The 66,959-nt window shown below is 41.1% G+C and overlaps 4 protein-coding genes across 5 annotated transcripts; 1 reads left to right on the plus strand and 3 right to left on the minus strand.

Annotated features, from left to right (window-relative positions):
* Positions 1–641: 641 nt before the first annotated feature.
* LOC140547907 (hyaluronan and proteoglycan link protein 3-like) lies at positions 642–6,499 on the minus strand. Its single transcript, XM_072671180.1, has 5 exons — positions 6,374–6,499; positions 5,850–6,035; positions 3,969–4,337; positions 3,585–3,887; positions 642–2,878 (listed from the first exon to the last, which is right to left on the minus strand). Exons 2-5 carry the CDS (start codon positions 5,968–5,970, stop codon positions 2,595–2,597), a joined length of 1,077 nt encoding a protein of 358 aa, XP_072527281.1. The 5' UTR covers positions 5,971–6,035; positions 6,374–6,499; the 3' UTR covers positions 642–2,594.
* A 1,943-nt stretch (positions 6,500–8,442) lies between these two features.
* On the minus strand, positions 8,443–26,422 carry mfge8a (milk fat globule EGF and factor V/VIII domain containing a). The gene is made up of 10 exons (XM_072671652.1): positions 25,666–26,422; positions 21,275–21,400; positions 20,348–20,479; positions 14,401–14,514; positions 14,100–14,281; positions 13,474–13,629; positions 12,929–13,073; positions 12,075–12,277; positions 11,772–11,927; positions 8,443–10,289 (listed from the first exon to the last, which is right to left on the minus strand). The coding sequence occupies exons 1-10, from the start codon at positions 25,742–25,744 to the stop codon at positions 10,146–10,148; spliced, it is 1,437 nt and encodes a 478-aa protein (XP_072527753.1). The 5' UTR covers positions 25,745–26,422; the 3' UTR covers positions 8,443–10,145.
* On the plus strand, positions 26,140–45,565 carry cpt1aa (carnitine palmitoyltransferase 1Aa (liver)). Of its 2 annotated transcripts, none has more exons than XM_072671650.1 (19): positions 26,140–26,320; positions 28,544–28,720; positions 28,854–28,996; positions 29,095–29,266; positions 29,359–29,463; positions 30,265–30,402; positions 30,500–30,577; positions 31,064–31,171; positions 32,230–32,317; positions 33,621–33,816; positions 34,624–34,812; positions 34,917–35,022; positions 36,715–36,828; positions 36,975–37,139; positions 37,226–37,357; positions 41,356–41,508; positions 42,380–42,493; positions 44,225–44,317; positions 44,434–45,565. In XM_072671650.1, the coding sequence occupies exons 2-19, from the start codon at positions 28,580–28,582 to the stop codon at positions 44,518–44,520; spliced, it is 2,322 nt and encodes a 773-aa protein (XP_072527751.1). In that variant the 5' UTR covers positions 26,140–26,320; positions 28,544–28,579; the 3' UTR covers positions 44,521–45,565. The 2 variants fall into 2 exon arrangements, with proteins under 2 accessions (XP_072527751.1, XP_072527752.1); XM_072671651.1 differs by lacking the exon at positions 32,230–32,317 and adding an exon at positions 32,772–32,856.
* An 879-nt stretch (positions 45,566–46,444) lies between these two features.
* Positions 46,445–58,790, minus strand: LOC140548027 (SITS-binding protein-like). Its single transcript, XM_072671377.1, has 11 exons — positions 58,677–58,790; positions 58,008–58,556; positions 56,561–56,732; positions 54,687–54,894; positions 53,272–53,422; positions 50,015–50,188; positions 49,549–49,805; positions 49,337–49,473; positions 49,123–49,244; positions 47,602–47,781; positions 46,445–46,800 (listed from the first exon to the last, which is right to left on the minus strand). The coding sequence occupies exons 1-11, from the start codon at positions 58,788–58,790 to the stop codon at positions 46,624–46,626; spliced, it is 2,241 nt and encodes a 746-aa protein (XP_072527478.1). The 3' UTR covers positions 46,445–46,623.
* Positions 58,791–66,959: the final 8,169 nt, after the last annotated feature.

Genomic DNA, 66,959 nt, shown 5'->3' on the forward strand with positions numbered 1-66,959 from the left:
GGGCGGTATAACAGTAATACCGCGGTATTTAAAAATGAGGACGGTATCTCAAAATTATAGTCTCCTATGTGTGAAATTTCTGTAGATATCTAGAACGTGCCCAAATAAGTTCATTCCACCATGTGCATATAAGAGAGCCACAGGGTAGGCGTGCTATGGGAGCTCACTGATTGGTGATGTCACGCTCTTAAAACAGGTGGGAAAACAACAAGCCCACCATAGTTGCAATTTGCAAAAGGGCAAGGATGAAGCAGTCTCCTAAATAAGCCTGAAAACAGCCAAAAACACTCCAAAGACTATTCCCCCAACACTGTCTGTGCTGTGGAGTTTAGCCCCCTAGCTAACGCTTAGGTATCGAAGCCAGCTGCCAGTCCAATCACAGCTTATCTAGGCCTCAACAGCCCCCCGTTATCATTCTGCCATTTACCAACGAATCACTGACAACTTGAGTAGTCAAATCTGCCACCACCTTCACATAGTCATATGAAATGAGGTAAAGAGGATTACACAGAGCCGGCCCAAGGCATACTCAAATTGAGCGGCCGCTTAGGGCCCCACGCCACCAGGGGGCCACAAAGAGGGAAAATACATATTAAAAAAAAAAAAAACATGAAAAATAAAACAAAATGGTATTACACAGGTAAAAGCAATTTTTATATGAATTTATTTTTATAGTTGGCACAACAATACTAGGACAACCAATATCTGCTGTTGGCTGCTGCTGCTGCCACAGATATGCCCTGCTTGGGTGGTCGATAAAGGACTGGACGCTTCAGCATATTACACAATATTTCTCTCCCTATAAAATGATGAAGCATCTGGTGCTGAGGTGGTGGTATGGGGGCCCCCAAATGAATATCTTCTCAGGGCTCTGTAAAGGCTTGGGCCGGCCCTGGGATTACGGTACTAACACATACATTTCTGTTCATATTATCAGGGCTATAACCGTATACCATCTACCATGCTCACTTTCTAATTTCTCAGAAAGCTAATTCACAACTAATAGATATGACATGTATAGATATCCCAAAGTACCTACTGATAACACACCTACAGTGCAGTCAGCTGCCAGTTTTGGACACACCTGGTCGAATGTGCGCTGATCATCACCTTAAAAACAGTTGATCCAAATGCTAGAGTTGTAGGACTGTGGCAGTGTGTTTGTGTGAGGATGGACATACCTCTCACTCTATGCAGATACAGTTAATGTTAACGTGCATTAATACACACGTATTAACTCCAATAAATAGCCTTAATGGCCAATATGACCGAATCATCTTCTCTCACTTCAACAGTACAGCTTAGGCCTACTTGAAACCTACCCCTCCAGCTACGGCATCCTAACACCCTGTGTGCCCCCAGCGTCCTCTTTTTTGAAAACTAAAATATAGCTCTAGCGCCCCCTAGCATATGGATCAAATCTTTTTAAGATTATGCTCAGCACACATTCAGCCAGGTGTGTCCAAACTGTTGACTGGTGCTGTATCTACAATACACTGATTACATTATTAATATATATATTCCAGCATAATGTAGTGTAATGTAATATGGTGGAGAAAGTGCTTCAGAGTTTGGAAGCTCTGCTAAAAAAAAATGACGATGAGCAAACCAGCAGACCTAAAAGCCAGAACCTACCCGTTCTGATCTATCAACATATAACATACTGTCACTGTGACTCAAAATCCTTGTAATCCTTGTAGCCTTAAAAAATGGCAAGTTTACAGATCTTAACTTTCAATGGAAGCCAATATGAAAAAATTTATTCCAAGTAGAGATGGGCAATATGATGATATTTTATTAAAATTGTGATAAAATTAGTGTTTGTGATGCACAATATGCTTTTCTGAGCGTATCGTGGATATCGTCACTGCTTAGACAACACTGACCAACTCATTAAAGTGTAATTAGAAAAGAGTTTTTAAGAGTCTGTCACTACTGATGCATTCTGTCTGCATGTCAAAATATTGTAATAAATATTGATATTGATCTGATCTGTTCATCATTAAAATTTGAGATAGTGTAAAAAACAACTGAGATTCAAGTTATGTAAAAAAAAAAAAAATGAAAAACATCAAAATGGAGATCCAAGGTTTTTGTGTGACAGTGACGCTATGTGAAATATTTCTGGTGACATTTTTCAGTCCTATGGGCTTATGAGACAATCATGATAGTAAATCTTGAAGGCAAGTTTGACCACATTTTGAGATACGGCTCTCCTAAGCAGTAAATGATGAAGATCTGACTACAACTGACAGTAATATTGTAACCTAGTCACTGGCCACACTAATATGGAGAATATACTGTATTATAATAATAATACTACTAATAATCTGCCATTGGAACCATAGTCTGTACGCTTCCACCTACATAATCTTAGCTTTTTATTATTATTTGTGGAAATTAGAGCAAGAACCTCCACAAAAAGTGAACAATCTAAAGTTTGATCTTCACTGGAAGTTCTCCATCCATCTCTACAGCTCCCAGCTCATCATTTGTAGAAGAGTCCGGTCCTGCACACTGGATGGCAGATGGTTGTATTACTTCGGTTCACATTCAACAGGTGAAGTCACACTCTCAGCAAGTCCCAGTCATATTTATCTAGAGCTATAGCAGTATACTCCATATTTGTGGTGCGGGGCAGGGAAGCCAAAGCTGCGGACTCCTGGTTCCTGAGGGCCGCAGTTTGGGCGAGGGTCAGAAATGGGGTAACGCAAGCTTCTATCAGCCAACCATCCCGCATTACAGCGATCCAGCCCCTGGAACTTCCACGCTGCAAACAGGTGACCCACCTTGGCTATCTGAGCACCATCCATGATACAGGCCTGGACCGCCTCAGTGAAGTTGAGCTTCCGAGGGTGCTGGAGGTAGTACACTCTCCCTAAAACAGTAATAAATCAGTTATTCAAAGTAGCTTTTGTTCTTTATGGAACCAACAGTGGTTCTTCTCATGGCATCACTCAAAGAATAATAATGGTAGACCATAATAGGATTAAGGGTAATAGATTTACACTATATGGACAAAAGTATTGGGACACCTGCCTTCCAAAGGCATTTAAAAAATATTTTCGTTGGAGTAACTGTCTCTGTTGTCAAGGGGAAGCTTACTAGATTTTGGAGTGTTGCTGTGAGGATTTGGTTGCATTCAGCAAGAAGAGCATTAGTGAGGTCAGGATATTGGATAACCACCACCCCACCTCACCCCCAACTCCCCAGCTCATCCCAAAAGTATTGGATGGAGCACCAGCATCACTCCAGAGAACATAGTTCTTCCACTGCTCCACAGTTCAATGCTGGGGGGCTTTATACCCCTCTAGCCCACACTGGCATTAGGCAGCATGGTGCCAGTAGGTTCATGTTTATCTGCTCTAAAGAGTCCTATTCTATTGGCAGTACTTCTCTACAGGGAATGAGTGCAGCTTAAAGTACCTGAATGCATTCTTTAGAAAGGGTGTCCACAAACATTTGGACATGGTGAATGAAACAAATATCTATAACTTTAAATGTATCTAGAACAAATGTGTGTCTAGATATTGCTACACAATCCAACCCAATGGGAAAAAATGGACTGCAGGGCTCTCTCTCACCTCTGATGGAGGAGGAGAAACAGAAGACATCGTAGCGGTGCATGAGTTTGTGCCTGGCTCCATAGCTGCGCAACCCAGGGGCCAGTCCAAGGCCTCCGCAGGGGGACCGAGGCTGAGTGATGGGGTACTGCACTGTCCCATCTGCCAGCCAGCCCGCATTACACCAGTCCAACCCCTCCTGCCAGGCTTTGTAGAGCTGCTCGAATGTAGCCAGTGCAGCGTCCTGCTCCTCACACGCTCGCCGCGCCGCCTGGAAGGTCATGTGGTAGCGGCCGTGGTGCGGCTGGTAGGGGAACACCACACCTGAAACCCACGGGCCAGCAGGTATAAGGTCACTACAGCTTTAGGGAGATTAGATGAACTCAATTAAATGTGTGGCTGTACCTCTGATCTCCAGATCTACTGCCGCACTCTCATCTTCCAGCCCATCAATGACCTCGCAGCGATACTGTCCACTGTCATTCAGGCTCACGTTAGTGATGACCAGTGAAATGTCTCCCGGGACGCCCTGCTGGAGGTACACGCGATCCTTGAAGCTTCCAAAGCTGCGGTGGCGGTGGCCAATAGCAACCAGGACATCAGACTCACTGTCCCCAGAGACGGGCAACCAGGCCCACTTCACCCGCACCCTCCGAGGGCTGCTCAGTGGAGGCTCATACCAGAAGCGGCAGGGCAGGGTGACGTTACCGCCGCTCATGGTGAAAGCAGATGGCGGCTGAGCCTCGATCCGCAGTTTAACGCCATTGAAGTAGACTGTGGGGGTAAAGAATGAGCTTGAAGAGGCAGATATTCTTCACAAGCTGTTCAGCAAGACAGCAAGTATCTACTAGACCACTGCAAGTATGTACATACAGTATACTTGCCTATTCAATTCAATACAGTAGGTCAGGCCTTTAATATGAAAGGAATGACATTGCTTCTTGAGTGTGGCCCAATACAGGCCAATCACATCAGAGATACTGAACACACAGTGTTAAAGACACAGTAAGAACTTACAGTAGTTTAGGCCTTTCTTTTTAAAAGTATGAGGCTTTCTGGACTACTTTCTGAAGAAAATATTAGATCTATAATATAGGCAGCCAATCAGAGCCAATCAATTCTTTACATATAAACCAGTCTTAAGGACACAGTAAGAACTTGTGGCAGTTTAGGCAGTGGTGGCTCAGTGGTTAGAGCGGTTGGGCCTTTGAGCAAGGCCCTTCACCCTCTCTGCTCTCTGGGTGCTGCAGCAGTGGAGCAGCGCCCACTTGTCACATTAAAGTTATTAGGGGTGTCTCACCCTGTACTGCTTTCTGAATAAGGCTAATAATACACAGCCAGCCAATCAGAATGTAGATCATGGAGATCATTTACATATAAATCAGTCTTATAGACATAGTAGGAACTTACAGCAGTTTAGAGCAGTGGTTAGAGCACCAGGTTATGTGTGTGTGTGTGTGTGTGTGTGTATTCACTGCACAGATGGGTTAAAGGCAGAGGCCAAATTCTGTGTCCACTGGTAAATACGGTGGTCTCGTCTTATTAAAGTTGCAGTAAGAACGTACAGCAGTTTAGGCCTTTTTATAAACATTATGAGGAGTGTTTCACCCTGGACTGCTTTCTAAACAAGGCTAATACTACACAGGCAGCCAATCAGAGCAGAGATAATTTACATATAAATCCTAAAGCCACAGGAAGAACTTTAGCAGTTTAGCAGTGCTGGCTTAAAGTGGTTAAGTGGTCACTCTGTGTGTTTACTCAGTAGTGTGTGTGTGTGTGTGTGTGTGTGTGTGTGTGTGTTCACTGCCTGGATGGGCTAAAGGCAGAGGCCAAATTCTGTGTCCACTGGTGAATAGCAGTCAAGTTATGAGGAGGGTCTCACCCTGGAGGGCTTTCTGAATGAGGCCAATACTACACAGGCAGCCAATCAGAGCAGAGATCATTTACATATAAATCCTAAAAAGACAGTAAGAACTTACAGCAGTTTAGGCCTTTTTATAAACATAATGAGGGCTGTTTCACCCGGGACTGCTTTCTGAACAAGGCTAATACTACACAGGCAGCCAATCAGAAGACAAAGCTCTAAGTCTTAAAGACACAGTAACAAATATCTGCCTATTTTTTTGAGCAGGATCAAGAGAGGTTAGAAGGATGTTCATGTAAAATGAGTTAAGAATCAGATACAAAAAAGATAAGCAGGTCAAGTTAGAATATGGCCCCTTAAAATAACTGCAAGCAATAAAATCTTAGGGCAACACTGAGTCACAATAACACTGAGGAACTTACTCTCTCCATTGCCATTGCCATTCAAGATGTCTTGGTAGAAGAAGCCATTTGAGGTGGTGGAGGCAACCCGGCAGGAGTAGAGGAGGAGGATAAAGGCCAGCAGAGGGCGCTCTTTCCCCATTTGAGTGGTTCTCTGGGGAGCAGTGCTGAGCAAAATGAGCGCAAAGTGGTTATAGACGCCTAATGCTGAAATAAAGACCAGAAAGGGGGAAAATCAGGCATTTCAGACTGATATTCCTGCTAAAATTAGTTAAACATTTAAACGACCTAATTATGTGGCCATTCTACACAGTGAGTGCTTCCCTAAAGTGTGCCCTCTAACATTAATTAACATAATTAAACTTTTTATATAAGAAAGAGTATAAATTAACCTAGATAAATAAAAATAAATATATGTGCACTTACAAAACTATAAAAGCTGGATCATCAGCCATCCTGAGGCTAATTTCTCAATAAAAACACAATGCAATACTCCATTAAACTAATATTAATCTAAACCAGCTCTCATTTAACGTCTTACTAACCTCTGCTCTGCGTTCACTTCAGATGGCACCTGCAGTCAAAGAGGGTCCGATCAGAGCTGAGAAGGTCCCTCAGATCCTGGAGTTAAACACGTGAACACAGCAGCTCCAACACTGAGGCGAGAACAAGACAGGGGCTCCACTTAAACTGACCAGAGCTGACCAGAGGAGGCTATTTTAACACGAAGAGGGTGTCCTACAACCATCTACAACCACTGGAACCCCACTGTCCTCAGAAGGAGGAGGGGGGAGATGTTACCTCCCTCACTTTTTCACTTTATGGAGCAGATCTTATCTTTATTCAGTTCCTCCTCATCATTTATCAGAAATATACACATAACTATCTGCAGAATTAAGTACAGTTAAGTAAAATAATAAAGAAGAAATAATATATAATATAAAATAATAAATAAATGCACAAACCATTGGAAAAATTCATATTATTAAATGTAATAAAATAAAAAACTATACAATTCTATAATTTAATTAATTATATTTATATAGACAATAATACAGATAAAGAACAAGCAAGCAATCTACCATTAATTAATGAATTAATAAGATTAATAAGGATTAATAAGAAACACTTACATGATCCTTACAAAACCATAAGCAACTTACAGCACTACTGAAAAGTACAGTAAATAAAGATTATGGGTGGGGCTTGTTTTTTTTTATTCCCATGAGCTGCAGTCAACCCCCCCGCCTACCCCCCCTTTTTAGAAACACTGCAAATGCTGTCTTTCATGAGATCATCGTATGGTTAATTTATCAATGCACTTCTAAACCATAACACATGAGCTCATCAGGACAGCTCGGAGCTTGGAGACACGAAAGGCTCACTACAACCCTGCAGTCTCCCTGATTGGAGAGCAGGTTTAAAGTCTGCCTATAGTAAAGGTTTGTTATGAAGGCCTCCTAGAACTAGAAAACATCAACCATAGAGGATATAATGAGGTAGTTTGCTAGTTTCATAAGTCCTCTCTCAGATCTTACCTGTAGTTCCTTACCTGTAGCATTATAAACCCAATAATATCAGCCCAAAAAACTGCAATCCAGCTTTTGCAGAGACAGATGAGGACCAGCTTCCACCGTCAGCGGCCACTAGAGCAGACTGAAGCACCTGGGCAGATAACGATCTGAAAGTGCAGAGATAAAAAGGCTCAGCCCATTCTTCGGCCCTCTGTTTTGGAGCCCCTCTTGAGTCTCCCATCTGTCCTCAGACACTTGGGGCTATTACATGTGTTTGGAGGGCAGAGTGTGTGTGTACACCAGTGGGGCAGATGAAAGGCCTAGCTCCAGGCTAGGAATGCTAAGCTGGTGTGAATAGGAGGGAGCTGGAGGAGGCTGTAATTTGGGTAATAAACTGGAAGCTGCTAGAGATCATTCTTGAAACACTGCACTCTTAAAAAATAAAGGTTTCTAAGTGGTTCCTGAGTTAGAAATAAGGCCCTTAACTTAAAAGCTTTACATTATGTGGATGTTCCTGAAGCATCCTCACACGTCTCACAGTGGTTCTTCTAGAGCTTCATGCACATCTTTTCAAAAGGGTACTAATTTGAGCCTTGGGAGTCCATCTACGCTGACCATTCACTGACAGGTGAAGTAAATCACGTTGATTATCTCATTAGAGTGGCACCCGTCAAGGGGTGGGATATATTAGGCAACACGTGAACAGTCGGTTCTTGAAGAAGAACCTCAGCCACTTCAACAAGAGCCAAACTGTGATTGCTAGACGACTGGGTCTCCAGCCGAACATCTCCAAAACATCAGGCAGGTCTTGTGGGGTGTTCCTAGTATGCAGTGGTCAGTAATTACCACAATTGCTCCAAGGGACTACAACCGGTAAACCAGTGAAAGGGTCACGGATGCGATCTGTGGAGGCCCCTCTTCACAACTTATGGGACTTGCTAACTTGCTGCAGCTAACACCACAGGATGCCCTCAGAGGCCTTGTTGACGCCATGCCGCTGGCACGAGGGTAACCTGCACAATATTCGGTAGGTGGTTCTCATGCTATGGCTGATTAGAATATCTTGTATACTATCATTAAGGAACGAGCGACAAGAGGAGAGTACTTAAATCATTTATTAATGATGAGTCTGTTAAACAGAAACACACACTTCTTTTCACAAAAGGGTAAAAAAAAACACACACACACACACACATTACGCGCTACACTTCTGTCTGAATTTGGTTGTTGAAACTGTCAATAAATAAAAAGGAAGAAAATGAAATCTGAATTAAAAATAATGGAAAAATGCAATGAAATATACTGGATCTGCTAGTAATACAAGTGTGGCGGCTTCAGTGTAATATTGGGAAATTATTTTTTTAATCTATTGACTCATAATTCATTATAATAATCATTGTTTACATCTCCCTTTCTTGATCATACTCGTGTCTCAATACATATATTTGTTTTATATGTTTTTTCTACCAATTTATTGCACAATCCCTGATTACATCTCCACTGAAAACAGCAATGTGTTGAATTTGCTTGACATTATTTCTAAATGAATAAAATTGCTTACATCAACACAATTTACTGACATGTATCAATGATCTGATGTAAATAAGCAGATGTAAAATCGATTTATTCATGTGTGAATAATAAGCACCTCTGAATCAGGGGGATTCAGAGCATTACCGTTTTCAGTGTAGCCTCATTTATAATAAACGTCAAAATACACTGAACACACATGCGTTCTGCTTGGCTTCCATTCTCCGAAGCCTGACGGTAAAAATAACGCCCCAGGCAGCGAGTCACTGGACACTATGCTGATTACTGGAGGGTCAAATCTGGATGTGCTTGAAGGCACCATAAGGTCAAATGGCATCTTTCCAGATTAGCATCCCTAGAGTGGAAGTAACCTTCACAAGGATTCTTCACCAGATGCCACAGAAGAACCACTTTTGGTTCCCAACAATCCTTCCAATGGATGGAGAACAAAACAATTCTAAAGAAACTCCAAAGGAAATGTTCTAGGAGGACATTTTTCATCATGTGAATGTTCTTCAAACATTTTAAAGGTTGGTTATACTCCCAAACAGGGGTTTGACTTGGTTCTTCTGTGTGAAATTGCTCCAAGAACCATATGCACCTGCAACATTTCGAAGCAGGACGAGAAAATGATACCAATGGCTGGAGAACGTTCTTCTTCCACACTCTTAGAAAATAAAGGTCCCTTAATGGTTTCACAGATGTTCTTCAAACTCACAAATCTTCCTTACAACAGTGGTTCTGTGAAAAGCCGTCCATTTCAAAAATACATCAGGCAACCAAAATGTGGTTCTTCTCAGGCATTGCTCCAAATAACCTTTTTTGAGCACCTTTATTTTTAGGAGTGCATGAATTCTGTAGACTGAAACAGCCTCTAGAAAAGCCCAGAAATGGTGCAATGACTACAAAAGGTTACTGTGCCTGCAGGTCAATGTAAAACATGTTTCTTTCATTAACAGACAGTGTGTGCTATTAAACACATTGATATCTTTACTTCTTCTTACCAATGAAAAGTAAAAAGTGCAAGTATTAACATTATAAGCGTATTAACAGCATGAGCAGGGGAGCAGAGAGGAACGCTTAGTTAGAGGCCTAATGCCGTAAAGACAATGCAAAGTCAGCAGAGTTTACTCTACAAGCTAAACCCACCCATTAACAACAAACAGAGACTGTGCTAGCACCTGGGCAGTACACAGGTCAGAAGGAGCACTGGAGGGGGGCTGGGGGGGTCAGAAAGAGGGGTCAGACGGCCTCTGGTCCTCCACAGGGGTCACTAAGCATCGCAACCCAGGAGCTCCATCCGCAGAGTGATGCGTTCATGCCACTCCCAGGGCAGGAAGCGCACAAACCGGGCGAAGATGGGCGGCTCAAATAAGTTCTTTTTGTGAGTGTTGTTGTCGATGTTGCCTTGGAAAATCTGAAGTGGAAAAAAGAGAAGAAAGAGAAAAGGCTATTGTTATGTGGTGAGTCTATGTTGGGTGAAGAGCTGGTATTACACAAATGCTCGGTTGAGCAGTGCAGTTTGCTAGAGTACTGGAAGCATGAAGAGAGCGGTCATATGCTCACAACAACAGTCCCTAAGATTTTCAACAGAGGCCTTTCCTCAGGGAAGCCACCAAGTAAACCCTGATAAGGATCTTCAGAAGGAGAAACTGGCCATGAGCTCCCACAGAACCCAGTAAACTCTAAATAGAAAACTGGGTGGGGCATCTATCCACCTTATTTTTCAAGAAACAAGGTAGCTATCTTTGTTTACTGTGTTTAGAACCACAAGAGCGCATCCACTGACATAGATTACAACAGACATGCTGTCACAGGAATTGGAAGAAAAGGGGAATTTCATGTGAACTACAGGGTTATGAACACAACATAAAGAGATCGAAGTGCTGAGGGACGCTAGATAACTATCTGACGCCTTCTAAAGAAGAGGACCTGAAGACGCTAAATCTAAAACGCCCACTCAAACGGCCAGACATTAGCAAAATGAGCTCTTAGGCTAGTGTCTTACTTGATAGTCTCACAAACACCGACATGTCTGCTTCACCTGAGCCTTAGAATGTATGGACTTTTGGCTGGATGTTTAAATTTAGTGCCTTTGACCATAGACACAGGTTCTCTTCTCCTTTGGATGTCTTTCGGTCTGTCTGTCTGTCTCTCTCACTCTCTCTCTCTCTCTGTCTGTCTGTCTGTCTCTCTCACTCTCTCTCTCTGTCTGTCTGTCTATCTATCTATCTATCTACCTACCTATCTGTCTGTCGGTCTGTCTATCTATCAATTTATGTGTCTGTCTATCTGTCTGTCTATCTATCAATTTATGTGTCTGTCTATCTGTCTGTCTATCTATCTATCTATCTATCTATCTATCTATCTATCTATCTATCTATCTGTCTGTCTGTCTGTCTGTCTGTCTGTCTGTCTACCTATCTGTCTGTCTGTCTGTCTGTGTCTATCTATCTATCTGTCTGTCTGTCTATCTATCTATCTATCTGTCTGTCTATCTATCTATCTGTCTATCTGTCTATCTATCTATCTGTCTGTCTGTCTATCTGTCTATCTACCTATCTATCTATCTATCTATCTATCTATCTATCTATCTATCTATCTATCTATCTATCTATCTATCTGTCTGTCTATCTACCTATCTGTCTGTCTGTATGTGTCTATCTGTCTATCTATCTATCTATCTATCTGTCTATCTGTCTGTCTGTCTGTCTGTCTGTCTGTCTGTCTGTCTGTCTGTCGGTCTGTCTGTCTGTCTGTCTGTCTGTCTGTCTATCTACCTATCTGTCTATCTGTCTGTGTCTATCTGTCTATCTATCTACCTATCTGTCTGTCGGCCTGTCTGTCTAGGCTTAAGAGAAAAGTCATCAACAAAGCAGCATTCCAGACGTTCACTAACCTTGTCTGTTCTGCTGGTTTCCTCTTTAAGCACAGTCCAGGACTGGCCGTCATCACTGTGTGCAATCTTAAAGGCAGACACAAACTGCACAACGCCAAAGTCTTTGGCTCCCTGAGTGATGATGCCTGTGATCCTTTTAGGCTTCTCCAAATCCAACTAGTAACCATAGAATACAACACAGCTGGTTAGGCCTCACATCATATTAAACCATGTAAACACTGTGTAAAAAGAGTTCAAACTAAGCAATGGTTCAAATTACTACTCCCACATTTGAGGAAGTGTTTTAAAAGAGTGCCACATCACCTGAAGCCACTCTGTGCGGTTGTTGCTGGCGGCAGACCAAGCATTTGTCTTGCCCTGCTTGTCCAGGCGAGCAAAGTGGGGGAGCCAGGTGAAAGCATCTATGCCCCAGGTGCGGAAAGCACTGGAAGCTGATAGCTGGCTGTCTGAGATAAGACGAGACTTCATGCCCAGAGGATCGACGCAACCGACCGCATTAGAGTACACTGTAAACAAACAGTCGGAAGAGAGAGGAAATGAGAGGCACAGTGGGAAGAGATCAAGTAATAGTAGCCCTTGGATTAATTACAAACAGCACCTGAAGTGCAAGACTTCCATAGACTTCAGATCCAGCTGGAGTCCAGAATAACTTAGAACTGGTAATAAATAGGATTCTATAACTACAGCTATTGCAGTGATAATTTATGACTATTGTTTTGTAGGGATGTAAGAAATGATCAATATATTGGAGTATTGTGATACTGTACCAATTCCTAAAAATCAATCAATTCTTCCCCCCCCCCCTTTTTTACCCAATCTTGTACTGCCCTGACTGGACTGTCCCCGACAAGGACTGTCAATTGTGACAATTGTGCTCTCTCTGACTCCGGCTGCTGATGACAAATTGGCAGAATTGACCAAAAACATGGTAAAAATCTAAAATCTAAAAATATTTACTCTCTTCTTCTACTTACAAACCAAAATGTAGTTTAACTCAAAGTTATCAATCTGCACACTGGATAAACTGCTGATTCAATGAACTAGAATTAAGACATAATTCAATAAAATGTTATAAGAGATTTTTATAAGGTGCATTTAAGCCACAGTGGATCTAAAAGAGCTGAAAGGAACTGCTACTCTTAATTAAAGCAGATTACCATTGAGCTCGCACCCAATCAGCTCCAGGCGTAGGGTGCATGCTTTGCGGCACACCACAGGGACGATACGGATGTGCTGGGCCACAATCGGGGGATCAAAGAGGTTTGTCTTAGTGCTGTCATTATCTGTGTTCCCAACAAAGACCTGTGAACACAGCAGACGAGTAAGCAGCAAACTAACAGCACTGCTTCACAATGTATGGTAGTGGAAAGCCACCAATAAGCTGCTCAACTGCACTGTTGGAAACATAATTCTGTGTCCCTATAGGGGTGTAGGCAGGTCAACCCTCAGTTAACATTTAGTAAAAAAAATTAATGACTAATTTTAATAAAATCAATGAAATATTGTTCAGTTTGATTTGCATAGTAGGAAGTGCCCCACATATACACAGTGTTTTCTATTACAAGTATGTTCCTTTGCGAATGCTAACTGGTGGCAAATGGCTTTCATTCATTGTTAGCAACATTAGCATCTGTGACTGAACTGTCCCTTTAAAGAATAAAAGTGTGTGTCACCTCTAAATCTCATCACATCTGCTACTCACCTTGTCTTTCCTCTGGCTGTCAGCTCGGTGCACTGTGTAGATTTTGCCATCAAAGCTGGACGCCACCTTGAAGGCCTTGATGAACTCGGCCGTGCCCATGCGACTGGCTCCCTGGGTAATGATGCCAGTGAGACGCATCTTTTTCTGCAAGTCGACCTGAAATAAAGTCATCGTTCTTTATTAAAAATCCAGACAAGTAAAGATAGACTACATGGACAAAAGTATTGGGACACCTGCTTCTTGATTGTTTCTTCCAAAATAAGGCTATTAAAAGGAGTTCATCCTGCTTCTGTTGGAGCAACTGTCTCTACTGTCCAGGGAAGACGGCTTTCTACTAGATTTTGGAGGAGCACTGCAGTGAGGATTTGATTGCATTCATCAACAAAAGCAATAGTGAGGTCAGGATGTTGGATGATGATCACCACCCCACCTCATCCCCAACTCCCTGACTCATCCCAAAAGTATTGGATGGAGCACCATGTATCATTCCAGAGAACACATTTCCACTGCTCCACAGCTCAATGCTGGGGGGGGGGGCTTTATACTCTAGTAGCTGAAGGAATCCATTAGAAGGGGTGTCCACAAACATTTGGACATACAGTGTATTGTATGTATTTCTGACTAACCTCAATCCAGGGATTTTTGTCATGGGGGGCGGAGCTCCAGGCGTTGACTATGCCCTGGTTGTTGAGGCGGGCGAGTTCAGGACCCCAACGCTGCAGCCCCAGGATGCCAAAGTCTACTGATGAGGCTGAAATCTGGGACTCCACAATACCCCCTCCTTCCATTCCCAACAGAGAGATACAGCCTGCCACCAACAAAAACACATATCAGCTCCAATACTGTGTAATATGCGATATTTAATACTTTACTGTGGATTATTGAACAGATACTAATGCCTTATTATTAATTCACACATATACTTACTTAACTGGCATTGCTTCCCTACGTAAGGCGATGGGCACAGGCAGGTGTAGTCTCCATCTAGATCCCGGCATTTGCCCCCGTTCTTACAGGGCTGGTTGGCACAGTCATTCACATCTATGAAAATCACACAAGACTCAGTCCCAATACACAACTTATTTATACACAGTCTTCTGTGAATGGGTGGACATCAGTGACACTAATATGAAAGAGAGCTGAGGTGAAGGTAAAGGCAGTAAAGGTAAATTTGCTCCAAGAAGCATTTAATCACATGTTATTGCAGAAGGCCGCAAATGAGCCCCCCAACGAATTAAAGTGTGTTGTACACTGTACGGTGAGCATCTGGGCCGATCACAGTTCAAGATACGTGTTTCTGTGGGTGTCTGGATTTGTATATTTCGAACTCAACAAAAATATGTTTTTTTGGTCACTAATACTGGGTAGGACCACCCATTGCTCTCAAAACAGCTCCAGATCTTGTTATCATGGATTCCACAAGCAGTTGGATGCAGCTGCAGATGGTCAGCAACAACACTCAAATAGACTCTGGCATTCAAGCAACGACTGGCTGTTATTCACAGGCTCAAAGTGTGCCAAGAAAACATCTACAACACCATTACACCACCACCTCCACCAGCCTGGACTGTTGACACAGGGTTGGGTCCATGCATTCATGCTGTTGGCACCAAATTCTGACCCCAACATCTGTGTGCCTCAGCAGAAACCCAGATTCATCCGATCAGGCTATATGCTTGGTAAGCCTGTGGCCACTGCAGCCTCCGCTTTCTGTTCTTGGCCGACAGATGTGGAATATTCCTCCATATTAGTTTACTCTCTATAGTTGGTGTGAGACTGAGCTCAAATAGGACTGTTCCCATTATGGTAAAGTTGGTAAGTATGGTAATTTTTTTTTTTTTTTTAATCACATATGATCATGAAAGTGGATTTGAACCTTGACCTGAAAAGCCTGAAATTTGAACGCGCACCCCAAGCAGGATTTATTAAGCTACAGGTCAGGTATGTGTAGGAATATGTGCACTGCTGAGTGATGCCCTAAGAAAGCAGCACAATGCTGAGGCTGTGTGCTTTTGCAGAAAGACACAGGTGCACACTCTCTTACTTTTGCGGAGCCTCTGGCCTGCTAGGCCAGTGCACGCTCTGTGGCCAGCTGTGTGGGATGGGCAGCACACAGAATCCCCCCTCCTAAATAAGTCACAATAGACTGTAAAAGCAGCAGGCCTGGAGAAAGTAAATAGGCGCTGGTGGCTCTCAGTGAACTGGGAAGTGGTGTTCTCTTTACGCAGAGCAGATGTTGTGGCGCCTAATGATTACATTGAAACAGGCGGCACTGTAGGAATGTGGTGACGCACAAAGGAAAGCCTGGGAATGCTCCAAGCAGACAGTATCTCGCTCAGGGGTCATGACCTCAGATAAAACCCTGGACAGACTGAGGAGCAGTCCAGCACCTGCAGAGGGCAGGATGAGCGGGGGTATTAGGAGATCTTTGGAGAAGCTAACATTTAGCTGTGGTGTATTATTTGGCAGACCAACGTCTAGGCAGGTAGCTGTAAATTAGCATGTGAAGGCTAGGTATTTGCCTTTGGTCAGTGCATAATGTGTAAATACAGCTCTGTACTGTTTCTGGGGTGCAATTTGTGGGTAAACTGTCATCGGAACAAAAGGAAAACGCAAATCCTGTGATCAAGTTGTGCATTGTGGTGTGTTTGCAGTGTAGAATCTGTAGAAAATGCCAAAAGCATCTTAGTCTGACTCTGAATGCTCTTTTTTATTGCTGTCATTGCTAAAGTTGGCTTGTTGTCCCCCCATGCAGTTACCAATACTCACCACAAAGGGGCAGATTTCAGCTTTTTGCTTTAACGTGTCACAAGGCATTAAAAAGGCAAACCTAAAAAGGCTAGTTTTCTTGTCTTTTGTCATACACTATATGGACACAAGTATTGGGACACCTGCTCATTCATTCACCCTCCAAAATCAAGGGTATTAAAAGAAGAGCTTATCCTGCCTTAGTTGGAGTCACTGTCTCTACTGTCCAGGGAAGAAGGCTTTTTACTAGATTTTGGAGTATAATTGCTGTGATGATTTGATTGCATTCAACCACAACAGTGTCAGTGGGGTAGGGATGTGGGATAATCACCACCCCAACTTATTCCCAGATCCCCAACTCAGCCCCTCTAGCCCACACCTGACATTAGGCAGCATGGTGCCAAAAGGCTCTTGTTTGTCTGCTTCAGAGAGTCCTATTCTATTGGCAATACTTCTCTAAAGGGACTAGACGAGCTGTGTGGGACCTTTCATTCAAATGCATGGTCTTAGACGGTGAGCATATGTCACTGCTTAGCATGGCCTATTCTTAAGTGTGCTGTTTACAGACCATTCATTAACTAAACCTGGTCATTTGACTTCCTATACGTTACAGACCCAGCTGTGTGCAGAGTGGCTGTGTGTGCAGAGTGTATATACTCTAATAAACTGTGGATTCTTGTGATTCCTCAGTTTCCAGGAGCCTCTTTTAATGGAAGGGTACTTGAGAATAAGCAGAATTTACAAACCCAGCTGTGTTTTACTGGCTCTGTGTACATATTAGCAGTATATTAACTCCAGTAAATAGTGGATTCTGATGATTCTTCAGCTCGAATGGCCTTTGGAGGCCTCTACTATGAGTGAATGGAAATCTTGACATTACATTACAGTGTTTATAACCTAGTCTGAAAAAAAAAGGTCTAAGGTCTAATGTTAGCTGGGACATGCGTGACACCCATTCGGAAAAAAACAGCCTGTGTTTATCACAGACACGGCAGTCAAAAGCCCAAACACGACACAGAAAGGCCGTAATCTAAAAGCCAGACAGCACCTCCGCGTCAGCACCTGCGGCAGTTGTGGAGCACTGCTTTCTAAACTGCTAAGAGGATTGAAGGAAACTCAAAACAACTCCAAGCCCCCAACACACACACACACACACACACACACACACGGTCTTGCTCAGTCTGGGTCAGAAGTGTTTCTGGTTATGAATGAAAGCGGCGTGAGGCTCTAAAAGTGCTAAAAACAAGGGAGTAAATCTCTTAGTGATGACATACACGTACAGTATATGGACAAAAGTATTTGGACACCTGCTCATTCATTGTTGCTTCCAAAACCAAGGGTTTAAACACAAAAAAGAGTTTATCCTGCTTTTGTTGGAGTGACTTTCCACTAGATTTTGCTGTGAATTGCTGTGAGGATTTGATGGCATTCAGCAACAAGAGCATTAGTGAGGTCAGGATGTTGGATGATCACCACTCCACCTCATCCCCAACTCCCCAACTCATCCTAACAGTACTGGATGGAGCACCATCCATCATTCCAGAGAACACAGTTCTTCCACTGCTCCACAGCTCAACGCTGGGGGGCTTTATACCCCTCTAGCCCATACCTGGCATTAGGCAACATGGTGCCAACAGGTTCATGTGTGTGTGTGTGCATTTGCACATCTGTGTCAGCAAAGGGTGCAACTTAAAGTAGCTGAATGCATTCATTAGATAGGGTGTCCACAAACATTTGGACATAGAGTGCTTTATTCTCTCTGAGGACGATTGCTTAACTCATACAGGGCCTAAGGTTTGTGGCCTTGGTTTGCACTGTGACGTGTGACCCGGTTGTTTGTGCACATGGTCTCAGCGCTCATTTGAAAAGACCAGCTTCAGAATAAAGCTCCTTCCTGAGCTGTTCTTACAGCGTTCCTGGACCTCACTGAATCTCCTCATTATGTTCGATGGAGAAATATGTTCTGGAACCTTCTGGACGGCCAAACGCCCAGACTGGGATGTACTAGGCTACTTTAGCATAAAACCTCTTAGGGGTTTATTAGAGCTTGGCTAATTGCACTGAAGGTGCCTCTATGGCTGGTTCTCCTGGCTGAGACTGGACGAGCTGCTATGACTGCCAGCAGAAGGGACTACACAAGACACAATAGGATGCTCTCTCACTTGCCATACTTGATCCAAAGTAATTCTCCAACACAAAGGTGCAGCTAATACAGTTCAAAAGCTCTGTGAGGTTCAGATAAACTGCTACACGTCTAAAACCTTCTAAAAGCCGTGATTTACTGACTGCGATTGACTGTCTTCTAATCCTTCAGCATAACCCTTACATTTCTATGAAGCTTTGAAGATCTGCTCACAGGTCAGCATTTTGTGATGAGCAGGGATGCTGAGGAAGGATTTGTGGAGGATCGGTGTAGCTCCTAAGTTATTTTAGGGTTCAGTACAGACAGTAGGGCCGAGAGTGTAGGTTCTAGGAATAAGCCTCTGAAAGACAAAGTAGTAATTCTAAAAAGGGGTGTGGTCCAATGCAACTAGGTCATTTTATGCTCCCTTAAAGGGACAGTGCACTGATAAAGATAACTTACACCCCCCAAAAAATGGTTGATTGACCAAGACATGTTTGGCATCTGAACTTTGCTTCTTTGGTTTTGCATTTAAGCCACACTAAATGTCCAAATGTTTGTGGACACCCCTTCTAATGAATGCATTCAGGTACAACAGGACTCCCTGGAGCAGACAAAACATGAACCTATTGGCACCATGCCTAGAGGGGTATAAAGCCCCCACAGTATTGAGCTGTGGGGCAGTGGAACTGTGTTCTCTGGAATCTGAGTTGAGTTGGGGATGAGATTGGATCCAACATCCAACACCCCGAACCTCACAAACGCTCTTGTCGCTGAATGCAATCAAATCCTCAAAGTAATGCTCCTCCAAAATCTAGCAGAAAGCCTTCTTCACTGGACAGTAGAGACAGTTACTCCAACACGAGCAGGATGAATGTTTTTAATTTATTAAAAATAAAAGAATGAATTACAATGAGCAAGTGTCCCAATACTTTTGTCAATGCAGTGTAGCATTCTAGCTAGACCTTTTGATTCGTTTTTGAATATAAATCATTCAGGACCTTTTTGAACTTTCCTCTGGGTGTTCTTTAATGTTCTTCAACAATGTTTAATAGCCTTGTAAACAGGGGTTGAGGGATCTTTAGTAAGGCAACGGTTCTAAATACAGCCATGACAACTCCAAGTAATCAATTGGAGGCTCAAATACTTCTTTGCCAGGTTAAAGGGATCTTGAAAGTGCTAGAAAACCTTTAGTAGATGACACCAAAATGGGTTTCACTCCTGTTACCAGTCAAAGAACTCTTTTTCAGTACTTATAAGTGTAACTTTACCACCGTACGTTTGACCAAAAAAGGCCATTTCAACATGGTGGTGTCCTTACTCACTGTCATGAAATTGGAGCAGCTTTGTAGCTTGCTGCCCATTCAACTGACGTATCTTACAGGGGCTATAAAATCACAGAGTCTGACACAACTTACAGAGTGCAACGTGCCGAGACTGGAAAATAATAACAAAGCTTATTTCAACTCCCTTTAGTTACAGTCCTCCCTAACCACAAGGGCAGCTCCACATCCTGGGTGTGGCTGTATGAGCGATCTATACGGGCAGCTGAACATCTCAAACTGAAAAGAAGGAAGCCCTTAAAAAAAGAGAGAGAGCCCTGTAGCAGCAAAGCTCCTGCTGTAACTCAATGGAAAAGAGTGTATCATACGAGTGCTGCTGATTTCCGAACTGTGCTGCTCTGCTGAGTCTCCTCTAAAATGATGCAGACAGCATATGCGATTACATGAGTGCCAGCTGAAATGACTCATAACATAAATAAGCAAACTGCTGTAGGAACATTTAAAGATGGAAATCAGATCTGCCCTCCATTCAATTCATTTCACCACCGTTCCTTTATTTTCTACTAAACTGTTTCTGTACAGGGCTTTTTACAACTGATCGTCTCACAGAAACAGGTCTACACTGGACCTTTCAGGATCAGAAAGACACCTGAATGTAATAAAATCCTGTTGTTGTAATCATCAGTTCCTTATTCCAGAATTAAGGAGGCGGTATACTCACTGATCTGGCAGTGGACGCCCTCAAAACCAGGTGGGCACTTGCAGATGTAGCCGTTAAAAACATCTCCTCGTCTGGAGTTTGAGATCACCTCGCAATCGCCATCGTTTTTACATGGGCTGGGGCTACATGGACCTGACAGCACATTCAGACAGACAAACATTTAAAACCAGCATATTTTCCATCATTTCTCTATGAATCAATTATGTACAGTCTTAAAAGTAAACACATCTCAAAGCTGAACTATGTTTTTTAGTAGAGGTAGTAGAGAAATTCTGGCTTTATTTTATTTTGTATTTATTTACTTCCCCCAATTTTCCCCAACTACCCAACGCACTCGTTCATACTCTCCTCCTATCACATTTAATGCTCCCAACACTGGCAGGGTGAGGACTGACACATGCCTCCTCCATCACATGCACAACCACCTCCTTTTTGTCGAGTTGGCTAGCCCGGCGAACGCCCATGCTGGCCAGCGTCACACTGAAGTGATGTGTGGGGAGAGAGAGAGCAAGCCATCTACCCATACAGAGAGAGCAAGGCCTACTGTGCTCTCTCAGGCTCTGCCTGCTGATGGCAAGCAGCATGACCCAGGATTCAAACTTCAGGTTATAGTGGCAGCGCCTTAGTCTGGCGGACCACTTTCAGCCGAAATGATGGCTTTAACAGCTTAACTGATGACCTCACATGTGGAAACCCCTATTTGGTTGTACTCGTACTGAATTGTGCGGTCCAACCGCAGTGTGAACCAAAGCTTTGTGTATCATTACACCATTATTATATATTTGTATATAGTATTTTTGTATTGTGCATTGTGGGACTACTACACTAACATGCTAGTCTTGCTAGACTATTAGACAAATCCCTTACTATTGAGTTACCAATCCCACCCAGCAGTGACCCGTAGGCAATGGCATGGCTGTTAGATACCGTTCTCTGTGGCATTGCAGGTATCCCCTGCAAATCCTTCAGCACAGATGCAGAAAAAAGGCTCATCTCCCACGCCGGTCACACACGTGCCTCCGTTATGGCACAAGTTCACCTCACAGTAGTCTCCTATCGGGGGAACAGACACATAAACACGAGTAAACAAGAATTCCAGATATGTCAGGGTTGATGCAGGAGTGGGCCAGTCATTCGAAGCATGTTGGGTTTGGGATTGACTGGCCCTGCATGCTAAGTTTCGTGAGAGAAAAAGAGACAAATGAGAGGGGAGTGCTTTTCACGCTGCTCAATTCAGGCAGCGCACAGGACTGTACAAAAGGGTCTGAGCTGTGAGCCGCATGGCCAATGGGCTTAAAAGCCTCCCCAAACACTGAGAGTGACCACAAGTTTCAAACAGCTCATAAAGAATTTCTCAAATAAAACCTTAGAAGTGTTTAATTAAACTGTTATAAACATGCTGTTTTTAGTACTGTGTTTTTAAGGTGGCTTTAGTTTACACTGGGACTTGTGACCACGTTGTTTTTGCACATGGTTTCGGTAATCCTTTAGAAAGCTCTCTTTTAAAATGACCTGCTTCAGAACAAAGCTCGTTCCTGAGCTGACCTAACTGAACCTCCTAGTACCTTTAAAGTTAAAACCAGCATATTTTCCATCATTTCTCTATGGAATCAGTGATGTACAGTCTCAAAAACAAACCCAACTGGGTGAAGAACCCAAATTTGGTATTTCGTCCAAATTCTGGCTTTATTGTATTTTTTTGTTTATTTTTTTCCCCCAATTTGCCCCAACTACCCAACACACTCGATCAACTCCTCCTATCGTATGTAATGCTCCCAACACTGGCAGGGTGAGGACTGACACCTGCCTCCTCCATCACATGCACAACCACCTCATTTTGTTGAGACGGCTAGCCCGGCGAACGCCCATGCTGGCAAGCATCACACTGAAGTGATGTGGGGAGGGAGGGAGAGAGAGCCATCTACCCATACAGAGAGAGCAAGGCCTACTGTGCTCTCTCAGGCTCCGCCTGCTGATGGCAAGCAGCATGACCCAGGATTCGATCTTCAGGTTATAGTGGCAGCGCCTTAGTCTGCCGGACCCCTTTCAGCTGAAATTCTGGCTTTAACAGCTTATCTGATAACCTCACATGTGGACATGTGAACTATGTTTTTAGTAGAGGTGTGTGAGGGTGAAGAACCCAATTGTGGCATTTCGTCCAAATTCTGGCTTTATTTTTTTTTTTGTTTTATTTTTTCCCCCAATTTGCCCCAACTACCCACTCGTCCATACTCTCCTCCCATCACATGTAATGCTCCCAACACGGGCAGGGTGAGGACTGACACATGCCTCCAGTTGGCCACATTGTCGAGTCGGCTAGCGGACGCCCATGCTGGTCAGCATCACACCACAGCAGGACAGGCAGAAACTGTGGCTGTGAATTGTAAAGGAAGGGGAGTCTGAATCATAAGGAAATTAAAATGTGATTTTGAGCTGCTACATCCCCCACAGTGCACGGGTCATTTCTAGCATAAGCGTAGCAAGAGGGCCGCACCGCACATCAGCAGTAGTGTTATACAGTCTTTTAGCACTTCTGTCTATTCGTGTCTCATTAAATCAGTCGTAAACTCAGCGCTGTCCAACTTCTATCTGTGGACGTGTTTCCATGGTGAAAAGTACTGCATATTGCATTGTTCTCAACTGGCATCGCTAACGATGCTAAACTGGGACAATGCCAACACTGCTAACCTGGGATAAGTAGGACATGTTTTTTTTGTTAGATTCGTAGTCAAACCAGCTGTGGTAAACTCCAAAATCTTAAGATAACTTTTTATTGGAAATGTTGAGAAATCGTTTACACGTTTAACTACAACTCTGTGAACTCGGATGTGCCGATCATTCCCAGCTTATGTATTATATATTATGTATTAGGTTTGAGATTATATATCAAACCTGTACATTTTAAACAGTGCAATATAGTTCACAGAGTGTGTATAGTGTGTGTCTAATGGGTGTATAGTAAATGTATAGTGTAAGGTAATGTTCATATATTCTATATTTCTATATTTTGTAAATATCTGTGTTGCTTTTTTACTACCGTAAGAGACTATGCACCAGGTTTTTCGCTCATTTTTACACCTGTGTAATGTGACGTGACAATAAACTCTGGGTCTGCTCCTTTCAGCAAGTGATGGTTACAAGCCACTGGATGCTGTGAATTTCTCATTTTTTCCCATGTAGTTCCTTAACAGTAGGTTTAGGTTGCTCAGCAATGTAATGAACATAACGGTCACAATGCGGGATTAATACCATGAATCCAGAATTCAGTATGTGTGTGTGTGTGTGTGTGTGTGTGTGTGTGTGTGTGTGTGTGTGGAGATTTAAACACAGCTCAGCCGCTCACACGTTTGTTTATGAGACCGATGTTGACGCATATTGATAATGAGGAAGTGTCCGAATTTCTGCGCTACTCAATAAACTAAACAGTCTTTCCTTCTGAAGTACTACTGGAAGTACTAAATACTAAAGAGGAAGTAGGGCTTAATTTTGGACACAGCCACTACGTATAACTTCAACGTTAATGGGCGGGGCTAAACGAGTAAGTGAATATATGTAAATTCAGTTTTATGACATCATAAAAACAATGATTAAAAAAACCTTACATACATGTGACCACTTGTAAAAACTGCTCACATATTTTTAAAAAGTAAGGAAAATCTGGTTTTCCATGATATGCGACTTCAAAAGAAGCTTGACATAATATTAGGTATAACCTGGAACTATAAGCCGAGCCACAAAGTATTTAGAAGCATTTATTTTTAAACGTGTCCAAGTTTAAGCACGAACAACAAGCTACATAACATGCGTGCATGAGCAGGGATGCTGGTGAAGGATTTGTGGACAATCTGTGTGTCTCCTGGGCTATTTTTGGGTTCAGTACAGACAGTAAGACTTAGAGCACAGGTTCTAGGAATTAAGCTCCTGTAAGACTTAGTAGTAATTTTAAAATAGGGGTCGGCCTAAAGGAAATAGGTAACTTCATGCTTCCTTATAGGAAAACTTCAATGATTAATATAATTTACCCAATTATCCCCTTAATACAAATGTAGTTGAGCAGTGAGGCAGTCTGACAATGCTTCTTCAGTTTTGCACTGGAGCTATAAAGCTTATGTATGTCTATGTCGCCGAAAACCTATCATACATAGACTTACACAGACTTATGTTAGTCGCATAGCTCCAGAGCACAATCACATTCAGACACCAAACCAAGTCCTGGGTAACTAACTGTTAAAAGCCATGTAAATTAGATTTTTCAGAAAATACATATAGTAATGCTAATGGGAAAATACAGTAGTAATGGGCACAAAATCATAATGTTAAGCTTTGATAGTTTACAAATATGCTCTAAAGAGTGACTTTTTTGTAAAACAGACTTGTTGAAGAAATACATTTAGATTTATGCATGAAATATATATTATGTGTAAAATATAATGGGTCACTGACTCATTTTTAACTCATTTGCATCATTAATGTGTCCTATGGTCCCAAAACAACACATTTTAAGATACATTGATTCTCAAAAACATGAGTGAAATCAGAAGGGTTTTTTTGATTGAACAAATGCTTAACAAAAATAAATAAATAAATAAATAAATAAATAGTTAAAAAAACAGAAATATATATATATATATATATATATATATATATATATATATATATATATATATATATATATAACAAAATGTAGGGAAAAAAGATTAGAAAATATACAAATAGCATGAAAACTATTAAGCTCCATTGTTCAGCTTTGTGTAGTGTTATTTATTTAACAGGCAATTGTTAATAATAATAATAATAATAATAATAATAATAATAATAATAACAGTTAAATATTCTCCCCACGACTTGTTGAACTTGACTCAATAAATGTGAGTCAAACTGTGATTTTTTCTTCTTTCAAATCCTTTAAAACTGAATTTGAATTTACTGTAATTTAATGTATTTAATTTACTGAACCATGCTCAAGATAATTTTAAGATTTGGCTTAAAATTAAAAAGCATTTTTTAACAACAGGTCCAGGTTGACCAAAGACTTGTTTAAGCATGTACTGCACTGACAGTTCTTAATATATATTTTACAATATTTATACATTTATTACACATTTGTATCATATGGGGCAGTAAAATGCCATGTCCCATCAACATCCCAGAGCATTAGTCCTATTTCAAAACTAGTATCTACTGGCATAAATAAGAGACTAAAATATTTTATTGGCTAATACAAGACTTTTAAGTTTAGTTCAAATAAAAAAAGGCTATAGAAACTTTATGACACAGAGCACTACCAGGCACTGATGCAGACCAGTGAGCTGACTTACCATTCACCCAGCAAACACAGCACAGGACTAGACAGGCGAGCGCCACACCAGAGGAGCGATGGGCACCTCTCATCCTCATATTGGTTCACTACTTCTGACAGCTTCTTTCCACTGAAACGTGTTTAGTTTTCCAGGGCTTTGACGTCAGAGCTCTGGTCTTCTGCTCAGGCCCTTTCTGACCAATGCACTAATCCCCTGCTCCGCTACTTCTCGTGGAAGTGGGTCGATGAGGCCACCTCCTGGACACCTCCTGGACACCTCCTGGCCACCTAATACGGACGGTATTAGTAGCATCCAGTCCATTCAGCTTTAAAACCGGCCTTTTTGAGATCCACGTTGGCACAATACGCAGAAATCACGGGTTAAAAAATAAACAGAGTGGATATTGTTCTGTTTTCCCTTTTTTTTTTCGTTGTTTTGAAACGGATGCGCCTGCAATCCCACTCCGCGCCGCTGAGTGGCGCTGCTGGGCTCTTTTCCGCGCTCCCCTCCCAGCGTAGCGGCGTAGTGGTGAAACCGCTGTTAGCCTCGGCGAGCTTGGGAGCCTGAACTCGCGCCAATAATCGATAGATTAATCGTTTAAATTCATGCATCTGCTGAATGTGATTGTCAACGTAAGGCTGCTGCATCCGTGTGTTAAATAAAGCGCCTGAAGGTGAGTGACACGTCGAGTTGATGGAAGTAAACACGGGGGCTGGGCTGGGCTGGGCTGGGCTGGGCTGGCTAATATCAGCGTGATCTGACGTTATCCGACGTTATCCGACGTTATCCGCTCATCAGACAGAAACCCCGTTCATTACTGTCTTGATTATCCTGGGCTCAGATTTTCACCGGCTTTGCCGGACGTGACTTGGCTGTTTTCGGTTGTGGTCAGCAGTGTAATGGGGGGAGAACCCAGCACCCACCGCTGCTCTCCTGCCAGTTGTTCCTCTGCTGTTGAGGTCGACGGGCAGCAGCAGCAGCGGCGGCTGATGTTCCGGGGTCATGTTGACCCACTGCATGTTTCCCATCTGAAAGTAGGTAAAAGTAACATTTCCCCCCGAAAACATTATCTTTAGCTCCATTAATATTCATTTTAGATGCCCTAAAGTATCAAGGATGAAAAATCATATTTAGTTCCACTAATGTAATCAATAACTCACTTAATGCAATCAGCAATTCCCTTAATATAATCGATAATTGTTTTAATTTAAGCAATATTCCATCCATTTCATCAATAATTATCTTATTTTAATCAATAATTCATTTCATTTAATCAATAATTATCTTAATGTAATCAATTATTCCCTTAATGTAATCAATAATTATCTCAATTTAATCAAGAATTCCCTTAATGTAATCAATAATTATCTTAATGTAATCAATAATTCATTTCATTTAATCAAGAATTCCCTTAATGTAATCAATAATTATCTTAATGTAATCTATTATTCCCTTTATTTAATCAAGAATCCCCCCATTTAATCAATAATTATCTTAATGTAATCAACAATTCCCTTAATGTAAGCAATAATTATCTCAATTTAATCAAAAATTCCCTTAATGTAATCAATAATTATCTTAATGTAATCAATAATTATCTTAATGTAATCAATTGTTCCCTTTATTTAATCAAGAATCCCCCCATTTAATCAATAATTATCTCAATTTAATCAAGAATTCCCTTAATGTAATCAATAATTATCTTAATGTAATCAATAATTATCTTAATGTAATCAATAATTATTTTAATGTAATCAATTATTCCCTTTATTTAATCAAGAATCCACCCCATTTAATCAATAATTATCTTAATGTAATTAATAATTCCCTTAATGTAATCAATAAGTCCCTTAATTTGATAAATAATTATCTTAATTAATAAATAATTCCCTCTGGGCTCTTTAGTTAAACTAAGGGTTCAATTTGTTACATTAAAATAATTATTTATAAAATGATGGCAATTGTTTACTAAATTAACATGATTATTTATTAAATGAAGGGAACACTTTATTGCATTAAAATATGATTTATTAAATGAAGGAAGTGATTCATTAAATTAAATGGCCTTTTTAATCAATGTGTTAAAACAAGAGAGTGATTTATAAAATTTAAACAATTATTTTTTTGTTATAAATAATGGAGATCATTTATTAAATAAAAATATTTATCTATTAAATTAAAAGGATTTTTTATATATATAAAAAAGTGATTAATGGGGCAATGAAGTGTTAAAACAAGGGAATGATTTATAAAAAAATTGACTAAATGAATTATTAAATCAAGGGAACCTTCCAGAGTGCTTTAGGGGCTCTTTATCAATATAATCAATATGTAGATTGTTCACCCCTTACAGATCATGGTTTACTTTTACAATTTGACCCTTTTCTGGATGGTAGCTGACTGTCCTGCTGCTGCACCTGTAGTATACTGTTGTCTAGTGAACCCCTTTAGATTTCTGTGTTTCACACAGTGATGCTAAAATGTGTGTATTGCACAGTTGAATCATTGGATCCAGTAAATTCAAGCAGCTTCCTGATCACACTATGGCCAAGGGACAATGGCTCCTCTATAGGAAAGCTATAGGGACTTTTTGGCCAGGTTCATAGAATGCCTTCTGTTGTGCTGTTTACTGCTTCTTTTGTCCATGCAAGGCCTCCTTGACTGGTGCTGTCCATGCTTTTGGCTGATCTGGTAGTCATGTGGATTCACATGCTAGTCAGTCTGTGTATTTAGTGAGGCCATGGGCTGCAGATCAGGCAAAATCAGATAAAAGGAGGGATGCTGACTGAAAACCCTGGGTGCACAGCCGCTCGTTTCCAAGATATAAACATTATTATTAATTCTATTCTGAACACCAGTGACCTTCTCTCTCTCTATATCTCTTTTTTTCTCACAGACTGCTGTCCTTTGGTGACCCTGTGCCCCAGTCAGCATGGCAGAGGCTCACCAGGCTGTAGCCTTCCAGTTTACCGTCTCTCCTGATGGTATTGATCTGCAGCTTAGCCACGAAGCTCTGCGCCAGGTCTACCTGTCAGGTGTCCACTCATGGAAGAAGAAGTTCATCCGCTTCAAGGTGCTCTTCACCCACCTGTGCATTGAGTCCTTATACACCTGCTATTGCATTCCTTTAATTTTACGGCTCAGGAGACATGGAAAATATTCCAAAAAATGTACATTGATATTCCCTGTTGGAAATGTGTCCACAGAATGGCATTATGAATGGAGTGTACCCAGGCAGCGCCCCTGGGTATATGCTGGTGCTAGCAGGGTACATGGGAAGGGCGAAATATGCTCAACTGGACCCCTCCTTAGGCCTCTTCCTTAAAGTTGGGAAGTACATACCAGTGAGGTAGGGCTGGCTTTCGCATCGCAGATCTCCCATCACCTCAGACATCTGTTTAAAGTTATCTGGCATTAACAGATGTCTGCTCTCGTTACTCTGTGCAGTAAGTACATGTCCCTGGACACCCAAAGGACTGTGGGGGGTATCCTAGTTGGCACAGGGCTCTGGGTGGCCATCATATTCACCATGAGGAACGTCCTCAGGAGCCTGCTGTCCTGGCATGGTTGGATGGAAGGACGCCATGGCAGTATATCCTGGAAAACACGTGTTTGGTTGGTGAGTAAGCCAGTCGATGAGATTTTTAGCAGCAGCATCTTTTGTGCAGGTTGCTCTTTTTTATGCTGAAATGTGTAACGCTGTTTTTTAAGGTACTTGTGAAGATTTTCTCTGGGATACAAACACCAACCTTATATAGCTTCCAGACATCGCTGCCACACTTACCCGTGCCCTCTGTGAAGGACACGATGAGACGGGTAAGACAGACCATTTTTTTGACTTTGTAAAGAATATAGTTGTCAAAAAATGCTTAATTTGATGAATTATTAATAGAGAATTATTATAGAGCTGGGCAATATGACGATATTTTATTGTATCGTGATGAATTTTTTTATCGTGATGACAATATGCTTTTCTAAGTATATCGAGGATACTGTTAGTGCTTAATAAATGCTGATCAGCTGCAGGTTTCATTAAAGGCAGTGTAATTAGACTGGTTTAATTAGATAAATTTCAGCAGATGATGAATTAAAAAATACTGTATTCAGTACAGAAGAGTCTCTGAATAGTAGTTTATAAGAATCTGTCGCTACTGATGTGTTTAGTCTGTAATTACATGCATCGTGATAAATTATTTGAATATCGTGATATAGTAATTTAACCATATCGCCCAGCCCTAATTATTGATTGAATTTTGATGGAGAATCAGTCAGCACATACACGTAACATTATTGGTTTAATATCGACAGTTCTTTGATTTTGTGTTTTCAGAGTTATCTTGGTATTTGTCCCCTAAAGTAAGAGGTACAGCGTGTGATGTGTATTAACTCCCTAAAATGCACTCTGTTGGGAACTGAGTTCATGAACTAGACTAACAATAGCCTGTGTGAAGACTAGACCGCACTTTCATACACAGATATATGCTGTTTTTGCCCGAACACTGTTCCAGAGACTGGACCCCACTGCCCAGTTTATTCAGTGTTTGTTCTGCTTCAGTTCTGGAGTCGTTCTCGAACTGCAGTTGGCCACTGAATAAAATCACAAACCTGTACCAACAGTATCTGGAGTCTGTGCGCCCTCTTCTGGATGATGTGGAGTACAAAAGAATGGAGGAACTTGCTTTAGACTTTCAGAAGAACCTTGGCCCCAAACTCCAGTGGTACCTGAAGCTGAAATCCTTGTGGGCCACCAATTATGTAAGTTTGGTTATGTATTTATTTATGTATTATTTATTTATTTGGGGGGTGGGGGGTTGGTATCTCACAATCACTCACATTTGTTGCTATTTTACAGGTCAGCGATTGGTGGGAGGAGTATATCTACCTTAGAAGCCGAGGCCCAATCATGGTCAATAGCAACTATTACGCAACAGTAAGTTACATGCCGAACGCCACACCACGGCCGACCCAATCCTTTGTGAGGCCCTAAGCAGATTTTCATTTGAGGCTCCCAATACCACCACCACCACCTCAGCACCAGATGCTTCATGATTTCATAGGGAGATGGAGATATTGTGCAATACGCTGAAGCACCTGGGCATTTATCAACCACTCATGCAGCGCATTTCTGCATTTGCCCAACAGTGGCAGCAGAACAGCGGAAATTAACCTAGTATTGGTGTGCCAACTATGAAAATAAATGTATATAAAAATCATGTTTATTAATACCATTTTTAAAAATTATTTTTACAATATAAATGGGTTTATTATGATATCTTGGTGCTCTTGGGGGGGCCCCTTGGTGCTGTTGGGTCGTGTAATTCGAGTGCGCCACACAATAATACCTTTTCTGAAATATGTCATGAACATAATGCCTGCATTCTTTGACTCTCGCCCTCAACAACTTCTCTCCCTCTAGGACTTCCTCTACCTCTTCCCCACACAGCTTCAGTCAGCGAGGGCTGGGAACGCCATCCATTCCATCATGCTGTACAGGAGGAAGCTGGACCGAGCTCAGATAAAACCGGTTAGAGTTTATTCACAGTTTAAGTTATTAAGATGTGCAAATAAAAGAATGTATAGTCAGTATCAATAACTAGTAATATAGTGATATAATAGTGACTAGTAATGGTAGGCCTCTTAAGCTGTGCTACTTAATGTATCATCACAAAAGAAAACAACAACAAAAAACACATTTCATGATGAATGCTTCTAAATTCAATTACTTAATACTTGTTTGTTTGTTGTTGTTTTTTTACATTAATCTACATTGGAAGATGAAATGTTTTTTTTCTAGCCTTTTTCTGTGGAAATATCATTTGGATTTCAAAGGCTAACTTAAAATGATAATTTAATAGGTTTAGTCAAAAGTTCTCAGTTTGGTAAACTATCTATCTATCTTTGTATATATATTATGTATATATATCCATTATTTTATATTATAAGTATAGATAAAAAGTCTCCCTTTACATATAGTAAATTAATAAATGAATAAACAATTAAATAAATACATAAGACAGCAACACATGAAGTGTGGAGCATTTTTGAACAGTTTCAAAAATAGCTAATGGTTATTTTCATTATAGATTAATATTATATTACTAACTGACTGGTCTAAAAAAAGTAAGGTGGTTCATTTTTTTATTTTTTTATTTATACACAGCACATGGTCTGATAACCATCTATTTTAATACCACGGTATACCTAAAATACAATTAGTATACTACTGCTACCAAGTTCACTTAACCCAAAAAGTCATTTTTAGTTGGTCTGCCTTTAATTTTTCATTTAAATTTGACAGTATATGTAAATAGTGAACTTCATTGTTGTCTGTATCAGCGATCTGCTCTAACTGAATGACGAGCTTCAGCAGTTTGCTCAGTTAATAATGTTTGGAGTTTGGCGGCTGAGTACATTGATTACTTATCAGTTACGCGTGTTATAATAGCATGTTACACTTACTGTCTTCTGGCTTGATTCTTCAGGTTTCTCGGATTGATCTGTATTGGTGTTTCTCATCTTTTTCTAAACCTTTCTGCTGGTTTTCGTTTCATGCTTCCTGATGTTGTGTTTGCGGTGGTGCAGCTCTTTGCTCTAGCTAACACCGTACCGTGCTGTTCCGCCCAGTGGGAGCGGCTTTTTAATACCAGCCGTGTCCCAGGCCATGAGAGGGGTAAGACGAACCATTCGAGGCCACCCTGCCGTAGCTCTCAGAGACCCCCTGAACTAGTCCTGTGCTACCAGATAATCTGATTAACAGTAACAGATTTGTTTGGCATGATCTTCTCACCCTATTGCCCTGTTATTTGGCTTGATGCATAGAGACTGTGGCATACTGGTGATACAGGACTACCTTCCACCTCCAGTTCTTCTCACACTTCAGCTCTCCACCATTCAGCTCTCCTCTGTATGTTCTCTTTTGTTTGTGTTTGCGTTGCCATATGGAAGCCTGTCTCTCCATGTTGATCCGGTTTAGCTCGAGCTCCTCTTTCTCCTTCCCCCCACCAACAATGACTAGTGACCTTATGTTCTCCCACAAAGAGTTCCCTTAGGACCTTATTAGTCCCGTTGGCCCCCCAAACCCCCTACTCACCTTTTATTTGACCTCTTCCTTTCTGCTTTTACAGCTTTTGCTTCAAAACACTATCCCCATGTGCTCGTCGCAATATGAGCGCATGTTCAACTCCAGTCGCATCCCAGGCGTAGACTCAGGTACTGAACCCAGACACCTCACTCCACTGCCTGCACACTAGACCCGGCACTCACAGCCCACCTTACAGCTGCATAGCGGCATAGATCTAATAGTTCTGCTTTTATTTCTTTATTATTATTATTATTTATATTTATTTGATATATTATCTGCATTGGGAAATGATGGCAAACCCAAGGCGATCAATGAAACAACAGTGTGCTTATTCCAGTTTGTTTAGGGCATCGCTGTATTGCAATTTGAAAAGCGTACAGTGGACGTACAATGTAAGCCGCTGTCCTGTAATTTAAGCACTGTTTAAAATCCTGGACCAGAGGAGATCAAGCCATATAACTCAGTTTTTGTTTTTCCAACTATACATCAGTAATTCAGTATCTTTGTTCATGGCTTTTGCAAAAGGTCAGGCATTTATTTCATGTCGGAATGTTGTTAAATTTGCTCTGCTCTGAGGAAAGATTTATTTATTGTACATGAAACAAATGTCTTGACCTAATTTCATTCCCATTACCCCCCCTCTTGTGGCATGTTGTGGTATTGCACTGTTGTCAAATAGCCTTTTATTGCACATAACATTGCAAGTTTAATGTTGTTATATTTTGTACCTTTTTTGTAGTAATAGTAGTGACTCACTTTTGTGTTTGTGGATATGAAAGTCAATGTATGAGCTGGAATTTGTACTGTATTGCAAGTTATTGGAAATACCTCCAGTTCTTGCTGCTTTGTACACATCAGCTTCACCATCACTCTTTCCTCTTTGTGATCGTAGACACTATACAGCACATGTCGGACAGCAGGCACATTGTGGTGTACCACAAGGGGCGATATTTTAAGGTGGGGATGTTTTACGATGGCCGGCTGCTCTTGCCGCGGGAGATCGAGCAGCAGATGGAGAGGATCATTGCGGACCCCTCGGAGCCCCAGCCTGGAGAGGAAAAGCTTGCTGCCCTCACCGCAGGAAACAGGTGCCCCCACACACACCTTACCTCGTATAGCAGTGATTTCTCTGGCAGATTCGTCCCACAGTTTTCCTACTCCAGATTATTGGGTCCGATTTTGCTCTTCGGGATTGCATACAGTTTTTTGATCTGTCATACAGTTTCCATGTAGCATGGGAACCACAGCAACCATCTAAAAAACTATAGGGACCACTTGGGATACCACAGCCACTAAATACCACGATCGTAACCACCTAGCAACACTATAGCGCCCATCTAGCAAGCATTCTGCAACGTCATAGAAATCACCTGGGAGACTATAGTAACCACCTACACTATATGTCCAAATGTTTGTGGACTAATGAACGCATTCAGCCTCTTTAAGTTGCCCCCATTGCTGACACAGATATGCAAATGCACACACACACAGCTTATCTGGTCCCAGTAGAATAGGACTCTCTGAAGCAGATAAACATGAACCTATTGGCACCATGCTGACTAATGCCAGGTGTGGGCTAGAGGGGTAAAAAGCCCCCAGGTATTTAGCTGTGGAGCAGTGGAAGAACGGTGTTCTCTGGAATGATGGATGGTGCTTGGCGATGAGGTGGGGTGATGATCATCATTCAACATCCTGACCTCACTACTGTTCCTGTTGCTGAACACAGTAAAATCGCAGCAGTGCTCCAAAGTAGTAGAAAGTCTTCTTCCCTGGACAGTAGAGAAAGTTACTCCTTCAGTTTTTGGATGAGCAGGTGTCCCAATACTTTCCCAATACCATGTATAAGCAATTAAGAGGCCACCCACTCATTACTTTGCACTTTTTGTGTTTGTCAGAGTGCCCTGGGCATGTGCTCGTGATGCCTATCTCAGACAGGGCAAGAACAGGCAGTCTTTGGATGCAGTGGAGAAAGCAGCTTTCTTGGTCACGCTGGATGACACAGAGCAGGGCCATGACGTAAACAACACAGCTGAGTCTCTGCACAACTATGGCAAGTCCCTGCTGCATGGCAAGTGCTATGACCGGTGAGGAGAGTGTGAAAATGACAAGAACTTTCTGGCTGTTGGTTGTGTGGGGGAGCTTGTAAGTGCTGCCTGATCTGTAACTGTGCTTAATCTTGCATTTTCAGGTGGTTTGATAAATCTTTCAACCTGATCGTTTACAAGAACGGAACAATGGGCCTCAACGCAGAGCACAGCTGGGCTGATGCTCCGATCGTGGTCCACCTTTGGGAGGTAGATATCTGCATGAGCACACACTGAAAACACACAGTATTCACATCATTCCAGTACTTCGAGAATAGACTGATAAACGAATTGTCTGATACACAATTTGGACAAAAGTATTGGGACACCCGCTCATTCATTGTTGCTTCCAAAATCAAGGATATTAAAAAGAGTTTATCCTGCTTTTGTTGGAGTAACTGTCTGTAGTGTCCAAGGTACAAGGCTTTCTGCTAGATTTTGAAGGCGCAATGCTGTGAGGATCTGATTGCATTTAGTGACAAAAGCAATAGTGAGTTCAGGATCACCACCCCACCTTGTCCACAACTCCCCAGCTCATCCCAAAAGTATTGGATTGAGCACCATTCGTCATTCCATGAAACACAGTTCTTCCACTGCTCCACAGTTGGGGGGGCTTTATAGCCCTCTAGCCCTTGTCTGGCATTAGGAAACATGGTGCCAATAGGTTCACATTAACCTGCTTATATTTTATTGGCAGTACAGTAGGTGCAACTTGAAGTAGCTGAATGCATTCATTATAAGGGGTGTCCACAAACATTTGTGCAGTTTAATTTTTACAATCCTTGGTCATAATATACATGTGCTCACTCTCATTTTTCTCATATGACCTGATCCTAGACTGGATCATAACAGCGGCAATATTTTATTTATATTATATTTTAAAATATATGAATTATACCACAGTGGTGGTGGTGTGACAAACAGACCTTGTATCCTCAAAATGGCAACTGTACAGGAGAGGGTGAAAAGCTATTTCACTTTTAATGGAAGTGTAAATGAGAAGATTTTATTCCGAATCATTAAGATGCATTCCTATTGGTCCTTCATCTTGAAATTATGACATAATATCAAAAAACTTCTGTCAGATTCACATTAGATCAAAAAGTGAAAAACTGCAAGAATGGTCAACATGCTTTACTTGGCATATTGTGGATATCGTCAGTATTTAAAGAACACTGACCAACTACACTGTGCCATTACAGGATTAACAGCGTAGTCGGTCCTCTTTAATTGAAATTAATTAATTAATTTATTTAATTTAATAAATAAATGTAAATAAATAATTTAAATGTAGTCAAATGTTCAAAATGTAGTCATTGTGATCACAGTATTTACTAATGTTTTAAATGTGGTGCAACAGGTGCAATTTGTCTAGTCCAACTGAAAAAAATAAATATCATCCTATGTATCAGTGTATTATACAATTCTGAAAAGTGTTTAGTGTGATGTTTAGTTTTTGCCGTATCGCCCAACCAGTTGATAGTGATGCACTTTTTAGTTTTTTAGTGACCTATTTATAGTTGTAATGCACCCCTGACGCATTAAAAAGCTGTAAAGGGAAAATGAAAGATAATAAAATAAAAATGAAGAAATGCTGATTCTCCATAATGCCACTCTAAAAAGTCTTGCTGTATGATATGAGAATATAGTCATATTTAACCAATCACAGTTTACAAATGACAGTCATATTGGTCAGTAAAGCACTGTTGTCATTATTATAAGCATTGTTTTGGGTAACATTATATGTTGTTGGAATCTGTATTGCCTAAAATGATTTAATTTGATCACAGATTTGTTTTATTTTAACATGAAATATGTAATATGAAAGTACAGCATTCCTCTATTAGCTCATCATAACAGATAATCTGTGATCTGTGGCATTTTCTTTTTACCCCCCAAAAGCAAGTGCTCGCAATGGACATCAAGCTGAGCTACACAACTGAAGGCCACTGCAAAGGACAGCCTCACCGCAACCTCCCTGCACCTCAGAGGCTACAGTGGAATATCCCATCTGAGGTCAGTCTCTGGAGAGCAACCACCAAAACCAGAGCCCCACATGTTCCCCCTCATTGCCTCTTATTGTAAACACATTAGACCAAAACACGGCTGAAGTTTTGGCAGTGACTGACCTGCTCTCTTGTCTCTGTGCATATTATTCTTAGTGCCAGAGCATGATCGCCAACTCCCTGGCTATGGCCCAGGCTTTGGCCGATGACGTGGACTTGAACATCATCCCCTTCCAGGATTTTGGGAAAGGCCTGATCAAGAAGTGCAAGACCAGCCCGGATGCCTTCATCCAGATTGCCCTGCAGCTCGCCCATTTCAAGGTGAGCACTGGACTTCTATTAAATACCGCTGAAGAACCGCTGCAGTTTATTGTTTAAGAGCTTAAACTCTTGGATGTGTTTTGCAGGACAAAGGGAAGTTCTGCTTGACTTATGAGGCATCTATGACTCGTCTGTTCAGAGAGGGAAGGACCGAGACCGTGCGTCCGTGCACCATGGAGACCTGTAACTTCGTCAGGGCTATGGTCAACAATGAGCCGGTACTGAACTGCATTGACCTCTAAACACACTAGTAGTAGTTGATTTTGTAAAATAAAATGTATTATTAATATTTATAATATTATTTATCTAACTTTTTAGTAACGTTATAATATAAACATGTCTCTTATTCTCGCCACGCTGTTCCTTCTGAGCATTTGGCAGCTCAGAGAAACCCGGACAAAAAGAGCCTTTGCCAAGCGCACGGTGACATTCACACTTCATCTCGCAGGTTTTGGCAAGCACAGCTTCAACTCTGACATTCTGACACTTGCAACACCTTTCCCCCTTTCCACACCACATGTTCCCTTGCTTTGGAAGGCTATGGGCTTCAAATTTTCTTTATAACAAACTCCTGTCCTTATTACTCAGACAGCACAAGTGGGTGAAGATTATTTCACCCCGGCAATATTATTTAAAGCCATAGAATGACCTCAAAGCTGTGTTTATCTTGGCATAGTTGAATAATGAGAGTTCAGTACATGCAGATGAAAAACCGTGAACCTAAAACACTTGTTCCTCCTGCAAAAGAAAGATCAAACAGAACCCCAGCAGAACTTAACATTATTAACATACATTCCACCTACTAGTAAAAGTTTTGGTGAAAGCTGGCAAATTGCAACGGCAACTCTGGGAGAATATGGTGGTGTTGCTACTGGAGAGCAGCTCATCAGCTCTAGGCTCTGCTAGCTATGGGAATACGACTGGTGACCGTGGCTTTTCTTGTGCCAGTGTCCTCATAAAGGAAGCTTAACCATGGCACATGGCGAAGTCACAAAGGCAACTGGGGACTCATACTAGGCTAAAAGCTAACGCTAGCCTTTTATCATCTCTTCTCTTCATCATCAGCCCTCTTGAAAGCAAACTAAACTACCTCAGCTGAACCAAACTAGCAGCTAAGCTCACATCAGAACAGAATGTACCGGCTTATTATTATTATTATTATTATTTTTTTGTATTAGTAAGATTTGAGACCGCCAAACCCGGCAAAGTAAAGGAGGAAATGACTAAAAGCTGTCCTGGAGAATATCTTCAGCTTGCTAACAGCACATAATGCTAAGCAAGAGGACAGCAGGACTGTGCAGTAAGACAAGACAAGACAACCATATTCACACACAGTGTACAGTGAGCACATGTGCCCGGAGCAGTGGGCAGTCATTGCTGCGGCGTCCAGGGAGCAGAGAGGGTGAACAGCCTTGCTCAAGGGCCCAACAGTGGCAACCTTCCGAGCCCGGGTATCGAACCCACAACCCTGTCGTCAGTAGCCTAGAGCTCTAACTGCTGAGCCACCACTGCCCCATAACTAATTCAGCCAACGTAAAATTCTCTTTTTTCACAAACCCTTTGTAAAAGTACAATCAGCATTATAAGGCAAAATAACAGGGTGGTAAATAGGCTTGTGATATTTGTCTTATGAGAAAGTAGTATGGACAAAGCTCATGAACCAGAATCGCAGTACAGCTTAAACCCTTTATAATTAGTCATAAGGTCTGTAGGTCTAATATCAGTTTGAAATGAAAGAAGTACGCTTACATTCGCAGTACTGCGACCAAGCTTTCCGTGTTGTGTAGACTCCTGCTGTACACCTGAATGACTTGCAAATCACTGCCAGTGCAAGTGGAATTTGCTGTCTTGTATTGGTCTGGTAACCATGCTTACCATTTGAAAAGGCTAACATTTTGGAACGCTGTGGCTTCAGCATTTCAGCCAGAGCATACATCAAGAGTGCACGCCGAGTGCCTCGAGCTCAGTGCTCTGAATGTCTGAACCTGTATTCTGACAGCGCTCTGAATTTACAGATGAACAGAGTGTGCTTTGGCGCTCTGCAAGCAAATTTACAAACACACGCAGACTTTCTGGCCAGAAGTCAGCTACAGGAACTTTAATCATTACCCATCAGCCAGTGTTGGGAGTGAGTTATTGAACGAGATAATGTGCATTAAATTGTAGCCGCCGTCCACCTCTGTAGTGTCCAGATGGGAAGCCCTGATTTATGGGATTGAGAGTTTATTTGTGATGCTGCAAAATGTCTTGCAGTGGAAGTCAGTGAAAACAAATACCTGTAGAAAGAGGGAAAGATTGAAGCAGATGGTGGTGGCGGGAATATATCATTTGTATGTGCTCTTAATTCATCCGCATCGCTGCGAATGTATCTAGTGGCACATGCCCCAATATTGCTTGAGTATTGAGTTTATCGTCATTGTCCCAGTATAAACCTTAGATCTTAATTTTTACAATTTATAGTCATAGTTGAAGTCTAACATGGTCGAAGTAGACAGGTCTGGCTGTTGTTCTTAGTGGCTTATTATGTGCCAGTGTCCTCATAAATGGAACTTAACCATGGCACATGGCGAAGCGGAACTGGGGATCCATACTAGGCTAAAAGCTAACACTAGCCTTTTATCATCTCTTCTCTCCATCATCAGCCCTCTTGAAAGCAAACTAGACTACCTCAGCTGAACCAAACTAGCAGCTAAGCTCGCATCAGAAGGGAACACACCTGCTAATTTTTAGGTATTGCATAAGACTTGAGATAGCCAAACCCGGGAAGGCGAATGGGGGAATGACTAAAAGCTATCCGTGAGAATCTCTTTAGCTTGCTAACAGCACATAAGATCTGGCAGTTGTTATTAGTATATCTTTTAATTGTGTCCTGTTTTGGAGATGCAAGATGACGGTGCCATAATCCACCCTCAATATCAGCAGGTCTCCCGCCCTGTCAGCACATTTGAAAAATACATATTAGGAGGTTGATAACTGGCGTGTAGTGACAGGGCTTAGTGAGGAAGCAGGAAGGGGTAAACAGAGACAGTCAGAAGCTGCTCTGCCTCTTTTGTCACTACAATAGCCAATGTGAGCATCAACATTTGGAAGATCGTTGGCCACCGCTACATAATACAGGGTATGCCCATGACCTCACCAGTGGTGGGAGTCACTGCAGCCACGCCCACTGACTGTACAAACCGATTCAGCAGGAGTTCAGAGCTTCCTTTTACAGAAAAGATGAGAAACCAATGGATTGCTGCATTTCTGGCATCCAGGCACCACAACATGGGGGGGCTCACAACCATATTTATCATTAGTGTTGGACACAGATGAATTTGGCCTCTGCCTTTAACCTATCTGTGCAGTGAACACACACACACACACATACACACTAGTGATCAAATGCAAACAGTGGCGGTGAGCACATGTGTCCATTGCTGTGGCGCCCAGGGAGCAGAGACCCTGTAAATTCTGTTATTGTGTTACAAGTTAGCATATTGCTGACATCATCCTGTCTTAAAGAACACTGACCAATTTCATTACAGGGATTGTGGGAGATTTATTAGAAGTTTTTAAGAAAGTCTTAACTGATGCATTTTTTGTTGCATGTCATGTATTATCATGTATTGTATTGTCATGTGTTGTGAAATTGTCTTTAAATATGATGATATAACATTTTTACCATACCTAACACCCCTACATTTGATAGTATTATATTTATCTTGGTCTTATTCTAAGGTGTTACATTCAGGAATGAGCGAAAACTCCTTTTTTAAAAAGTAGAAGCAAAATATTGTCAATATTTGATCCTTTTATATTGCTGCTGTCCAATGAAAAAAAAACATTTTGTCCGTTTTTTGGTATTTTCCCCATGGTAACTGAACCCTGTAGCTGCTTCTGTACACTGTGTAAAAACCTCTGAAAGAATAGATCAATAGAAATGCTTAAAATGACTTGGAATAAGCTCTTATTTTACATTGACTTCCATTCAAGTGTAAGAAAATGTTTGTCTTCTCCTGTAAAGTCATCATTTTGGAGGTACATGTTTTTCATTGGACAGTGACAAAAAGTTGGAAACAACAGTGGAAACAAATTCAAAAGCATGATTGCTTAGAGACTCATATACTGCTTACCATCAGTTTTTATGTAAAGGTCAGATGTCAAGGTGGACATGCTTCAGGTATATTTCCAAAGGTACTGACCAGTCTGTCTTTTTTTTTTTTTTTTTGCACAGAGAGAAAAGAAACTGGCCCTGCTGAGACAGGCCGCTGAGAAACACCAGCAGTTGTACCGTCTAGCAATGACCGGGAAAGGCATCGACCGCCACCTCTTTTGTCTCTATGTGGTCTCGAAGTACTTGGGGTTGGACTCGCCCTTCCTTCAAGAGGTACGTTAAGAGCAGAGATGATCAAATATTATTGCTTATAATTAATTTAATTTGATTTTGTCTTATTTGTCTTAATATGCCTGGGTTGAGTAATGTTCACCTGCTGGTGGTTATAAACCCTTTTACAAAAGTGGTTGGTGTAAGGTAAGGGTTGCAAAGAGGCAAAAAATATAGGTAGCTAGCCTTGGTAAGCTAACCTCTTGTTAGGCTTTACCAGATAGCGAGCAACTGTGGGACTACACCCTGATTTAATAGTTGCTTAAATGTTTCAGTGTTATTACTGTGAATAAAAATATGACCCTCGTCAAAACTTGACTTTAGGTAGTCCATTGCTCCAAATATGTGCTTTCGATAGTGTGTCAGTAGTGTCAGTAGCCTTTCAGTGTGTCATTCACCATGTGCCTGAGACGAAGGAGCAGCTTTGCTTTTCTAACTGTTTTGGTATCATATTTACTTATTATCAATTTTTTGCCAACTATATGTAGGTGTCTTACCTTTAGCTTTGAATATTCCCATTTTATTCCCATAATTACCCATTAATTTCCATTAATTCCCATGGAAAATTTCCCAACTTTGAAAATTCCCAGAATTATGCAACCCTATGTAAAGTAGTTGGTAACATTACAGGCTTCCTTGTGGCAGTCTAGGGTTCAGTTCCTAGGCCAGGCAAGCACACTGCGCACATCAGTAAGATGCTGCTTGGGCAAGACTGTCCTACCTGTGTGTGATGTGAGCGGTTCTGGATAAGACCTTCAGCAAAATAGCGTTAATGTAATTGTCAGTGTTTCATGACGGTAGTCTCTCTAAATAATGCATAATTGATGTTGGTGGTAGCAGAATTTTCATAACACCTGTGTCCATGTGTCTGCAGGTGCTGTCAGAGCCATGGAGGTTGTCTACCAGCCAGACTCCTGTGCAGCAGTTGGAGCTTTTCAATCTGGTCAACCACCCTGAATATGCGACCACTGGTGGAGGCTTTGGTCCGGTGAGTTCTATATAAATGAGAAGACCTCAAGTTCCTCTTCAGTTTAGCCTGTCCTATAAACTGTAAATTGAATTATGAAGATTTTCCACAAGAAATCCTGAGAAAACGATTGCTTGTCTAAGATCTTTGTGTCATGGTGTCCCACTCTGAGACGCCACAATATGCTGAATCTATGGGGATAATGTTAAACTTCTTAGTATTTTATACTGGAGGCATAGGGCTGGGTGATTCAGCTGAAAAAAATATCCTATTTAATTTCAGTCAATGTTGATAATTATTAAAGACCTATTTTAATAAAGAGCAAAAGAAAAGGGCTTAATTGAAATATATTTTTTTTTAATTTCCAGCTTATTTATTTAACACAAATATTTTATTATACCACATGTCTGAAGTGTCAAATGTCTGTGTTTATCTAGTGGTCAAATTAGCTCATTCCCTCATCTGCCTTTAAGATGGCCACAGGGTGTGGGCACTGTGGGAGCTCACTGATTGATGACCTTACACTCAACGAACCAAACGAACCGAGCCCACCGTAGGTCTGATACTAGCGACATGCTTAGTTTGAGTGAAAGGCAGAGCAAGCAAACCTGGAACCGCTCTACTAAATGAGCTTGAAAACAGTGGAAAACGCGCCACTAAAACCATTCACTCGACTCCGTACTCTCAGATATGAGTCTTTATCCTCTAAGCCTGTGTGATCTAAGCCTCATTTAGCTGGAACACAGTCTGTACTTTGGTGTTTAGCCTGTTAGCTAACTTACCGAAGCCTAGACTGTCAGCTAAAAGTCTAAACCCCTGCAGAACCGATCTCTCATTTTATCCCTTGTCACTTGTCACTTGAGTCTGTAGTTCAGTGGTCAGCCAGCAGTAGCTGTTTTAGGCTGTCTGATACTTGGAGGAGCTGTAGCTGAGCTAGCTTAGCAACCTGCCGTCCAACCTGCAGGCATGAGCGCCGAGTGTTGCTACCATTAACCATTAATCTTAACAAAACAGTAGCTAGGATTTTCTAATAGCCTTAAAAGCACACTATCAGAAAGTTCTCCCAGCAGAAGTATAGGCAGGATATTTGAATAGCCCAAATCACTGTATCAGAGAATAAGGACAAGGTCATAGAGGTCAGTTAAGACTGTATAATGCACCAGAGCAAACAAAATTATCACTAAATTTAAAACTAAATTAAACTTAATTCAAAAAACTCATAAAAACATAAAAAATGTGGGTCTGCAGATGCACAGAGCTGCTAAATAGCTTGTATTTATGAATAACTTGGCACAGCTGAACAGAACAACGCCATTTAACTCAAGAATTGGGAACCTCCACCTTTCAGATAGCCTGGATCCATTTAGATCATAGCATGTTCTTGGTCAGACATTAATAAAAACCTGGACTAGGCCATTGGTTTTGGTTCGACCAGATACTGAATTACCTGCTAACTAAAAAGAAACAGAAGTGAGAACTCAGAAATGTGAAAAAGTGACTATTGATGATGATTGTCTTTCACAATACGTATGGCTACTGTTTTATCGCCCAGGCCTATGTGGGCCTTAAAGCCAGCGCTCATAACCCTCCTTATAAACCTTGAATTACCACTAAGAAATCACATAAATGAAGTAGGACAATGCCAATACTCTTGCAATCCATGAAAACCTTCAGCAGGCAGATGAAGAGCCATAAGTTGAATTATTGAGGATTGATTTATTTGAAAGGTTGTTGGTTGTTTTGCTGTGACAGGTGGCTGACGATGGTTATGGAGTGGCTTATATTATTGTGGGAGAGAACCTCATTAACTTCCACATCTCCTGCAAGTATTCCAGCCCAGACACGGTGAGTAGAAAAGCTATACTGTATTGACGGTATCAGAAGGGAATCTGTAAATCTTTGACTGGTTGATTGAAAGTCTCTTTCATGTCTTCTTCTTCTTTTGGCGTTTTGTTCTTCAGGACGCTCAACGCTTTGGCAGCCACATCAGACAGGCAATGCTTGACATGTTGGGCTTGTTTCAGCTGGATCCGAAAGCTCTAAAGTGAAAAGGCAAACGCTCTCATTTACCTTCTTCATTTCATTGTGTTTTCTATTATTTGAGCTTATTATTTGAGATTGAAATATGAGTTCTGATTCAAAGTTGAAGGATCTAAAAAATTTTTGATGATTGATATAAATACGTGTTGATGAAAGAATGGGGGAATATTTGTGTGTGTATGTGGATCAATGCGGTTCGAATACAGGGTTGTTGAATGTGCTGTTGCCTTAAGAAGAGTCTTAGCTGAAGTGCTGAAGACGGGGAAATGTAAGGACCAAATGTTGGCCAATGTAAATGAAGAGATTCAATCACAGCATTGCAGGACATCTCCTCGTAGTACCTAGTTGTATATACTTAGCTTTCAGTGATACTGCGTATAATCAAAACCACACCTAACAGTCTGCTGACATTTCAGCTTGCATTTCAGTGGGAAATAACCTCCTGACCAGAGGTGAGTGAGGAAGTAGTTAATTTACCTTACCTAATCTCTGTAAGCCTACAGTCTTAATGTGGTTGATGCCGTCATCGTGGTGAAGCTTGTTTAAAGTGTTACCAAGCGCTGATAAAGTGATTTCAGCAGAACGGGCCTTTTCCAGTAGCTTTGCAACTGCTTTTGTGCACTTTTGCAGGACTTGCCATCCTTGTGGAAAGCAGGTGGTGAGTGATGTGGTGTACGGTGCTGAAGATAAAATATTATTATAATATTTTTGACTGAAAATAATGGTTGTAAAATTTCGTTCAGCTTTGCCATATGAAATCACAGCAGTGTTTCCAGTTAAAAACATTTTTTTTGATTAATTTATGGTTAAATTTGAAACTCATGGTCTCTTTCCTGACCAGTTCACGAAATGCTTTAAATGTACATTAATTATTTTTTATTTTTTTATTACACTTAATTTGTCTTTTGTTAATTTAGGAACACATTCTTTTTTTCTGTTCACTTCATGCACCTTATTGTATGTTGTGTTTTGTTGTTAATAAGCTCCTCGATAAAAATAAAATTGTCACTTTGTGTGTTTAAGGTAGTAACTTCAGACTCCTGCAGATGGTGCTGCATTAGGATGTTCAGGCTATAAGTACCTGCAGGTGTGTGATGGGATTCATAGATTGAGAAGAGGTGGTACAGTGCAGTGAGTGTCTTGTTGGCAGATGTTAATGACTGGCCTAAAGGAGTGATTGCATTTGCCGTGGCCAAAGGCCATAGTGTGAAGGAAGTAGCTGAATCTGCAGGTGTATTGAAGCATATGGACATACAGGTCTACCAGCAGTGGCAAAAATCTCAGTCTACAGGAAGTTCTTGTCAGAATTGTAGCTGAGAGACAACACTGATGAACAGGGACTGACGGCGTGTTTCACGGTTTGGGAATGAAAGTGACTTTGCTTCCAGGTCAGATCCTTCACCACCAATTTCTGAAACACTCCACAGGGAACTGCATATCGTGAGCATATGGAGCAAAGTGGCGAGAGGCTTTTGCTCACTTATGCTCAAGAATGACGAGAACTTTCTGTAGACTGGGATTTCTGCCACTGCTGGTAGACCAGCATGACCGTATGCTTCTATACACCTGCAGAATTAGCTACTTCCTTCACACTGTGGACTTGGGCACGCCCAAATGCAGTCACTTCTTTTTGCCAAGCATTAACTGCATCTGCTTTGCGACCCATTTTCCACAAATCCAACAAGACACTCACTTCACCGTACCACCTTTTCTCAATCTATAAATCCCACCATACACCCACAGGTACTTATAGCCCAATCATCCTCATGCTGCACCATCTCCAGGAGCCTGAAATTAAACCACCTTAAACATGCAAGGTGACTCATTTCTTGTCCAGGGAGCCCAACAATGGTAATGCACTAGATTCTGAATTGTGAATTGCCATCAGAACTTGAATGTTGAATGTTCATCTGCATTAATAACGAAACTATGTAAAATATTCACAGCTTTTTTAGCATAAAAATACATACCTGCCAAATATTTACTTAACCCCACAATCCATTAATATTAAATAAAATAAAATAAAAAGATCACTTTGTGTTATTTACAAGACAAGTGCTTTTTGTGCAAGGAGCAAGAACTTGTATATAGAGTCACTTCTCACTAGGGCTTTAAGACTGTATCTGTAGGAAGACTGCCACTTTTTCTAGTCCGACAGGGTAATTATCTAGAAGAGTCCCGCCATCAAAAACTTGGCCGTTCCACCGATCTCTCCATTGAATTCCAACTCCTGGCAAGTAAATGTCCCTTTTAACTGCTCCTTCATCTGTCACAGGTGCCACCAGGACCTAGATGCATGTGAGAAATGTGTCAAATATAATACCAGCTGTTTGAAATAATCTTTAAATAACTTAATAACAATATAATATAAGTAATAATAATAATAATAATAATACACTTTTTGAAATGCATTAAGATCAGATACTGAATTTTGAATTTGCAGGGCGTACAGTAGGGTGGCTGAAAAGCCAGGTGTAAACATTCCCAGAATGCATTGTGATCAGATTATGATCGGATTACTCAAACCATATTCGGAGGTGGTCAGAGACGGATCTAAACTGAATGCTTTTGGTAATTGGGTCCCGTCGGCATCCATTGGTGTTTGTCTGAATGCGCTCATGCTTATTTACCTGTATGTCTATGTACCTGTAAATAGTCCTTCACGTTTTCTGACAGTTCACTGTGTTGTAGAACCCCACCGTTCCTACAAACTGTTCACTGGAGCAGGACAGTTTTGAGGAGGAACCGTTGTTTACAGGAAGTAAAATGGAAGTGATTGTTTTTATGATGGAAAGTAAAATCTGATCTCATCTGATCACACTGGGACCACATTTTTATATGACAAGTGTAAACAGAATCCGGTCAAAGTAGATCTAGATTCTATTTGGATACAAAACCCATATTAATGGCAGGTGTAAACCACCTTCTAGGCAGTACGACCACTTTAGTACTGTTGTAAGCTTCCAGCCATGGATTTCTGTGTTATGCTAAGTGTTTGAACCAAGAACCTAATTCGAACCTTGTTCGTGAGTGGTCATACAAGTCCTTTCAAGTGTTTCTCAATTGAGCTTTCTGTTTCTATAAGATACCTCAGATCCAATCAGGAACTCATCATCGATAGTAAAAGTGATTGGGTCCTCTGGACTGATCCACCACAGCGGTCTGTAGATTGGATTTCTTGTTTCTCTCCATTCATGAGCGTATTTTATGATGAGAGGAATCACAAAGTCATGGTGCAGTGACAGGTAGGACTTGGTGAGGTTCAGAATCTAAGGCAGAGGAATGAGAAGACAGGTAAGATTGGCATATTCCTAAACAACCAGTACTGAGAAAGTCAGAGACCACCAGTCATTGGGTCCTATAACAAATGTGTATTACTTAGTAAACTACCAAAAGTACCCACCAGAACTTTACGGAGACTCTGAAGGGACACCGTGAAACACAGTACATGTCCAAATGTTTTTGGACATTTGCATTCAGCTACATTAAGTTAAGCATGAATTGCTGACACAGATGTGCAAATTATATATATATATATATATATATATATATATATATATATATATATATATATATATATATATATAAATAATAGTCCCTGTAGTGAATTACTGCCAATAGAATAGGACTCTGGAGCAGATAAACATAAACCTACTGGTGCCAGGCATGAGCTAGAGGGGTATAAAGCCCCCCAGCTTTGAGCTGTGGAGCAGTGGAACTGTGTATTCTGGAATGATGGTTGGTGCTCTATCCAATACTTATGGGATGAGCTAGAGAGGTGGGAATGAGGTGGGATAGTGATCTTCCAACATCTTGACCTTACTAAGGCTAACCAACACTGAGTGCAATCAAATCCTCACAGCAGTCCTCGACAATCTTACTAGAAAGTATTCTCTAGGCAGTAGAGACAGTTGCTCCAACACAAGCAGGATGAACTTTTTTTTAACCCTCATTTAGGAAGAAACATTAAATGAGCAGGTGTCCCATTACTTTTGTCCATTTATTGTTTTTTCAAAGGACATAAAATCATGAGCACCAGATAGTAAGGCACATTGTGTATATTTTTAGCTAAGCATCTGCTGCGTACCACATACTGAGGTGAGCATGAGATACTTGTATCTTTGTATACTTCTACTATCTGATGCTCACCTAATAATACCTTCAGATGTTTTAGCATAGGAGAAGTAAAAAGGATTCAATGCAGTGGGTCGGAAAGCATTTGTATCTGATCAAGATGCCCTTTCTAAGAAAAGATGCTGCTGCTATTCTCACAATGGATTAATAGAGTCCAGACCTCAGCGTTATTGAATGTGTTTGGAATGACTTGGAGGGTGAGAAGCAGAAAATGAGTAACTTCTAAGACTGAACTTTGGGGGTGTGCAAAGATCTCCCTGCACATTTCTACAAAAACACTGCAAATGAGTCTGCTGAGAAGAATGGAAGCTGGAATAGAGGTAATTAAGCGTGGATGCACTAATTACTAAAATTTCTGTAAAATTTCTTTTCATGTTCTGACATGAAAATAAAATAATAATCATTAATGTAACTAAACTAAACTGTAAACTAAATACATGGAGAGCTCTGTGGCTTTAGCACTGTTGTGCACATACCCAGTATTCACTAAAACTCCATGGAGGTGTCTGGAAGGACATGACTGGGAGAAAGGTGACAATTTCTAGCCAGCGAATGAATAGCTCTTCATCTCTGATGAGGTCATCCGTCAGCGAACCACCTGGGCACAAGAAATAGATCAAATGGTAAAAAAAGAAAACCCCTGATGTTACCTGGTAATACTGTAAATATGTCAGCGAGTCTCCGACTTGCCAATGGCATCAGAAATGAAGAAGTTATAGCCAAGAACACTGTAATGCAAGATGGATGGAATGATGCCCTTGATTCCCAGGTAGCTCCAGCTGCCTTGAAGTGGTGACATCATTAGGAACAGTGGTACATCGCTGGTCCTGATGAGATAGAAACGTGCATCACAAGCTTCGACGGTCACAGAGTTTCATAAAAGTGCTGTGGTTTCTTCATACCTTGACCCTGAGGTCAACATGGCCGTCCTCTCAATCCTAATAGCGAGGCCAGCCAAGAGTCTGATGTAGTCTTGACTGGCCTGAACTTCTGGAAGGCCATCAGAGAAGCTCCCTTCCCCTCCCTCCAGAATCACATACTCTGCATCAAGCTGGGCAGACCAGTTGCCCACTCGCTCCAAGAACCAGCTGACTGCTGCCGGATTGGAGACGTTCAGCTTCACACAGATATCTCCTTTCCATGGGCTCGTTAAAGGAACCTGTGGCAAGAGGCCAGCCGACAGCAGACTTGGCTCGAATGGTTGTAGCTAACAGAGCTAATTGATTGACAGGGTACAGTATATTTGACTGCTATGTATGTTTGTAATGTAAGAGTTATGTGTTTTCAGGTGTGTGCTCAGTCACTGTTCTCAAGGCAAGAAAATTGTTAACTTATGAAATACGACCACCTTTGTTTTTGTCCACTTACCACATGTCCCTGTGTGGTAGTTAGCCGGCTGAGCCAGAAGGCCTCGTTTCCTTTCTGCAGAGACGTCTGAAACTGCTGGTCGTTCACACTGACGTATGGCGCAAAGGTGACGGAAATGTTGAGGTGTCTAACCAGCGGAAGGTTCCTGTTCTTTCCACGGGAAGGACTGTGGTCCTGATGTTTAGGGAGATGTTCAGACATTTAAAGATATGTGATAAAGATATACCAATAAATTACCTATCATTTGCCTATATATATATATATATATATAGATATATATATAGATATATATATAGATATATATATATAGATATATATAGATATATATATATATATAGATATATATAGATGTGTATATATATATATAGATGTATATATATATATATATATAGATGTATATATATATATATATATAGATGTATATATATATATATATAGAGATATATATAGATATATATAGATATATATATAGATATATAGATAGATATAGATATATAGATATAGATATATATAGATATAGATATATATAGATATAGATATATATAGATATAGATATATATAGATAGATATATATATATATATATATATATATATATAGGTAAATTACCAATACACTGTGTGCAGAATTATTAGGCAAATGAGTATTTTGATCACATCATCCTTTTTATACATGTTGTCCTACTCCGAGCTCTATAGGCTTGAAAGCCAACTACCAATCAAGTAAATCAGGTGATGTGCATCTCTGTAATGAGAAGGGGTGTGGTCTAATGACATCAACACCCTATAAAAGGTGTGCTTAATTATTAGGCAACTTTCTTTGGCAAAATGGGTTGGAAGAGAGATTTGATGCACTCTGAAAAGTCAAAAATTGTGAGATGTCTTGCAGAGGGATGCAGCAGTCTTGAAATGGCCAAACTTTTGAAGCATGATCACCGAACAATCAAGCGTTTCATGGCAAATAGCCAACAGGGTCGCAGAGTCGTGTTGGGAAAAAAAAGCGCAAAATAACTGCCCATGAATTGATAAAAATCAAGTGTGAAGCTGCCAAGATGCCATTTGCCACCAGTTTTGCCATATTTCAGAGCTGCAACGTTACTGGAGCATCAAAAAGCACAAGGTGTGCGATACTCCGGGACATGGCCAAGGTAAGGAAGGCTGAAAGACGACCACCTTTGAACAAGAAACATAAGATAAAACGTCAAGACTGGGCCAAGAAATATCTTAAGACTGATTTTTCTAAGGTTTTATGGACTGATGAAATGCAAGTGACTCCTGATGGGCCAGATGGATGGGCCCGAGGCTGGATCAGTGAAGGGCAGAGAGCTTCACTCCGACTCAGACGCCAGCAAGGTGGAGGTGGGGTACTGATATGGGCTGGTATCATCAAAGATGAACTTGTGGGACCTTTTCAGGTTGAGGATGGAGTGAAGCTCAACTCCCAGACCTACTGCCAGTTTCTGGAAGACACCTTCTTCAAGCAGTGGTACAGAAAGAAGTCGGTATCGTTCAAGAAAAACATGATTTTCATGCAGGGCAATGCTCCAACACATGCATCCAAATACTCCACGGCGTGGCTGGCCAGTAAGGGTCTGAAAGAAGAGAAAATGTTTTGTTCACCTGATCTGAACCCCATAGAGAACCTGTGGTCCCTCATGAAATGTGAGATCTACAGAGAGGGAAAACAGTACACCTCTCTGAACAGTGTCTGGGAGGCTGTGGCGTCTGCTGCACGCAATGTTGATCGTAAACAGATCAAGCAACTGACAGAATCTATGGATGGAAGGCTTTTGAGTGTCATGGTAAAGAAAGGTGGCTTTATTGGTCACTGATTTGTTTGTGGTTTTGTTTTTGAATGTCAGAAATGTTTATTTCTAAATTGTGTTATATTGGTTTACCTGGTGAAAATAAACAAGTGAGATGAGTATATATTTGTTTTCATTAAGTTGCCAAATAATTCTGCACAGTAATAGTTACCTGCACAAACAGATATCCTCCTAAGATAGCCAAAGCTAAAAAAAAAAAAAAAAAACACTCCAACTTAAAAATTAAGAGTCTTTTGAGTTGATTGAAAACATAGTTGTTCAATAACAAAAAGAATCCTCTTAAATACAACTTACCTTATTATTCTGCACACACTGTATATACACAATATAAATAATAGAAGTCAATAATATCAATATTATTTACAGATAATTGCAAATTGACCCTTAATTGCACATGTGGGGTGTGTGGAGGGTATTGCACATCGTATTTTTACATTAAGGGACCTCTATTCCCTGAACGTGTGTGTGTATGTGGTCCACTGGGAGCAGTGCTGGTTGAAAGTCTGACGGCAGCAGGAAGGAAGGACCTGCGATACCGCTCCTTTACACACTTGGGTGAAGCAGGTGATCTACACTGATCAGCCATAACATTAGTACCACTGGCACTATCGTCATCTACAGTGGCTTCTATCAAGGGATGGATCCATTAAGCAGCAAGTGAACAGTCAGTTCTTGAAGGTGATGAAGGTGTTAAAAGAAGGAAAAGCATAAGAATCTGAGTCACTTTGACAAGAGTCGAACTGTGATGGTTAGAGGACTGAATCAGAACATCTCCAAAACACCAGGCAGCCCTTTTTTCTGGTATGCAGTGGTCAGAAAGGACAACCAGCGAACTGGTGACAGGGTTTAGTGATGCAAACCATGAAGGGTCAGATCTGTAGTGGTGAAAGTGGGGCGTACTCAATATTAGGTACTAATGTTATGGCTATATCTACAGTATATCTACAGTATCTGATCTTAAATATTTTAAGCAGGAAGAAGTTAGAAGGAAAATGACTGATTTCTCGGACCCTTGTTAAGCCAAGGCAGTCCAGACAATCCAGGACTCGACTTTCTAAGATGAGTCTGGAGGGGTGATTGTGGAGATGGCACCCAGAACCAATGACGTGGGTGAGGGGTGTGTAACAGCTGCCCAAGTCTGGCTGGCATGCTGACCAGTGGAAGATTCATGGGGTCAACTTGAGGCGGGACTTGGGTATTTCTAGAAGCAGAGCCTCAACTTCCCACCCTTCTCAATGCTCACACTTGTAGCTAACGCTGATTCATCAAACTTGTACTAAATTAATTATCTTGTTTACCTTAACCCTGACCCATATTAATAACACCTTATTCCTAAAGGATAATATCTACTAGGAATTATTCTGTAATTTCCACAGAAAATCAGAGACATGCACTTTTCAACTCTCATAAATCCCATAAATAACATCAACTGACCACGTTCAGGAGCAAAGAGGTGGAATGTTCATCAAGGCTGATTATGCCCTTGTTAAGTTGGTGCCTCTTCAGCCGGTTGGCAAAGGTCCTCAGCTCTTTCTCCAGCTTCTCTCCAGAGTCCACGTTCACCACAAGCTTCCATATTGGAGACCTAAGTTTGTGCCATATCAAGCCATGTCAGAGGACTTCATGTCTAGCATAGCACTTTTGTGGTGAACATTATACTGTATACTATACACAAACATATCAATGTAAATAAATGCATGGCAACTTGATTGACAGCACACTTATCTGGTTTCAGAAAGTGGCCGGGTCTCTACACATATATCAGATATGCAGTACATGAAGAAGAGATCATGCAAATCATGTGACCAGCCAGTCGGACTTATCAGATATCAAACAGCAGGAGTGTTTTAGCTCATGTATGAATTATATCCTCGGGGCTTGAATATTAAGCCCCTAAGGTGGCAAATGGTGATTGTGTTTAATAAGGCATGGCCAAAGATGGCTACACCGAGGCCTCAAACCTTATGGCGTCTAGAGGTCACAAAATAATATACGGTGGCAATGATACACTATATGTCCAAGCGTTTGTAGACACCCCTTCCAATGAACGCATTCAGCTTCATTGCTGACACAGATGTGCAAATGCACACACACAGCTTATTTAGTCCCTGTAGAGAAGTAATGCCAATAGAATAGGACTATCTGGAGCAGATAAGCATGAACCTATTGGCACCATGCTGCCTAATGCCTAATGCCAGGCGTGGGCTAGTAGAGGGGTATAAAGCCCCCCAGCATTGAGCTGTGGAGCAGTGGAAGAACTGTGCTCTCTGGAATGATGGGTGGTGGTGCTCCATCCAGTACTTTTGGGACGAGTTGGGGATGAGGTGGGGTGGTGATCATTCAACATTCGGACCTTACTAACACTCTTGTTGCTGAATGCAATCCAATCCTTACAGCAATGCTCCTCCAAACTCTAGTAGAAAGCCTTCTTCCCTAGATGGTAGAGACAGTTTCTCCAAAAAAAGCAGGATAAACTTTTGATTTCAGAAGAAACAATGAATAAGCAGGTGTCCCAATACTTTTGTCTATATAGTGTATATTATGTTGTGGTCTCAGTCTGTTTTTATTCTGGCATCAATGTATTATTTTGTAGCCTTAATACATTATCTTTTGGCTTGGAAATGATAACCTGTGGCCTCAATGTATTATTTTGTGGCTTTAATATATTATCTTATTGCCTCAATATATTACCCTATTAAAAACAACCACCATGTCATGTATAACGCAAGTATAACTAAACTTATATAAAGCCAGTTCATTTAACATACTTCTTTAATTAGATTAGCTTGCTTGAACAAGAAGCATCTTTCGGAAAAGGATTTCGTAGTTTGGCATATGATGTTGATTACCTCAGGATGGCCAAGTTAGGCAGCTGTGGTGAGCTGAGGCTACGTTCCTGTGCTATTTTCTGGTGAACGACTTTAAGATTCGGACCCAAACACAGTCTGTACTGCAGAGGCTGTGTGACCAGTGCTCGTTGTGGCTGGACACAAAAGTGATGATTGCTCTGTATACCGACATTAAGGGGGACATCTGGAGACAGCAGCACTGCAACACCTAGCGAGAACAACAGCATGAAGTACAGAGCTCACAGTACTACGTTAAACACACAGTTTATCTGAAAAATAAATATATACATTTTTTTATTTTTAAAATGAAAGACATGCTTGAGCTTAATAGTGAACTGAATTTCACTGTTCAGTTCCAAATTCCATTGATCTGGACCAAGCCAATGAAGATCTGGATTCATTTTGAGAGGGTTGAGATGTTTTTAGGTGTGTTTTTCTAAAGATGAGAAGTATCTCATATTTTAAACGAAAGAACTAAACTACGACAAACTGAGGCACTTGTATCATTATCTTGAGGTAAGACATGCTCTTTTCTCCTGAGAGAAATAAAAGACTTAAGGATTTTCTACAGGTTTCAGAATAATAATGAGACCGTGACCATGAGGATTTGAGATTTTGCACAAACACACAAATCATTGTTTAACACACTGAATGTGCAAAGAACCAGTAACTCGATTGACTGCATTATACCACATTTAACATGCCACGGACCTCCTGATATGAATGATGCCATAAACAATAACTGAAAGTGAGATTCTGTTTATTTTAGTAATGTGTTAACGATGAGTTACACTGTATATCCATCTTTAAGTGTGAGTGTACGTGTATGTGTGCATGCAAACACACATGCTCACAGTCCAGGTTACCCAAACAAATCTTTTGCAAGTTACTTGGGCCTTAGTTACCTATTAACATACCAGACCGATGGAATAAGCCTATGGCATGTGTTACTATGCCATGCCAACAATCTCAGCAATACAGCTCCATAAATAAATCATTATTCAGATAACCTGCCTCTGTCATATCTTCACCTTAACGCTATTTTAAGCCTGTTGTGTGTGCATGTGAGCTCTGTGCGTGTGATATGTCATGCATACTCATGTCTACATGTTTACAGAACCCCTATGGTGACATGGTGTTTGTTTTTTAATAAGGTTTAGCAAGGTTAACAAATAAATATAAAAATATATAAATATAAAAGATATATAAATATATTAAAATATATATTATCTTGTAGTCTCAATATATTAGCCCATGGCCTCAATATTTTATCTCAAAGTCATAATGTATTATCTTGTGATCTCAAAATATTTTCTCATAGTCTCAATATATTATCCCATGGCCCTAATATGTTATCTTGTAGTTGTAATATATTATCCTGTGGTCTCAATATTCTATATTTTGGTCTCGATATATTATCTTGTAGCCCTGAATTATTTAATGGCATCCATGTATTATCTTGTGGTTGCATTGTATTATCTCATAGACACTAGAAACTTGAAATCTGTGGCCTCAGAGTATTATCTTATGGCCTCAATACGTTATCATGTGGCCTTAATCTATGATTTTGTGTCTGTGACTATATTATTTAATTATTATCTTTATATATTATAATACAATAATACAATATCCCATGGCCTCACTATATTATCTTGTGCCCTCAATATATTATTATAGATCATTTAATGGCATTAATATATTATCTTGTGGTTGCAATAAATTATCTCATAGACACTAGAAACTTAATTTGTGGCCTCATTATATTATCTCATTTATATATCAATTCATATAGTATATTATCTTGTGGCTATGCCTTATTAAAATCACCCACCATATCTTCTTAGGGGCTCTGTAGTATGAGTGTGTGTTCAAACCTGATGATCCAAAAAACTGGTGGTCCAACACAGAGCCATACCCTGAGGGATTGTGTCTCAAGTCACTGGCAGCGAAGGGCTGCAGTGGAATAGTCACAGTGTTTAAAGGCCATCTCTGTGCCTGGACGCTTGCTCCACCGTACCACATGACACGCTCCATAGAAAAACAGTGCTGCAAATGAGTACATACATTAAGACATAACCCACAGATCCTTCAAACTTCTCATGGACCAAATGCTGTTCCTGTGAAACAAGAAAATGCTTCCATATTATATCCCAGCAGACCAGCAGATGTCACCTATAGGTCAGGGGTGACTGCAGGTTTTCATTCCAGAAGAGCTAGACCCACCAAATTCTACTTGCTTAATCAGTTGGCCTGGCTACTCTGACAACTGATCATGAGTCCACTACACCAGCTATTTGCAGAGACGGTTGGACACCCTTGCTATCGGTTGATAACAGCTGATTTAGGGTTTAGGTTTGTAGCATAACTCCTTACTACACTTGTGTTGAAAGCCATTAGACCACATGATGCCCATATGGCCATGAACATGAGCCACTATCTTATTATACTGTTTGGGGGAATGTAGTAGATGAATACTGTGCACAAATCCAAATAATAGCTTATTTACTTTCTACCATCTTCATCTGATTAAGTGACATAATTTCCCATATTATTGTAGTAGTTTAATTATAATAACAAGCATTCATTAATAGGGTTCACCTAGGACAAATGAATAATGCAATGTTACTGAAATCTCAAATAATACTTTTGTAAAAACACATTTTATTGTATTCTAAAGCAGCAATGTTTTAATTCAATGTAAAGTTTGTCAATAAAAGATTTCTAAGACATTTTGATCCCTAAATTACAGGTTTACGGTGCATCACCAATATTATATCACATTCCTCGTATGTATTATGATATTTAATAAACAACATATTTAAGCCACACATTCAGTTTTTAGTGGACACTTAATAAAATATCATTATTGTCACACAAAAACCTTGCATCTCCATTTTTGCTGTTTTCACTTTTTGACATTATTTAAATCTTGTAGCTGTTCTATATATGGTGTCAAAAGTTTATGATTAAAGGACCAATAGAAATGCTCCAGAATGACTTGGATTAAAATATTTTGAAACTCAAACTCAGTTCCTTCTATCCAAAAGCTGCAGTGAAAAGGACTAACTACACTCTTTGCAACGAAGCATGGTTGATCGGTGTACTGTGAGCACTGAACATTTCCACAGTATGCTCAGAAAAGCTCATATTTTTTATCACAAAAATAAAATGATCACAATAACAATACAATGTGTCATATTTTCAACCCTATATATATATATATATATATATATATATATATATATATATATATATATATATATATATTTGACCCTTCACTAGCCATGCAGTGACTCAAATCTTCCTTTCAGTTCATCTTACCTTGATCTCAACATGACAGTGCAGAGGCATCCACGTTATGTTGTAGCACTCCACATGAGACGCCTCATCTGACTCCAAAACCATCCTTACTTTCAGCTGCCTTTCCCACTCAGTGCAGACACTGCTTGAGTTCAGCCAGCACTGGTTCCTCCAAAAATGTCCATGCAAATCAGGATCTCTAATGCGTCCAGCAGAAACCTCCACAAGTGTTCTGTGCTCGGAAAGCATCTGTAAAACTAAGGAATGCCTCTTGGAGTCCCAGAAAAGCCCAGTGAAACGGCCCTGGATGATCCAGTGCATGTGGGGCTGATCCACCACCTGCCAGTAGATTAATCCAAGGGTCATTACAAACAGGAATCCTATGGCGATGCAGGCGGCCGTTCCCTTCCACTGGTCACCTTCTTCTGCTTTGAGCTCCGAGTTCCAGGACACTTCGGGGTAAGGGCACGGCTTCCTGCCCCGGGCATTAATCACATGGTTGGAATGGATGAGTCGGGAACAACGGTGCAACAGTTGGTGTGTGTTTGAAAGGAGCAATATTGAATGAGCCTATGGCATGTGTTACTTTGCTATGGGAACACCCTCACTAGTGGACGCAATAGAGCTCTTTTCTCTGTAATTAGCAGTAGTGTTCATCTAAAATAGGATCTGATGTAAAAAGAGACTCACCACATGCTGCTGTGATCGCTGCAGACTAATGGACGGACTGGGTGTCCAGGCTCTTCCCATGAGAGGTGTGTGAATCAGCTGCTTTGCTCTGCCTCTGAGGCTGAGGGCCCACATAATGGTGGGTAGCTACACTGCAGGCTGGCGCTGGCCCAGATGCCCATGTGGCTTTTTCAGGCTGCAAGATAAAGACAGCAGTTTTGAACACAACACTGTGATCCTTTTATGGGTTTTGAAGATATGATATTAATGCTTACTATACTGTTGGTTGGTTCAGTACCTAGATTTAGTGTGCTGAGGATTGTATTTATTTTATTATTATTTTATTTTAACTAGGACGTAAAAGTCCTTAAAAGTTATACATCAGCAGCTATGAAACTTCTACTAGGTACCTGAGATGTTGCACCTCAGGTCCAATATACAAACCTATAAGAGTTTGGGTTTCTGCTTCCTCATTGTCATTAAACTGCATGACAAAATATCACATAAAATATAATAAAATGTGCTATTCACCCCCTATTGGACTTATTAATTCATATACATTAATGTATAGCCTCTAATGATGTTATATCAGTTTGTGTAAATCTAGTCAGGTGCACCTGCTTATTAGGAAAACCTCCAGACCAGATACCATTGCCAAGGCAAACACTTGACCGTGGCATGGTCCAGAAAGAAAGATACTATAGTAGACCACCCAGATCACTTACCCCACCTAGCAGCTGTACCTCAGCTTTCTGAGACCTATAGCCGAGACTTTGGCAGGGGTACAGACACAGGATCAGCTGCTAAGAATCCCCGCTCTCAGCGCCTCTTCTAATGAGCCAGCGAGCTCATGTTTCTGGTGGCCTAGGAGTCCTCAGAAGACAGGAATGCTGATAGATAGATAGATAGATAGATAGATAGATAGATAGATAGATAGATAGATAGATAGATAGACAGATAGATAGATAGACAGATAGACAGATAGACAGACAGACAGACAGACAGAAAGACAGAAAGATATATAGATAGATAGATAGATAGATAGACAGACAGACAGACAGACAGACAGAAAGAAAGATAGACAGACAGACAGACAGACAGACAGATAGACAGACAGACAGACAGACAGACAGACAGATAGATAGATAGATAGATAGATAGATAGATAGACAGAAAGATATATAGATAGACAGATAGATAGATAGATAGATAGATAGATAGATAGATAGAAAGACAGACAGACAGACAGACAGATAGATAGATAGACAGACAGACAGACAGACAGACAGACAGATAGATAGATAGATAGACAGACAGACAGAAAGACAGAAAGATATATAGATAGATAGATAGATAGATAGACAGACAGACAGACAGACAGATAGATAGATAGATAGATAGATAGATAGACAGACAGACAGACAGACAGACAGACAGATAGATAGATAGATAGATAGATAGACAGACAGACAGAAATACATAAGAACTTTGACCTCACATCTGTTCAGCATTAAAGCCTTGCAAGAATAAAACAAGGCCGCATTTCCTGACCATAACCAGCCAACCATCATTTAAAATCTGTCCGTTTAACTGAGAGTTTTCTATTCTGATATCCCTTTGATCGTCATATATTGTCTAAGATTTATTTAAATGAAAGGTTGAGTGTTAGTGGGGCATATGGAAAGGAAGGTCTTCATTTACAGAGTGTTAAACTAGCTGTCATTCTGAGCTCTATAAATAACAACCTGACTGCTTTCTGGCCAGCAGCACAGTCATAGAGCGTGGGAACATGGAACAGAGATCAAAATAAGAAACCCGACTACACTTTTCCTGCTTCGGTGTCTTTACTTCTCCCAACATGCACTAGGATTTACTCTTCATATTTGTTTTCACTCCTCCAGGCCTTGAGCTACACCATCAGATCAGCCTGGAATTTGAAATAGAGAGTAACAATGCCAGCCATTGTGGAGTGTTGGACCTACCATCCAACACTGAGAAAATCAGGTGAGCTACTGGTAGAACTGAAGCAATCCATGCAGTGTCTGGAGTTCCCAGATATGATCCCACCCAAACCTGTGTTCTTCTAAAGATGTTCATCCAACAGTGTTCCTCTAACTGCGTTCTTCTAACCAACGTCAGTAACTTCCTTCCTGCTGCCATCAGACTCCACAACCAGCACTGATCCCAGCGGACCACATACACACACACTTAACTACACACACATGTTCAGGGAACAGAGATCCCTCAATGCAAAAATACTATGTGCAATACCCCCCCCCCCCCCCCCCCAAATGTGCAATTAAGAGTCATTTGCAGTAAATAATGTTGTTATTGCTTTTTTAATTCTTATTTATATTGTGTATATAGTGTAAATTATTTGTCTATATTTTTGTAACTGAGTGTCTTGCTATGCCTTTCTGCTGTGACACTGAGAATTTCCCCTAATAAAGGACTAATGAAGGATTATCTTAACTTATCTTAACTAAGACCAGCAGCACCTTCTAACTACTGACCACTGACTTTATGCTTAATCGTCTCTATTCTGCTGTTCTACCGTGTTTTTACAGGCAAAACGCACTCACTGCTATGATCCTCTACATGTCCAAATGTTTGTGGACACCCCTTTTAATGAATGCTTCTAATGAAACACACAGTTTGTCAGGTCCCTGCAGAAAAATAGAATAGGACTCTCTAGAGCAGATCAACATAAACCTATTGTCACCATGCCAAATGTCAGCTGTAAAACAGCCATTGGAAATGGGCTGCAATCATCCCATATGGCATTTGTCTGGATAAGGCTAACTCACGCTTATTGAGCCAGGGAGCAAGGGCTAATGAGCAAGCGAGTATCCATTCTAGACTAAAAGCTAACCCTAGCTTTTGCGAATTATTGCTGCCATTACTCACTTCTATAACTTGATGACTCAAACAACTCAACAATACTGCATTGTATTGAGGACATTTGGGCCCACTGGCATGTCTGTGAAGGTTAAGCTTAAGGTGCATTTTTAGATAAGACTCAGGGTTGATAACAAAAAATAAACAGTGTGTTAACAGTGGTAACAATAAGCTATGCTATGCTATGCAGCTTCTGTGTGAGCCACTGTGGAGCCGTAATCCAGCCCCTTAGAGCAGAGCTCATCAAACTCTTCATGGGGCAGTGGTGGCTGAGCTGTAAGAGCTCCGAACTATTGATGACAGGCCTGTGAGTTCTGTTGGGCCCTTGAGCTAGTCCCTTCACCCTCTCTGCTCTCTCGGCATTGCACTTGGCTGCCCACTGCTCTGGGTGTGTGTGCTCATATCCCTTAGTTCACTAGTGTGTGTGTGCTTACTACCACAGATGGGTCAAATGCAGAGGGCACAATTTGCTGCACATTGTACAAATACTTGTTGGTTGGTGGGGCGCAACAGATACCACCACTACCTGCCACTGAGCTACCACACCATGTGGGACACTGGGGTTCGATTCCCGGTCTGTGTGACTATGCTGCGCTACACCAATAAGAGTCCTTGGGCAAGACTCCTAACACTGACCCACCTCTGTAATACGAGTTACCTTGTAAGTCGCTCTGGATAAGAGCGTCTGCTAAATGCCATAAATGTAAGTGTACTTGCACCTTTACCTTTACTTTGTAAAAGTACAATAACAGGGTGGTAAATGGGCTTGTAAAACCACATCTGGGCATTTTTCACTCCAAACAAAGTGTCATACTTACTATTTATACATCAGAACACCTTAAACAATTAATAAATGCATAATTAGGAACTGCTGAGGCCAGATTACAGCGAATGGACAAACCTGAAAGCCTGCAGTTTTTACGTACAATTACGTTTGTGTTTGTCCAATCAGTGTACTCAGATTTGGGATTAGGATTGTGACCAAGGTTATCTTTAACCCATTAACACAGAAAGGCTTATTACACACTAAAGAGTATTACTCAGTAACGACAGGGACTTCTGTACAAACTGGTGGGGCTATTCTTTGGTAATAGAAGTATAGGCCCACTGGTGGACCATAGGCTTTTTAAGAGGTTATGGCCAATGTTAAGGTACGGTTAGATTTTGGATTTTGAGTTTAGGTGAACATTAGTGTTAGAATTAGCTCCAGATGAAAGTTTTGGGGAGAATTAGGAGAATATAGTTGATTTTCTGTTGATTGTAAAGGTGTGAAAAGCACATCCAAATGGGCTATCCAAATGAAGTGGCATTTCCATTTTCCGTTTCCTGTGACAAGGTTTTTGTGTCCCCCACCCCCGCCTCCTCATCTCCTCCCTGTTCCTCAGTCCTATCTCTTAATCTCATCTACCTCTGTTCATCACTTAGTGGGGGGGTCTAGCTTAAAGAAGAAGCCACCCAGAACTGCAGCCACAGTTTTCCGAGTTCTCTCTCCCACTTTAACAGTAATACAGTCTCTCCACATAGTACGACCATATGTTGAAGGCGTGACCTGAACTCACTGTTTGTTGGTTCTGTGCATGAATCTGGGAGGCAGCCCTTCTTTTCCTTCACTCCTTCTCCTAGCAGAATTCGCCACCACAGCTGCCTTTATGTTGTTCTGCAAGGTTTTAATGTTTAAATGAGGCTAAAAGAGAGCAACCAGGCAGGGTGGCCTGCTTTACTACTTGGATGGACTACCTAGTCTTGTTTAGATACAGTACTGTGTAAAAGTGTAGCCGTCTAAACATCTACACACATTATATGGACAAAAGTATTGGGACACCTGCTCATTCATTGTTTTTTCCTAAATCAAGGCTTTTAAAAAGAGCTTATCCTACTGTTGTTGGAGTAACTGTCTCTACTGTACAGGGACAAATGCCTTCTACTACATTTTCTACTACTTAGAGAAGCATTGCTGCAAGAATTTGATTGAATTCAGTGATAAGAGCACATTAGTGAGGTCAGGATGTTGGACCCTCACCCTCAACTTCCCAACTCATCACCAACCATCATGCCAGAGAGCACAGTTCTTCCACTGCTCCACAGCTCCATGCTTGGGGGGCGTTTTAACCCTCTAGCCCACACCTGGTATTAGGCAGCATGGTGCCAAAAGTTTCTTGTTTATTGGCTCCAGACAGTCCTATTCTATTGGCAATACTTCTCTACAGGGACTAGACAAGCTGTATTTGTATGCATTTGCACATCTGTGTCAGCAGTGGGTGCGACACTACGTAAAGTAGATGAATGCATTCATTAGAAGGAGTCTCCACAAATATTTGGACAGAGAGTGTAGCACAGACTTTTCTGAGAATCTAAAAAAAAAGCTGAAAGAACTGGTGGCTGGAGTGAAAGTGCAAGTGAATATTGATGTATTTTATAAATAGGCAGGATAGGAAGTCGGGCAGCGTTTCATCAGATATTTGGGGCAAAATATTTCTGTGTAATATGGAACCATGATTCTCTTGATTGCTTGCTTTTACATAGAAGACGAAGTGCACAGAAATGGCAAAAAATTCCTCTTATCCATAACCGTTGAAATTTCCACTTAGGCTTATCTCTATGTTGATGAATCTTACAGATATGAATGCTGTACCCACTCTATGAATTAATAGCTCTTAAGTTAGATAAGGTCATAATACTTTAGTACAATAAGGCAAATGGTACACTACACCCTTCTACAAGTTCGTTAAGGTTCTCAGGCTCTTTGAAACTTTTAAAGGACCGTCACACACATTTCTATTACAGTCATGGTTCTTTACAGAACCAAAAGTGGTTCTTCTGTTCCTGTATTTTTAGAAGCTTATAAGTCTAACTGTTTGCAGATCCCACTTTTATTTAATATATTCAACCCAATTGGTGGCACAGGCTCTGAATAGGTTTGTAATTTACGTATTTACGGAGACACAGTTGGGCTTCCCAAATGGGCCCTATTGTTACAGCCCACCTTAATCTCACATGGGTCCCATCTAGGTCTCATAAGTAGTGTACAACCTAGATGGGGTCGATGTTTAACCTCTCCTGGTCCTATCACTGAACACACTGAACTTTATGTGTGGCCAACATAGAACCTGAGGGCAATGCGTTTTGGTTCCCAGTTGGGCTACCCATCCAGGTCCCATTTGGACATGTGTGCGGGATGGGACACACTGGAGCGGCCTAACTTGAGCATAAGGTCACCATGCCCAATGCCAAGTGCCGGCTAGACAGATATATCTTCTGGAAACATCAGTACCTGCTTTTGTGGCTCACAGAAATGTCCCAATCTCTAGAAACATTGAAGAAACGTAGAAAAGGCACTGAATGAACAGATGTCTGCAAACCTTTATGCTCAAGTTTGGAGTGTCTACAGGTCGTTATATCACTTTTGCACCACTAGAGAGTGCCAGAGTGCATGTGTGGCATTACTGATAGTCAAACAATGGAAAATACTAGACATTCTAGACTATTCCATGTGTTGTGTGGAGAACGTGTAACATCACTCGTCTCTAATTTTCACTGAATCTAATGAGGATTGTTCTCTGATGCATGGCCGTCCAAGCCGTCTTCTGGAAACTAGTCTAAGCCTACCGTTATCACATGGCACTGTGTGACACGGAGGAGCTGTTGACAGTGTAAATACCCCTGTCAACAAGAATAGGCCAGTGCACTCTGGCTGCTACTCCTAATCCTGGGGGGGAGTGGACTGGACTGGAGTAGTGGACGGGGGAGTGAACTGGGATAGTCTGGCTCTATCTGCATCATGCAGCCTTACACCGGGGCTTGGAGTTGGGCATGTTAAGGCATGTTCCCTGCTCTTCTAATTTTCACAGAATAACACAAAAGTTCAAATTCCCAGTGTAGACCTCTGTATGCTTCTGTACGTAATTCTGTGCGTAAATTCAAGGATATATGCTTGTTAAATGCTGAAAGATCCTCAGATATGCTATGTCCTATTGCTAATTATTCAGTGGTTAACGAATGGCCTGGACCTTCCACCATTTACATCATGTATATAACTTGATGACTCAAACATCTCAACGATACTGCATTGTACTGAGGACATTTGGGCCCACTGGCATGTCCGTGAAGGTTAAGCTTAAGGTTAGGAGGTTGTGAGGTAGGTCTATTGCCCAATAATGTTTCATATATTTGCTTTTAAAAGTCATCCTTACCGATATATATTTAATTATAGGGCTGACATCTTTAGACAAGGTTGAAACAAGTCTCCAACAAGGTCACAATTCTTGGTACGCCTCTAAAACCTACACCTTTTCTACTCTCAAAATACCATGAAATGTTCTTTCATTTAGTAAAGGTCACCGGCCCACGCTACATGCAGGACCAAGCCAACTATAGGCTGCGGACCACAATCCACGGATCTGTGGCAAATACATGGACCAACTCAAGCAGGCCTTGGATAGCACACATCAGTGTGTATACCTATCTTTGTGGGGTATTTCCATTCAGTTTAAGGCTGTCACACTTTGTGTGACTCAAACCAGTCTAAAATAGAAGTGCATTACAGGACAAACCAATAGGCCCTGTTTTTGGGTTCATGTCCCTTTTTTCAAGCCAAAGCTGCCGGAACGTTGGCTTTTCCTGTCCTCCGCTGGACGTCTGGTCCCCATGAAGGGGAACCAGGCTGAACGCAGGGCCACACACGCACACGCAGACGCATCGTCAGTCAGTGCCTGTGACAGTGAAAATGTCAGTCTTGTGTGTGTGTTTGCATACGTTGGAATGTGTCTGCAACCCCCTTTTGTTATGGTGAGAAGCAAGAATGCAGTCGACCCTCAATTAAAATTCCTTTCGTTGACCTCTTGCCAAAAGGTACTTTAAAGCAGAAGCCATTTGACTAAGAATGCAGAACGGTTATGTGATGTACAGTTTTGCTTGTTGCCAAAACAGTAAGCCATTTGAGTTCATGTGTGGTGATGCTGCGCATACTGAGATCTGAGAATGTGCATGCATATTAAATCCAGCAGCGAGGGATGCACTCACAAAACAGAGCACAACACAGCAAGGCTCTTATGCGAAAGCAGCAGGTCGTGAGAACCCAAAACCTTATTAATTTTTTGCCTAGAAAAAGAACTGTATGGTAAACCTGGCCGATCACTACAGTGCATACATGCACATATGATACTACCACATGTATGCACTGGAAAACACTCTAAAATGATGTACATCCAACTGCAACAGGCTTTCAAGGTACTGCTAAACATCATCTGGGTGCTATTATCATCTCCATCCACTAAAGAAAATAGTGCTTTGACTGTATTTGATTGAAACACAAAGCACATTGCCATCATTTTGCTTTTTAAACGTATGTATTAATGTCCCTCCACACGTTTTAGCCAAATAACTGCAATGCTGTGCTGCAAAATTCAA

Source organism: Salminus brasiliensis, chromosome 25, assembly GCF_030463535.1.
Source record: "Salminus brasiliensis chromosome 25, fSalBra1.hap2, whole genome shotgun sequence".
Lineage (NCBI taxonomy): Eukaryota > Metazoa > Chordata > Actinopteri > Characiformes > Bryconidae > Salminus > Salminus brasiliensis.

Excerpts from the sequence above, each read along its gene's own strand:
- cpt1aa (XM_072671650.1), top strand. The coding sequence starts at position 28,580 with ATGGCAGAGGCTCACCAGGCTGTAGCCTTCCAGTTTACCGTCTCTCCT. Across the intron at positions 30,403-30,499 it reads CCTTGTGGGCCACCAATTAT|GTCAGCGATTGGTGGGAGGA; the intron begins GTAAGTTTGGTT and ends GCTATTTTACAG. Across the intron at positions 33,817-34,623 it reads GCCCTCACCGCAGGAAACAG|AGTGCCCTGGGCATGTGCTC; the intron begins GTGCCCCCACAC and ends TGTGTTTGTCAG.
- LOC140548027 (XM_072671377.1), bottom strand. The coding sequence starts at position 58,790 with ATGTGGGCCCTCAGCCTCAGAGGCAGAGCAAAGCAGCTGATTCACACA. Across the intron at positions 49,806-50,014 it reads CTACCACACAGGGACATGTG|GTTCCTTTAACGAGCCCATG; the intron begins GTAAGTGGACAA and ends CTCTTGCCACAG. Across the intron at positions 49,474-49,548 it reads ATGTTGACCTCAGGGTCAAG|GACCAGCGATGTACCACTGT; the intron begins GTATGAAGAAAC and ends CTATCTCATCAG.
- LOC140547907 (XM_072671180.1), bottom strand. The coding sequence starts at position 5,970 with ATGGGGAAAGAGCGCCCTCTGCTGGCCTTTATCCTCCTCCTCTACTCC. Across the intron at positions 4,338-5,849 it reads TGGCAATGGCAATGGAGAGA|TCTACTTCAATGGCGTTAAA; the intron begins GTAAGTTCCTCA and ends TTACCCCCACAG. Across the intron at positions 2,879-3,584 it reads TTTCTCCTCCTCCATCAGAG|GGAGAGTGTACTACCTCCAG; the intron begins GTGAGAGAGAGC and ends TTACTGTTTTAG.
- mfge8a (XM_072671652.1), bottom strand. The coding sequence starts at position 25,744 with ATGAGGATGAGAGGTGCCCATCGCTCCTCTGGTGTGGCGCTCGCCTGT. Across the intron at positions 13,630-14,099 it reads ACAAAAATCCCTGGATTGAG|GTCGACTTGCAGAAAAAGAT; the intron begins GTTAGTCAGAAA and ends ACTTTATTTCAG. Across the intron at positions 11,928-12,074 it reads ACCGCACAGAGTGGCTTCAG|TTGGATTTGGAGAAGCCTAA; the intron begins GTGATGTGGCAC and ends TATGGTTACTAG.